The sequence below is a fragment of the Microchirus variegatus genome, assembly GCF_963457635.1.
Source record: "Microchirus variegatus genome assembly, chromosome: 12".
NCBI lineage: Eukaryota > Metazoa > Chordata > Actinopteri > Pleuronectiformes > Soleidae > Microchirus > Microchirus variegatus.
The window spans coordinates 11,214,606-11,286,694 of record NC_139813.1 but is presented as its reverse complement, the minus strand read 5'-3'; the positions used below and the strand labels follow the sequence as shown (position 1 = coordinate 11,286,694).

Sequence of the window (72,089 nt, the reverse complement as noted above, 5' to 3'; positions counted from 1 at the left end):
GGGTCAATGTTGTTGACGTCTGCTTTTGTCTGCTTTCGTCTACAGTCACCTCTTCCCTGAACACCCCCCCTCGTTCTGGTTTGGTGGACTCCCATTACATAAGAAGAACCTACAGTGGTGAGTATATCAGACTCCTTTTGAAATAAATCACAATTTGATGCTGCTTTTCAGTTTCCTATAAACCCCCTCCTTTCAGGATATTTTCCACTGCTTTCAGGATCTCATCTCGGTGCTGTAGGTTGTTGTGGGAGGCGTTTTCCTCCATTGCTCCTTTTTACTCTTTGATGTCAGTGAACTGGGGTAACTTATACCTGTGCCATGTATCCAGTGGGCTTGTCTCCCATATTCACTTTCACGACAGCGTGGTCCTCAATCTCATCAGACGGCGAGTCTCTCCACAAGAATCCATGCATGTAGACTTCTTGTTCTTCCAGCCACACTGAATTGTGCATCTTGGTGATGTCACCCTCCCTGAATCTGAGGAGAACCGCTCTAATGGGGTTGAGGGCATCTGGGTCTTTCTCAGCAGAGGCCACCATCTCGTCAGCGGCCTTCTCAGCATCTGAACCTGGAGGTCTTACGTGTCCCAGGGGATCGTCATCATCCACGTCCAGGGTGGGTTCGGCCGGTTTGGTCCCCATCTCTGGCCCGGAATCCTCATCCACCTCTGGCTTGGCGTCATCTTCAGTCTCTGCCTCAACCTCTAGTTCAGGCTCTGTCTTGACCCCAGGCTCCGGTTCTGGTTCTACCTCGGCCTCTGGTTTTGTGGAGGTTGGTGTGACGGTGTGTCCACTCATCATTCCTACTGCCACCGTTCTTTTGTTCCTGCGAGCGTGTCCACTCATCCATCAGATCCTCCTTATCTTCTCCCAACGACAAAAAGAGTCCATTTCTCTCTTCTGTGCGGTCGATAATTTTGCCAAGTACTCACGGCGTTTCTGAGTTTATCAAGTTTTCTTCTTGCTCCTGCTCCCAGTATTCCCGCGGTATTTTCTCTTTACCGAGTGCCTCAGTCTCGTCAAAGGTTGACTTAAACTCTGTTATGAGGGAGTCTGTCTGGCCCTGCTTGTGTAAACCACAGCGTTTCTACTGTGGTGTGGTACTCTCGTATAGTGGTGTTTTTCTTTGCCAGGGCGTCGCCCTGTCGCCTCTTAAACTCATCCTCATCTAATCTGTTCCAGAACAGAGACCCAACATGGTCGACCTCGAGACGGTGTTTGGTGGACGTTCTGGTCTACCGTCTCCTCTTCCCTGATCTGGTCGGTGACTCCCACTGCACAAGAAGAACCTACAGTGGTGAGTATATCAGATTCCTTTGGACATCAGTGACAGTTTGATGCTGCTTTTCAGTTTTGTTTTTCCTAATCTGTTCCAGAATGGAGACCCAAGGCTTGGTGGACTTCTGACGTCCTGGACAACTTTGAACATCTGAACACCGACTGTCAGAAGAAGATGAGTATTGTTACTTGTTTGCTGCTGCTCTCGTTTCTTTTCATTATTTAGTTTTTCTGTTTTTTTTAAGTGTACAAAAATCACTATAGTCACAAAGCACTGAATACGGTTCAAACACAGGTTGTCTTTTGATAAATAAACAGACTCAGGGTTTACGTTTGTTTCATTTTTGAAATGAAATGTTTTGTGTGGTTTAAAAACAATGAAAGGATTTCAAATGTGTGTGTAGAGGGGCCCCTCAAGTCAAACAGGTTTGGGTCCATTGATTTGTGTTCTTTTGTTTTATTTTTGGTGTTTGTACAAACGAGGTTTACAAAGGTTTTTACTCTGAACTTCTTTCATAAAACATGTGGTATGATGTCCTGTGAGTGTCAAATGTGCGGTGTTGAAAACAAGGTTTTGCCAGAGTTGAAAGGTTTTTTTTAACTGTGGTGTTTGACTTAGCACTGTGCTGTATATAAAGGTTTGTGTCTTTTTGGTTTGGTGTGAGGTTTTTCCTGTTGTGCATCAAAAGGTTCAAACTACAAAGTGGTTTCATCAAATCTAAAAGCTCTCAGGTTTTGGTCTTCAAGACAAAAGGTGTCAATGGTGTGATTTTACTTTCTGGGTTTTTCTCTGGGTAAACCAACTTAAAATGGCTGAAAGCTGAATGAAATGGTTTTGATAACATTCAAACAGGTTTGATATGTGTGGTGTACTTTGGTTATTTTTGGTGTTTGTACAAACCAGGTTTAGAAAAAACAACTTTAAGCCGTTTCGCTCAATGGGATTTATCATCTCGAAGGTATTTTGGTTTAAGGTTGCTTACTTTTGGTGTTTGATTACATGGCGTACTGAGGGGCTTTGGTTTGAGTGTCAAATGTGTGGTATTTAAAGTTTTAAACACAAGAGGGTGCTGGTATGGGACAAAGTGGGGAAAATGCCACTGCGCTGTATAGTGTTTGTATTTTGGTGTGAGGTTTTTCCTGCTGTGCATAAAAAGGTGAACTACTTTGGAATCAAGGACCCAACATGGCTTCAATCTCCAAGTTCCAAAGATGGTGAGTAAACCAGACTCCTCCTCTGATATGAGACACTGATGTTTGCTGCTGCTTTAGTTTTTGTTTTCATATCTGTTCCAGAATCAAGACCCGACATAGACCTTGTGATGGAACAGTCACGTTTGGTGGAAGTCCAGGACAACATTGACCAACTCTGAAAAACCGACTGTCAGAAGAGGATGAGTATTGTTAGTTGTTGGGTTTGCTGCTGCTTTTGTCTCTGTTCATACGTTTTTCCTAATCTGTTCCAGAACGGAGACCCAACATGGTCGACCTCGAGGCGGTGCTTGGTGGACATTCTGGTCTACAGTCGCCTCTTCCCTGATCTGGTCTGTGACTCCCACTGCACAAGAAGAACCTACTGTGGTGAGTATATCAGATTCCTTTGGACATAAATGAAGGTTTGATACTGCTTTTCAGTTTCCCTAATCTGTTCCAGAATGGAGACCCAACGCTTGGTGGACTTCTTACGTTCTGGACAACTTCGACGAACTCTGAACACCGACTGTCGGAAGACGATGAGTATGGTGATATTGCTATTTTTGTTTGTGTCATTGTTGTCGACGTCTACTTTCGTCTACAGTCGCCTCTTCCCTGATCTGGTCGGTGACTCCCACTGCACAAGAAGAACCTACAGTGGTGAGTAAAGGGTCAATGACAAATAAAGCTTCTAAAAAAGTATTTTTTTTAAAGTATTTTCAAAATGGATGTAATGCATATTTTTGAGTCCAGAACAATGTTTGAACATTTCTCATATATTGAATAACTATTCTAACTGTTTTAACTCATTTTTTAACAGTATCTTCACAACTAAAAAATGTCAGGTGGCACAACCAACTATTTATAAAAAAAATATTTGGCAACTATCCCTTAAGGTGTCTACACTAGATAAACGTTATTTGTATTTTTTTATTTATTTTTTTTTAACAATAATTTAAGATTTCTGGTCTCTGAAGGTCGGGTTTTAAGCTTCCTTAAAATCCAATTTTACATTTAAAGACAGGAAAATAATCACACAAATTCATATATTCAGTATAACTACACACATTACATTAATAAACCATTTGGTCACTTTGACGTATCATTTATTGGTTTAAATTGGTTGCACCACTTGACAAATATTAGTTGCACCACCTGACCACATTAGTTATGACATGAAATATGCATTTTCATTTCAAATAGTAACATGTGTTTTAGACAAAAGTTAAACCTAACCCTAACCCATCAAAAACAATTCACATAACATTACATCTTTATCATGAGGATCGAGTACAGTCGCGATGAAGTGCAGGGGATCTGGGTAGATGTTAATAAAACGTGGTGACAGACTCTTAAAGAGCAGAGCTCACTTTTCATTGTTTTCACTCCATGTTCTCAATCTTTGTGTAGAAGACGCTTTAGCGCTGCAATTAAGGGAATAACGGATGCATCAGATGAGCTGATGTCTTTAGTTAACTGCTCAAAGAGAGAGAATGTTCTCTGGTGTGAAGTCAATGTCACAGGGAGTTCATAATCTGCTCCGTATCCAGCCAAGTTTCGCTTTAGACGTTCCAGCGTTTAATAGTTGCTGTTCCACAGTGAACTCGCTGTGTTTCAGCCACCGAATTATCAGTTCATCCCTAAATATAACATCTTTATTGACAAGAACAATGTAACCGTAATAATGACATATTTGATGGTGTGACTTGAGTTTCAATCAGCAAATGGACAAGGGGACGCTCGCCAATTACATGGGGGCGCAGCGGCCTTAATCCCCGGTTTAGAAAAATCTGTGTATAACAAAAATAGATAATATTAAACTAATAAACATTCTAGAAGTGTCATGGATAACCTTAGAGCTTTGAATAGCATTATATAGTCACATTACCTGCAGTTGTTCCTCCTGATTATCGGTTGTGCCACCTGACGATTGCAACTAAACTCAAATGAAACGGCTTCTGTTTGGATTAAGCATTATTTTCTACCTTTGTCATGAAGGTCACACGGAACACTTTTTTAAGAAATAGAGTTTTATGATAAAATATTTTTTTTCTAGTTTTACATTGGTTTACATTAGTTTTCCACCTGACATGGAAAGTGTATTTTTCTCAGTATTTGACAGATCTACAAACATTTGAATTTACTGAAAAATGTATGGAAATGAATAAGTTTTATAGAAGAAAGTGATGTCATGAAAAGGTTACATTTTGTTTTTTTATATAATGGACTTGGACTTTTTCCTAATCTGTTCCAGAATGGAGACCCAACATGGTCGACCTCGAGGCGGTGCTTGGTGGACGTTCTGGACAACTTTGACGAACTCTGAACACCGACTGTCAGAAGACGATAAGTATGGTGATATTTGTTATTGTTGTTTGCGTCATTGTTGTTGACGTCTACTTTCGTCTACAGTCGCCTCTTCCCTGATCTGGTCGGTGACTCCCACTGAACAAGAAGAACCTACAGTGGTGAGTATATCAGATTCCTTTGGACATCAGTGACAGTTTGATGCTGCTTTTCAGTTTTGTTTTTCCTAATCTGTTCCAGAATGGAGACCCAAGGCTTGGTGGACTTCTGACGTTCTGGACGACTTCGAGGAACATTGAACACCGACTGTCAGAAGAGGATGAGTATGGTGCTCGTCGTTGTTTTTGTTTGGGTCAATGTTGTTGACGTCTGCTTTTGTCTGCTTTCGTCTACAGTCACCTCTTCCCTGAACACCCCCCCTCGTTCTGGTTTGGTGGACTCCCATTACATAAGAAGAACCTACAGTGGTGAGTATATCAGACTCCTTTTGAAATAAATCACAATTTGATGCTGCTTTTCAGTTTCCTAAAAACCCCCTCCTTTCAGGATATTTTCCACTGCTTTCAGGATCTCATCTCGGTGCTGTAGGTTGTTGTGGGAGGCGTTTTCCTCCATTGCTCCTTTTTACTCTTTGATGTCAGTGAACTGGGGTAACTTATACCTGTGCCATATATCCAGTGGGCTTGTCTCCCATATTCACTTTCACGACAGCGTGGTCCTCAATCTCATCAGACGGCGAGTCTCTCCACAAGAATCCATGCATGTAGACTTCTTCTCCTTCCAGCCACACTGAATTGTGCATCTTGGTGATGTCACCCTCCCTGAATCTGAGGAGAACCGCTCTAATGGGGTTGAGGGCATCTGGGTCTTTCTCAGCAGAGGCCACCATCTCGTCAGCGGCCTTTTCGGCATCTGAACCTGGAGGTCTTATGTGTCCCAGGGGATCGTCATCATCCACGTCCAGGGTGGGTTCGGCCGGTTTGGTCCCCATCTCTGGCCCGGAATCCTCATCCACCTCTGGCTTGGCGTCATCTTCAGTCTCTGCCTCAACCTCTAGTTCAGGCTCTGTCTTGACCCCAGGCTCCGGTTCTGGTTCTACCTCGGCCTCTGGTTTTGTGGAGGTTGGTGTGACGGTGTGTCCACTCATCATTCCTACTGCCACCGTTCTTTTGTTCCTGCGAGCGTGTCCACTCATCCATCAGATCCTCCTTATCTTCTCCCAACGACAAAAAGAGTCCATTTCTCTCTTCTGTGCGGTCGATAATTTTGCCAAGTACTCACGGCGTTTCTGAGTTTATCAAGTTTTCCACTTGCTTCTGCTCCCAGTATTCCCGCGGTATTTTCTCTTTACCAAGTGCCTCAGTCTCGTCAAAGGTTGACTTAAACTCTGTTATGAGGGAGTCTGTCTGGCCCTGCTTGTGTAAACCACAGCGTTTCTACTGTGGTGTGGTACTCTCGTATAGTGGTGTTTTTCTTTGCCAGGGCGTCGCACTGTCGCCTCTTAAACTCATCCTCATCTAATCTGTTCCAGAACAGAGACCCAACATGGTCGACCTCGAGACGGTGTTTGGTGGACGTTCTGGTCTACCGTCTCCTCTTCCCTGATCTGGTCGGTGACTTCCACTGCACAAGAAGAACCTACAGTGGTGAGTATATCAGATTCCTTTGGACATCAGTGACAGTTTGATGCCGCTTTTCAGTTTTGTTTTTCCTAATCTGTTCCAGAATGGAGACCCAAGGCTTGGTGGACTTCTGACGTCCTGGACAACTTTGAACATCTGAACACCGACTGTCAGAAGAAGATGAGTATTGTTACTTGTTTGCTGCTGCTCTCGTTTCTTTTCATTATTTAGTTTTTCTGTTTTTTTTAAGTGTACAAAAATCACTATAGTCACAAAGCACTGAATACGGTTCAAACACAGGTTGTCTTTTGATATATAAACAGACTCAGGGTTTACGTTTGTTTCATTTTTGATATGAAATGTTTGGTGTGGTTTAAAAACAATGAAAGGATTTCAAATGTGTGTGTAGAGGGGCCCCTCAAGTCAAACAGGTTTGGGTCCATTGATTTGTGTTCTTTTGTTTTATTTTTGGTGTTTGTACAAACGAGGTTTACAAAGGTTTTTACTCTGAACTTCTTTCATAAAACATGTGGTATGGTGTCCTGTGAGTGTCAAATGTGCGGTGTTGAAAACAAGGTTTTGCCAGAGTTGAAAGATTTTTTTTAACTGTGGTGTTTGACTTAGCACTGTGCTGTATATAAAGGTTTGTCTTTTTGGTTTGGTGTGAGGTTTTTCCTGTTGTGCATCAAAAGGTTCCAACTACATACAAAGTGGTTTCATCAAATCTAAAAGCTCTCAGGTTTTGGTCTTCAAGACAAAAGGTGTCAATGGTGTGTTTTTACTTTCTGGGCTTTTCTCTGGGTAAACCAACTTAAAATGGCTGAAAGCTGAATGAAATGGTTTTGATAACATTCAAACAGGTTTGATATGTGTGGTGTACTTTGGTTATTTTTGGTGTTTGTACAAACAAGGTTTAGAAAAAACAACTTTAAGCCGTTTTGCTCAATGGGATTTATCATCTCAAAGGTATTTTGGTTTAAGGTTGCTTACTTTTGGTGTTTGATTACATGGCGTACTGAGGGGCTTTGGTTTGAGTGTCAAATGTGTGGTATTTAAAGTTTTAAACACAAGAGGGCGCTGGTATGGGACAAAGTGGGGAAAAATGCCACTGCGCTGTATAGTGTTTGTATTTTGGTGTGAGGTTTTTCCTGCTGTGCATAAAAAGGTGAACTACTTTGGAATCAAGGACCCAACATGGCTTCAATCTCCAAGTTCCAAAGATGGTGAGTAAACCAGACTCCTCCTCTGATATGAGACACTGATGTTTGCTGCTGCTTTAGTTTTTGTTGTTTTCAAATCTGTTCCAGAATCAAGACCCGACATGGACCTTGTGATGGAACGGTCACGCTTGGTGGACGTCCAGGACAACATTGACCAACTCTCTGAACTCGGAGGTTTGGAGAACTCTGATTGGACGGAACTCTCAAAACGTGACGGCGAAACAAAAATCTGCTCACAAGGACGGCAAACTGGAATCATGGCTTGGAAATGCAAAAGTGAATCTACTCTTGGAAAATGGATGGATCAGCATGATGATCTTTGAGGAAATGCGATCAGTGGATTCAAAACCTGGAGGAACAGAACACAAAAAAAAACTGAAAAAAACCCAACATGAAGTGCACAGAATGGCCTCCTTGTGGTCGTCCAACCAAAACCACTGACTAACAAAAGTTACCTCCTCTTGTCCTTTCTGTCCTCCCATTCCCCCCAACCGGTCGAGGCAGACGGCCGCACACTTTGAGTCTGGTTCTGCCAGAGATTTCTTCCTGTTAAAAGGGAGTTTTATCTCTCCACTGTTGCCACGATTGCTTGCTCATTGTGTGAATTGTTGGGTTTCTCTTCTCTCTGATATTATGAATGATTTAAAAAAAAAAAAAGGAGTGCAAGTCCGACTGTCACCTCCACGTGGTGCACTCTGGGTAACGCTAACGACGGCGGCAAACAATAAGTTTACCCGGACATTTGTGACTTATTTGAAATGTTGATCTTTTTGAGCAAATGTTAATGTGTAGAATGTGTTTGAATGTTTGTCATTGTTGTGACGATAGTCAAGTTCATTTTCACTTCATGTGTTTTCATGTGTCCAGAAACGGCAGCAAAACATGGACTGGATTTCACCGACTGGACTTGATGTGGTTTCTCTGAGTCGACAAACTCATTTATTTCCTTGCTGTCCTTTTATTGCTTTCCTTTTCTCTTTCCTTCCATTCTTTTTCATGTCTTTCAGCCCTTTCTTTTTGCTTTTGCTCCTATATTTTCATTCTTTTTTCTTTCCTCCATCCCTACTTTCATCCCTGTGTTCTCTCCTTCTCTAATGGACTTTATTGCTTCCTTCCTTTTTCTGATTAAATGAGGTTTTAGTCCAACCAGCAGGGGGCGTCACAGCCACTTCAGCCTCAGTGGGTGAAGCTGAGTCTTTTTTCTTTTCCATTTCTAATTCACAGTGTAAGTGTGGTTTAAAGCCAACAGGGTTTATGAAGAATAAGTTCTTGTTTTTATTGTTATTTAAAGCTTACTGTATTTTCTTCTCTGTATTGTTTTATTGCGTGAAGAAAAGAGCCTGTGATTGTTTGACTTTAATTTCTACTTAACCTTTATGTTTCTTTGATGCCGTTTTGTTTCTTTTCTGCTTTGTGTTGATATTTTTTCCATCTTGAATCTTTTGTGTTAAATAAATAAGTCACTTATTTGAAGTCTCTCGCTCTTTCACTCACACTCACTCTGCTGAACTGGCTGAACAAATGTGTGCCACAGTCTGGCCCTCGGTGAAACTCTGTATGGCCTGAACCCTGAATGTTTTCTCAAGTTATTTATGGGCTGGCAGTGACTTAAATTCAGCAGCTTTGAATACATTTTTCATCTACACGTAATGTCACCTTTGTCCACTGGAGGTCAGGTTTTTGCAGTTCTGTTTTATGATGAATTATTTGTGGCCTGGCAGGGTCTTAAACATAAAAAAACTGTTTCCCTCACAAAAGTTACTATTTATTTCACCAGTTTAGCAGCTCTAAATCTCATGTGACCTTACATGTAATGTCAAACGTGTCCACCAGAGGGCAGTTTCAACATGTAAACACATTTCAAGACCTCCTCCATCGCCCCATTCACTCACACCGAACACGCTGCACCGTCAAACATCTGTGTAGCCCCAGTTAAGCCCCTCAAGCATTTTATTTTAGATTTTATAAAATATATAATATAGATATATGTTTTTTTGAAGTTAAACATTTAAAAAGTTCAAGTAGCCATTCTGTTCCAATCCAATTCCTGTGTGTGTGAGTGAGAATGGAATAGGTGAGGGCGGGTCGCTACGGTAACTGTGGAGCTTCGGGCGCTGTCCGTGGTGCTGAAAGGCTGCTTTGTTGGATGAGTGTGTGACTTTTTCTTTTTTTTTCCTCTACATGTAAAGTGACTTTTGTGATAGAGGAGGGAAGTGTGATGGAGCCTTGAGGGATTCTGGACTCATCACCAGGCTCGCTTCTCCTCGGCCTCAAATCTCCACGGACCTGAAACACAAGGAAAAGCAGCTGAAGCCACTTTCACTCATGACAATCCATCATTATTGAGTCACTGTGATGAAAGGAAGAAACTGTAGGGATGTTTTTAAGGTAGAACATTAGCTGAAAGGATGTTGTCGATGAATTCGTTCTTCATTGATGAAGCAGAGCATGAGAGAGAATAGATCAAAGCAGGAGAAACATCTTCTACATACGTAGAGTAAGATTAGAAGTAAGAGGAAGATTCTATTGAATAATATCTCAAATATCCAATGCCTTACCTGAACATTACTGGGCTCAGAGATGGAGAAGCTGGTCTCTTGAAAGTTGCTGCCATCTGCTGGTTTACCAGACAACGCCAGATCGGTCCTGCTGGATCTCAGTGCAGCATTTGATACGATAGATCATGAGATCCTGCTACATAGACTAGAACAAGATGTTGTGATTAGAGGATCTGCACTTGTCTGGTTCAAGTCCTATTTATGGGACAGATTTCAGTTTGTTAGTGTTAACGAGGACTACTCCATATTCACTAAGGTCAACTACGGAGTTCCTCAGGGTTCCGTGCTCGGACCTATTCTTTTTACCCTGTACATGCTGCCATTAGGCAACATTATCAGGAAACACAACATAGATTTCCATTGTTATGCAGACGACACCCAGCTATATGTATCTGTACGACCGGACGACCCAAACCCATCTATTAAACTCCAGGATTGTCTCATAGACATACAGACGTGGATGACTCGGAACTTTCTGATGCTTAACACAGAAGAAACTGAGGTCATGGTCCTCAGGCCAAAAGATATAAGAGCACCACTTTCAAGTGGAGCTCTAAACCGAGGCAGTAACACTTCAGTCCCTTGCACTACAGTAAGGAACCTAGGAGTCCTGTTTGACCAGGATTTATCACTGGATGAACACATTAGGCATATATGTAGAACAGCCTTCTTCCACCTTCGCAACATTAAGACAATTAGAAATATTATATCACGACAAGACTCTGAGAAACTTATCCACGCCTTTATAACCTCTAGCCTGGATTACTGTAACTCCTTACTGTCTGGATGTCCTAGTAAGTCCTTGAGAAGCCTTCAACTTGTCCAGAACGCAGCAGCACGGATACTGACTGGAACCAGACGACGTGATTTTACAACTCCTGTCTTGGCTTCTCTTCACTGGCTCCCAGTGAAAAGTAGAATAGATTTTAAAATACTTCTACTCACATACAAGGCCCTGAATAATCAGGCACCTTCTTATATTTGTGACTTAATCACTTTATATCAACCCAATAGACCCTGAACTCGGGTCTACTGGTTATTCCTAAAATTACTAGAAGTAGAATCGGTGGTAGAACATTTAGCTACCAGGCTCCTCTTCTGTGGAACCAACTTCTGCTTTCAGTCAGACAGTCTGACTCTGTCTCTGCCTTTAAGGTGAGACTGAAAACCTACCTTTTTAACATAGACTATAGTCGAAGCTAGATCAGGTAGTCCTGATTAGAATAGTCTATCTTATGCTGCCATAGGCTTAGACTGCTGGGGAATTTCCCATCATGCACTTAGAATGAGCACACAGACTTTGCACGAGCCGCACTTTCTCTACCCCGTCCTCGATTTCTCAACCCTCACCACTTACCCGATGTCCCCCCGTGACATGTAGACCATAAATCCACATGTAGACCATAAATCCACATGTAGACCATAAATCCACATGTAGCACATAAATCCACATGTAGACCATAAATTCACATGTAGCACATAAATCCACATGTAGACCATAAATTCACATGTAGACCTTCTCTAACTGATGTTTAATCTCTTACAGTTCTGCTGACACCAGTGAACGACATGAGGTCAGGACAGGAAAGAGGACTCTGTCATCTTCAAGTCTCTTCATTTAAAGACTTTTCACTTTTTATTCTTTGTCATTGTGTATTGTATGTTTTTGGTAACATCTACTGCACGTCTGTCCGTCCAGGGAGTGGATCCCTCACCTGTGGTTCTCCCTAAGGTTTCTACCCTTTTCCCTGTTACAAGAGGTTTTTCGCTGGTAGTTTTTCCTTACCCTGGTCGAAGGTCTAAGGACAGAGGATGTTACCAACCCTGTGAAGTCCCTGAGACAAACTATGTTTTGTAAACTGTGGGCTATACAAAAAATGATTGATTGATTGATTGATTTAACAGAAAAAAAACAAAAGTATCTTGGAATGTCTTGAAATTGTACACAGTCATAGTCAACGACACCCTGAACAAGAATCCGTTGAAAATATTTGCATATCTCTTAAGGAATATTTTTAATGAATTTTTTTAAAATGAGGAAAGTCTGTGCACTTAGGCAGTGACTTAACTTTTTATTCAAAAAAGACCCCAAAAGTATCTTGGAATGTCTTGAAATTGTACACAGTCATAGTCAAGCATGCCTTGAACAAGAATCCGTTGAATATATTTGCATATCTCTTGAAGAATATTATTAATGAACTTTTGAAAATCAGGAAAGCGATCCATGCACTTGGACATTCCAAGTATGTTGGAATGTCTTGAAATTGTACTCAGTCATAGTCAACGACGCCCTGAACAAGAATCCCTTGAAAATATTTGCATATCGCTTAAGGAATATTTTTAATGAATTTTTGAAAATCAGGAAAGCGATCCATGCACTTAGGCAGTGACTTAACTTTTTCGTCAAAAAAGACCCCAAAAGTATCTTGGAATGTATTGAAATTGTACTCAGTCATAGTCAACGACGCCCTGAACAAGAATCCATTGAAAATATTTGCATATCTCTTAAGGAATATTTTTAATGAATTTTTGAAAATGAGGAAAGTCTGTGCACTTAGGCAGTGACTTAACTTTTTCGTCAAAAAAGACCCCAAAAGTATCTTGGAATGTCTTGAAATTGTACACAGTCATAGTCAAGCATTCCCTGAAGAAGAATCCGTTGAATATATTTGCATATCTCTTGAAGAATATTTTTAATGAACTTTTGAAAATCAGGAAAGCGATCCATGCACTTGGACATTCCAAGTATGTTGGAATGTCTTGAAATTGTACTCAGTCATAGTCAACGACGCCCTGAACAAGAATCCGTTGAAAATATTTGCATATCGCTTAAGGAATATTTTTAATGAATTTTTGAAAATCAGGAAAGCGATCCATGCACTTAGGCAGTGACTTAACTTTTTCGTCAAAAAAGACCCCAAAAGTATCTTAGAATGTCTTGAAATTGTACACAGTCATAGTCAAGCATGCCCTGAACAAGAATCCCTTGAATATATTTGCATATCTCTTGAAGAATATTTTTAATGAATTTTTGAAAATCCGGAAAGCGATCCATGCACTTGGACATTCCAAGTATGTTGGAATGTCTTGAAATTGGACTCAGTCATAGTCAACGACACCCTGAACAAGAATCCATTGAAAATATTTGCATATCTCTTAAGGAATATTTTTAATGAATTTTTGAAAATGAGGAAAGTCTGTGCACTTAGGCAGTGACTTAACTTTTTATTCAAAAAAGACCCCAAAAGTATCTTGGAATGTCTTGAAATTGTACACAGTCATAGTCAAGCATGCCCTGAAGAAGAATCCGTTGAATATATTTGCATATCTCTTGAAGAATATTTTTAATGAACTTTTGAAAATCAGGAAAGCGATACGTGCACTTGGACATTCCAAGTATGTTGGAATGTCTTGAAATTGTACTCAGTCATAGTCAACGACGCCCTGAACAAGAATCCGTTGAAAATATTTGCATATCGCTTAAGGAATATTTTTAATTAATTTTTGAAAATCAGGAAAGCGATCCATGCACTTAGGCAGTGACTTAACTTTTTCGTCAAAAAAGACCCCAAAAGTATCTTGGAATGTCTTGAAATTGTACACAGTCATAGTCAAGCATGCCCTGAACAAGAATCCATTGAATATATTTGCATATCTCTTGAAGAATATTTTTAATGAACTTTTGAAAATCAGGAAAGCGATCCATGCACTTGGACATTCCAAGTATGTTGGAATGTCTTGAAATTGTACTCAGTCATAGTCAATGACGCCCTGAACAAGAATCTGTTGAATATATTTGCATATCTCTTGAAGAATATTTTTAATGAATTTTTGAAAATCCGGAAAGCGATCCATGCACTTGGACATTCCAAGTATGTTGGAATGTCTTGAAATTGTAATCAGTCATAGTCAACAACGCCCTGAACAAGAATCCATTGAAAACATTGGCATATCTCTTAAGGAATATTTTTAATGAATTTTTGAAAATGAGGAAAGTCTGTGCACTTAGGCAGTGACTTAACTTTTTATTCAAAAAAGACCCCAAAAGTATCTTGGAATGTCTTGAAATTGTACACAGTCATAGTCAAGCATGCCCTGAACAAGAATCCATTGAAGATATTTGCATATCTCTTGAAGAATATTTTTAATGAACTTTTGAAAATCAGGATAGCGATACATGCACTTGGACATTCCAAGTATGTTGGAATGTCTTGAAATTGTACTCAGTCATAGTCAAAGACGCCCTGAACAAGAATCCGTTGAAAATATTTGCATATCGCTTAAGGAATATTTTTAATGAATTTTTGAAAATCAGGAAAGCGATCCATGCACTTAGGCAGTGACTTAACTTTTTCGTCAAAAAAGACCCCAAAAGTATCTTGGAATGTCTTGAAATTGTACACAGTCATAGTCAAGCATGCCCTGAACAAGAATCCATTGAATATATTTGCATATCTCTTGAATAATATTTTTAATGAATTTTTGAAAATCCGGAAAGCGATCCATGCACTTGGACATTCCAAGTATGTTGGAATGTCTTGAAATTGTACTCAGTCATAGTCAACGACGCCCTGAACAAGAATCCATTGAAAATATTTGCATATCTCTTAAGGAATATTTGTAATGAATTTTTGAAAATGAGGAAAGTCTGTGCACTTAGGCAGTGACTTAACTTTTTCGTCAAAAAAGACCCCAAAAGTATCTTGGAATGTCTTGAAATTGTACACAGTCATAGTCAAGCATGCCCTGAAGAAGAATCCGTTGAATATATTTGCATATCTCTTGAAGAATATTTTTAATGAACTTTTGAAAATCCGGAAAGCGATCCATGCACTTGGACATTCCAAGTATGTTGGAATGTCTTGAAATTGTAATCAGTCATAGTCAACAACGCCCTGAACAAGAATCCATTGAAAACATTGGCATATCTCTTAAGGAATATTTTTAATGAATTTTTGAAAATGAGGAAAGTCTGTGCACTTAGGCAGTGACTTAACTTTTTATTCAAAAAAGACCCCAAAAGTATCTTGGAATGTCTTGAAATTGTACACAGTCATAGTCAAGCATGCCCTGAACAAGAATCCATTGAAGATATTTGCATATCTCTTGAAGAATATTTTTAATGAACTTTTGAAAATCAGGATAGCGATACATGCACTTGGACATTCCAAGTATGTTGGAATGTCTTGAAATTGTACTCAGTCATAGTCAAAGACGCCCTGAACAAGAATCCGTTGAAAATATTTGCATATCGCTTAAGGAATATTTTTAATGAATTTTTGAAAATCAGGAAAGCGATCCATGCACTTAGGCAGTGACTTAACTTTTTCGTCAAAAAAGACCCCAAAAGTATCTTGGAATGTCTTGAAATTGTACACAGTCATAGTCAAGCATGCCCTGAACAAGAATCCATTGAATATATTTGCATATCTCTTGAATAATATTTTTAATGAATTTTTGAAAATCCGGAAAGCGATCCATGCACTTGGACATTCCAAGTATGTTGGAATGTCTTGAAATTGTACTCAGTCATAGTCAACGACGCCCTGAACAAGAATCCATTGAAAATATTTGCATATCTCTTAAGGAATATTTGTAATGAATTTTTGAAAATGAGGAAAGTCTGTGCACTTAGGCAGTGACTTAACTTTTTCGTCAAAAAAGACCCCAAAAGTATCTTGGAATGTCTTGAAATTGTACACAGTCATAGTCAAGCATGCCCTGAAGAAGAATCCGTTGAATATATTTGCATATCTCTTGAAGAATATTTTTAATGAACTTTTGAAAATCAGGAAAGCGATCCATGCACTTGGACATTCCAAGTATGTTGGAATGTCTTGAAATTGTAGTCAGTCATAGTCAATGACGCCCTGAACAAGAATCCGTTGAAAGTATTTGCATATCGCTTAAGGAATATTTTTAATGAATTTTTGAAAATCAGGGAATCGAACCATGCACTTAGGCAGTGACTTAACTTTTTCGTCAAAAAAGACCCCAAAAGTATCTTGGAATGTCTTGAAATTGTACACAGTCATAGTCAAGCATGCCCTGAACAAGAATCCGTTGAATATATTTGCATATCTCTTGAAGAATATTTTTAATGAATTTTTGAAAATCCGGAAAGCGATCCATGCACTTGGACATTCCAAGTATGTTGGAATGTCTTGAAATTGTAATCAGTCATAGTCAACGACGCCCTGAACAAGAATCCATTGAAAACATTGGCATATCTCTTAAGGAATATTTTTAATGAATTTTTGAAAATGAGGAAAGTCTGTGCACTTAGGCAGTGACTTAACTTTTTATTCAAAAAAGACCCCAAAAGTATCTTGGAATGTCTTGAAATTGTACACAGTCATAGTCAAGCATGCCCTGAACAAGAATCCATTGAAGATATTTGCATATCTCTTGAAGAATATTTTTAATGAACTTTTGAAAATCAGGATAGCGATACATGCACTTGGACATTCCAAGTATGTTGGAATGTCTTGAAATTGTACTCAGTCATAGTCAAAGACGCCCTGAACAAGAATCCGTTGAAAATATTTGCATATCGCTTAAGGAATATTTTTAATGAATTTTTGAAAATCAGGAAAGCGATCCATGCACTTAGGCAGTGACTTAACTTTTTCGTCAAAAAAGACCCCAAAAGTATCTTGTAATGTCTTGAAATTGTACACAGTCATAGTCAAGCATGCCCTGAACAAGAATCTGTTGAATATATTTGCATATCTCTTGAAGAATATTTTTAATGAATTTTTGAAAATCCGTAAAGCGATCCATGCACTTGGACATTCCAAGTATGTTGGAATGTCTTGAAATTGTACTCAGTCATAGTCAACGACGCCCTGAACAAGAATCCATTGAAAATATTTGCATATCTCTTAAGGAATATTTTTAATGAATTTTTGAAAATGAGAAAAATCTGCGCACTTTGGCAGTGACTTAACTTTTTATTCAAAAAAGACCCCAAAAGTATCTTGGAATGTCTTGAAATTGTACACAGTCATAGTCAAGCATGCCCTGAAGAAGAATCCGTTGAATATATTTGCATATCTCTTGAAGAATATTTTTAATGAACTTTTGAAAATCAGGAAAGCGATCCATGCACTTGGACATTCCAAGTATGTTGGAATGTCTTGAAATTGTACTCAGTCATAGTCAATGACGCCCTGAACAAGAATCCGTTGAAAGTATTTGCATATCGCTTAAGGAATATTTTTAATGAATTTTTGAAAATCAGGGAATCGAACCATGCACTTAGGCAGTGACTTAACTTTTTCGTCAAAAAAGACCCCAAAAGTATCTTGGAATGTCTTGAAATTGTACACAGTCATAGTCAAGCATGCCCTGAAGAAGAATCCGTTGAATATATTTGCATATCTCTTGAAGAATATTTTTAATGAACTTTTGAAAATCAGGAAAGCGATCCATGCACTTGGACATTCCAAGTATGTTGGAATGTCTTGAAATTGTACTCAGTCATAGTCAATGACGCCCTGAACAAGAATCCGTTGAAAGTATTTGCATATCGCTTAAGGAATATTTTTAATGAATTTTTGAAAATCTGGGAATCGAACCATGCACTTAGGCAGTGACTTAACTTTTTCGTCAAAAAAGACCCCAAAAGTATCTTGGAATGTCTTGAAATTGTACACAGTCATAGTCAAGCATGCCCTGAACAAGAATTCGTTGAATATATTTGCATATCTCTTGAAGAATATTTTTAATGAATTTTTGAAAATCCGGAAAGCGATCCATGCACTTGGACATTCCAAGTATGTTGGAATGTCTTGAAATTGTAATCAGTCATAGTCAACGACGCCCTTAACAAGAATCCATTGAAAACATTTGCATATCTCTTAAGGAATATTTTTAATGATTTTTTGAAAATGAGGAAAGTCTGTGCACTTAGGCAGTGACTTAACTTTTTATTCAAAAAAGACCCCAAAAGTATCTTGGAATGTCTTGAAATTGTACACAGTCATAGTCAAGCATGCCCTGAACAAGAATCCATTGAAGATATTTGCATATCTCTTGAAGAATATTTTTAATGAACTTTTGAAAATCAGGATAGCGATACATGCACTTGGACATTCCAAGTATGTTGGAATGTCTTGAAATTGTACTCAGTCATAGTCAACGACGCCCTGAACAAGAATCCGTTGAAAATATTTGCATATCGCTTAAGGAATATTTTTAATGAATTTTTGAAAATGAGGAAAATCTCTGCACTTTGGCAGTGACTTAACTTTTTATTCAAAAAAGACCCCAAAAGTATCTTGGAATGTCTTGAAATTGTACACAGTCATAGTCAAGCATGCCCTGAAGAAGAATCCGTTGAATATATTTGCATATCTCTTGAAGAATATTTTTAATGAACTTTTGAATATCAGGAAAGCGATCCATGCACTTGGACATTCCAAGTATGTTGGAATGTCTTGAAATTGTACTCAGTCATAGTCAATGACGCCCTGAACAAGAATCCGTTGAAAGTATTTGCATATCGCTTAAGGAATATTTTTAATGAATTTTTGAAAATCAGGGAATCGAACCATGCACTTAGGCAGTGACTTAACTTTTTCGTCAAAAAAGACCCCAAAAGTATCTTGGAATGTCTTGAAATTGTACACAGTCATAGTCAAGCATGCCCTGAAGAAGAATCCGTTGAATATATTTGCATATCTCTTGAAGAATATTTTTAATGAACTTTTGAAAATCAGGAAAGCGATCCATGCACTTGGACATTCCAAGTATGTTGGAATGTCTTGAAATTGTACTCAGTCATAGTCAATGACGCCCTGAACAAGAATCCGTTGAAAGTATTTGCATATCGCTTAAGGAATATTTTTAATGAATTTTTGAAAATCAGGGAATCGAACCATGCACTTAGGCAGTGACTTAACTTTTTCGTCAAAAAAGACCCCAAAAGTATCTTGGAATGTCTTGAAATTGTACACAGTCATAGTCAAGCATGCCCTGAACAAGAATTCGTTGAATATATTTGCATATCTCTTGAAGAATATTTTTAATGAATTTTTGAAAATCCGGAAAGCGATCCATGCACTTGGACATTCCAAGTATGTTGGAATGTCTTGAAATTGTAATCAGTCATAGTCAACGACGCCCTGAACAAGAATCCATTGAAAACATTTGCATATCTCTTAAGGAATATTTTTAATGATTTTTTGAAAATGAGGAAAGTCTGTGCACTTAGGCAGTGACTTAACTTTTTATTCAAAAAAGACCCCAAAAGTATCTTGGAATGTCTTGAAATTGTACACAGTCATAGTCAAGCATGCCCTGAAGAAGAATCCATTGAAGATATTTGCATATCTCTTGAAGAATATTTTTAATGAACTTTTGAAAATCAGGATAGCGATACATGCACTTGGACATTCCAAGTATGTTGGAATGTCTTGAAATTGTACTCAGTCATAGTCAACGACGCCCTGAACAAGAATCCGTTGAAAATATTTGCATATCGCTTAAGGAATATTTTTAATGAATTTTTGAAAATCAGGAAAGCGATCCATGCACTTAGGCAGTGACTTAACTTTTTCGTCAAAAAAGACCCCAAAAGTATCTTGGAATGTCTTGAAATTGTACACAGTCATAGTCAAGCATGCCCTGAAGAAGAATCCGTTGAATATATTTGCATATCTCTTGAAGAATATTTTTAATGAACTTTTGAAAATCAGGAAAGCGATCCATGCACTTGGACATTCCAAGTATGTTGGAATGTCTTGAAATTGTACTCAGTCATAGTCAATGACGCCCTGAACAAGAATCCGTTGAAAGTATTTGCATATCGCTTAAGGAATATTTTTAATGAATTTTTGAAAATCAGGGAATCGAACCATGCACTTAGGCAGTGACTTAACTTTTTCGTCAAAAAAGACCCCAAAAGTATCTTGGAATGTCTTGAAATTGTACACAGTCATAGTCAAGCATGCCCTGAACAAGAATTCGTTGAATATATTTGCATATCTCTTGAAGAATATTTTTAATGAATTTTTGAAAATCCGGAAAGCGATCCATGCACTTGGACATTCCAAGTATGTTGGAATGTCTTGAAATTGTAATCAGTCATAGTCAACGACGCCCTGAACAAGAATCCATTGAAAACATTTGCATATCTCTTAAGGAATATTTTTAATGATTTTTTGAAAATGAGGAAAGTCTGTGCACTTAGGCAGTGACTTAACTTTTTATTCAAAAAAGACCCCAAAAGTATCTTGGAATGTCTTGAAATTGTACACAGTCATAGTCAAGCATGCCCTGAAGAAGAATCCATTGAAGATATTTGCATATCTCTTGAAGAATATTTTTAATGAACTTTTGAAAATCAGGATAGCGATACATGCACTTGGACATTCCAAGTATGTTGGAATGTCTTGAAATTGTACTCAGTCATAGTCAACGACGCCCTGAACAAGAATCCGTTGAAAACATTTGCATATCTCTTAAGGAATATTTTTAATGAACTTTTGAAAATCAGGAAAGCGATACGTGCACTTGGACATTCCAAGTATGTTGGAATGTCTTGAAATTGTACTCAGTCATAGTCAACGACGCCCTGAACAAGAATCCGTTGAAAATATTTGCATATCGCTTAAGGAATATTTTTAATGAATTTTTGAAAATCAGGAAAGCGATCCATGCACTTAGGCAGTGACTTAACTTTTTCGTCAAAAAAGACCCCAAAAGTATCTTGGAATGTCTTGAAATTGTACACAGTCATAGTCAAGCATGCCCTGAACAAGAATCTGTTGAATATATTTGCATATCTCTTGAAGAATATTTTTAATTAATTTTTGAAAATCCGGAAAGCGATCCATGCACTTGGACATTCCAAGTATGTTGGAATGTCTTGAAATTGTACTCAGTCATAGTCAACGACGCCCTGAACAAGAATCCATTGAAAATATTTGCATATCTCTTAAGGAATATTTTTAATGAATTTTTTAAAATGAGGAAAATCTGTGCACTTAGGCAGTGACTTAACTTTTTATTCAAAAAAGACCCCAAAAGTATCTTGGAATGTCTTGAAATTGTACACAGTCATAGTCAAGCATGCCCTGAAGAAGAATCCGTTGAATATATTTGCATATCTCTTGAAGAATATTTTTAATGAACTTTTGAAAATCAGGAAAGCGATCCATGCACTTGGACATTCCAAGTATGTTGGAATGTCTTGAAATTGTACTCAGTCATAGTCAATGACGCCCTGAACAAGAATCCGTTGAAAGTATTTGCATATCGCTTAAGGAATATTTTTAATGAATTTTTGAAAATCAGGGAATCGAACCATGCACTTAGGCAGTGACTTAACTTTTTCGTCAAAAAAGACCCCAAAAGTATCTTGGAATGTCTTGAAATTGTACACAGTCATAGTCAAGCATGCCCTGAAGAAGAATCCGTTGAATATATTTGCATATCTCTTGAAGAATATTTTTAATGAACTTTTGAAAATCAGGAAAGCGATACGTGCACTTGGACATTCCAAGTATGTTGGAATGTCTTGAAATTGTACTCAGTCATAGTCAACGACGCCCTGAACAAGAATCCGTTGAAAATATTTGCATATCGCTTAAGGAATATTTTTAATGAATTTTTGAAAATCAGGAAAGCGATCCATGCACTTAGGCAGTGACTTAACTTTTTATTCAAAAAAGACCCCAAAAGTATCTTGGAATGTCTTGAAATTGTACACAGTCATAGTCAAGCATGCCCTGAACAAGAATCTGTTGAATATATTTGCATATCTCTTGAAGAATATTTTTAATGAATTTTTGAAAATCCGGAAAGCGATCCATGCACTTGGACATTCCAAGTATGTTGGAATGTCTTGAAATTGTACTCAGTCATAGTCAACGACGCCCTGAACAAGAATCCATTGAAAATATTTGCATATCTCTTAAGGAATATTTTTAATGAATTTTTTAAAATGAGAAAAATCTGTGCACTTAGGCAGTGACTTAACTTTTTATTCAAAAAAGACCCCAAAAGTATCTTGGAATGTCTTGAAATTGTACACAGTCATAGTCAAGCATGCCCTGAAGAAGAATCCGTTGAATATATTTGCATATCTCTTGAAGAATATTTTTAATGAACTTTTGAAAATCAGGAAAGCGATCCATGCACTTGGACATTCCAAGTATGTTGGAATGTCTTGAAATTGTACTCAGTCATAGTCAATGACGCCCTGAACAAGAATCCGTTGAAAGTATTTGCATATCGCTTAAGGAATATTTTTAATGAATTTTTGAAAATCAGGGAATCGAACCATGCACTTAGGCAGTGACTTAACTTTTTCGTCAAAAAAGACCCCAAAAGTATCTTGGAATGTCTTGAAATTGTACACAGTCATAGTCAAGCATGCCCTGAACAAGAATTCGTTGAATATATTTGCATATCTCTTGAAGAATATTTTTAATGAATTTTTGAAAATCCGGAAAGCGATCCATGCACTTGGACATTCCAAGTATGTTGGAATGTCTTGAAATTGTAATCAGTCATAGTCAACGACGCCCTGAACAAGAATCCATTGAAAACATTTGCATATCTCTTAAGGAATATTTTTAATGATTTTTTGAAAATGAGGAAAGTCTGTGCACTTAGGCAGTGACTTAACTTTTTATTCAAAAAAGACCCCAAAAGTATCTTGGAATGTCTTGAAATTGTACACAGTCATAGTCAAGCATGCCCTGAAGAAGAATCCATTGAAGATATTTGCATATCTCTTGAAGAATATTTTTAATGAACTTTTGAAAATCAGGATAGCGATACATGCACTTGGACATTCCAAGTATGTTGGAATGTCTTGAAATTGTACTCAGTCATAGTCAACGACGCCCTGAACAAGAATCCGTTGAAAACATTTGCATATCTCTTAAGGAATATTTTTAATGAACTTTTGAAAATCAGGAAAGCGATACGTGCACTTGGACATTCCAAGTATGTTGGAATGTCTTGAAATTGTACTCAGTCATAGTCAACGACGCCCTGAACAAGAATCCGTTGAAAATATTTGCATATCGCTTAAGGAATATTTTTAATGAATTTTTGAAAATCAGGAAAGCGATCCATGCACTTAGGCAGTGACTTAACTTTTTCGTCAAAAAAGACCCCAAAAGTATCTTGGAATGTCTTGAAATTGTACACAGTCATAGTCAAGCATGCCCTGAACAAGAATCTGTTGAATATATTTGCATATCTCTTGAAGAATATTTTTAATTAATTTTTGAAAATCCGGAAAGCGATCCATGCACTTGGACATTCCAAGTATGTTGGAATGTCTTGAAATTGTACTCAGTCATAGTCAACGACGCCCTGAACAAGAATCCATTGAAAATATTTGCATATCTCTTAAGGAATATTTTTAATGAATTTTTTAAAATGAGGAAAATCTGTGCACTTAGGCAGTGACTTAACTTTTTATTCAAAAAAGACCCCAAAAGTATCTTGGAATGTCTTGAAATTGTACACAGTCATAGTCAAGCATGCCCTGAAGAAGAATCCGTTGAATATATTTGCATATCTCTTGAAGAATATTTTTAATGAACTTTTGAAAATCAGGAAAGAGATCCATGCACTTGGACATTCCAAGTATGTTGGAATGTCTTGAAATTGTACTCAGTCATAGTCAATGACGCCCTGAACAAGAATCCGTTGAAAGTATTTGCATATCGCTTAAGGAATATTTTTAATGAATTTTTGAAAATCAGGGAATCGAACCATGCACTTAGGCAGTGACTTAACTTTTTTGTCAAAAAAGACCCCAAAAGTATCTTGGAATGTCTTGAAATTGTACACAGTCATAGTCAAGCATGCCCTGAACAAGAATCCCTTGAATATATTTGCATATCTCTTGAAGAATATTTTTAATGAATTTTTGAAAATCCGGAAAGCGATCCATGCACTTGGACATTCCAAGTATGTTGGAATGTCTTGAAATTGTACTCAGTCATAGTCAACGACGCCCTGAACAAGAATCCATTGAAAACATTTGCATATCTCTTAAGGAATATTTTTAATGAATTTTTGAAAATGAGGAAAGTCTGTGCACTTAGGCAGTGACTTAACTTTTTATTCAAAAAAGACCCCAAAAGTATCTTGGAATGTCTTGATATTGTACACAGTCATAGTCAAGCATGCCCTGAAGAAGAATCCGTTGAATATATTTGCATATCTCTTGAAGAATATTTTTAATGAACTTTTGAAAATCAGGATAGCGATACATGCAATTGGACATTCCAAGTATGTTGGAATGTCTTGAAATTGTACTCAGTCATAGTCAACGACGCCCTGAACAAGAATCCGTTGAAAATATTTGCATATCGCTTAAGGAATATTTTTAATGAATTTTTGAAAATCAGAAAAGCGATCCATGCACTTAGGCAGTGACTTAACTTTTTCGTCAAAAAAGACCCCAAAAGTATCTTGGAATGTCGTGAAATTGTACACAGTCATAGTCAAGCATGCCCTGAACAAGAATCCGTTGAATATATTTGCATATCTCTTGAAGAATATTTTTAATGAATTTTTGAAAATCTGGAAAGTGATCCATGCACTTGGACATTCCAAGTATGTTGGAATGTCTTGAAATTGTACTCAGTCATAGTCAACGACGCCCTGAACAAGAATCCGTTGAAAATATTTGCATATCTCTTAAGAAATATTTTTAATGAATTTTTGAAAATGAGGAAAGTCTGTGCACTTAGGCAGTGTAAAAAAAACCCCTATAAAATCACTTGTGTTAACCGGTAAAGGTGATGTGAAATATGTGGAGAAACATCTTTTAGAGTTCTGTGCAATCATCTGCTGCTTTGTGGCTGTGACAATGACAGGATGAAACCATGGCAGCTCAAACATTTACTGACCTACACCTCTATCTGCTGGAGACTCTAGGTACTGCACTTCATTTTAACTGGTACATCTTTGATCTCGTTTTATCTTCACATGATTGTAAGATTAAATCTGGCATGTGAATTAAACTAGTATATTAAAACAGTATTGTGCATTTGAGAGTAATCAAGTGGAAGAATCTGGCCTTAGAGATAAACTGGACTGGATGAATTAAAGTAAATAAAATACTTTTGTTTAATTTAGACCTCAATTTTAAAGCATCATCACAGATCTGTGCTGCAGGTGCACCCATGGTAAACATGTTGTGGGAATTATGTCCAACTCCTTATATGGACATCCTGGGTGTGTGTTTATAGGTCACATGTTGAGGCTTTGTATCAATTTAGAAGTTATATGTATTTGTTTTTGTTCATATATGTCCAAATTCCACAAATTCAACACAATATTAAGCATTTTGAGTACTTTTTGCTCAGGTGTTTTTGTATAGTTTTATATAGTGAGTTTTTAAAAGAAAAATCAGATTGCCTATAGGTTGTGCTTGGAAAAAAGGATATACAGTAAGACACTTTATATTGCACATTCTTATAGCCTCTTTTGTTTAAACACAGTAATGTATAAAAGCAGCTGAAATGCTCTGTGTTCTAAGGGTTAAATGGTCATAGATTCAACATAGGTTGGTATTTTGTTGTTGTCCTTTTTTACATGTCCATCTGTGTGGTCTGCTCTTGTGAAAATGATATCTCAAGTTTCAAGACTTTAGGAGGAGCTAATTCCATTTTTATTAGATCACCTCTCAAACCACTTTCTAAGTAGAATGTCTCGGGAACAGCTCCAGGGAAACTTAAAGTGTATTAGATGCAATGTATCACATCATTCATCACATTATATTACATTATTATATATTGTGTCAGAGAAAAGAAAAACATGTTGATGAGGTATCACAGCCCTGACTGTCATGTGATCACACATGCAGTTAAAAGAAGCCTAATAATATTGAACTAATAACTGTTTCTTTAATGCAGAGACAGGTTTTTATACAACTTTAAGTAGTTGAACTGTTAAAAAAAAAAAAAAACATAAAACAAACATAAAGCTATGATTCTGTATTTGGATTTACACTCCTTCATGTGCAGCTTTATTGATTGTCCACTGTCACAGCTCTCTGTGCAGTGGAATCTGAGACAATAAGAAATAATAAAATAAAGAGTAGTAGTATTATGGAAGGAACTGTAACGACTGCAGCTCAGATTTTCTGCCATCGCTCAGTGAACTGAACTCTGGCTGTGACACAAACCACAAATCAACAGTGCAAAATCTCTCACTTTAATATTCTCATATGCAGTTTTTCATTTTTATGAGCTCAGAGTCAGTTTACACATCACGACTAAACCTCCAGCTCCTTGTTTTGTTTGTCGATAACAATGAACTGTGGTTTAATTCTTTATTACATTTTTTAAAATTTTAACCAGGATTTATGTTCACTATTTATTCATTATTTATTTTATTTAAATGTATTGATCATTCACACACCTACTATACTAAAGGTATTCTACTTATTCTACTCTGTCACGAATAGGCTTGTAAAACGTGAGAACTTTTTGTTTGACACCATATTTGCAAATTTACATAAGATCTTTCAATTAATATCTGGCAAAATCAGCAACTCTCCCTACTGGCGACACAGAGAATCAATACATAAAACCAAATGGTTTATAAATAAAATATTAAGATAGTAAGGTCTGAAAATCTAAAAATGTGCACAATCTTTGTGGGGATTCAAAATACACTCCTGTAATACAAAGATTCGACTTTTATATGTAAAAAAAAAAACTCAGCATTGAATAAAATAAACAAATAAATGTCTAACAAATACTTAAATAATAATGTAAATCAAGAGGTACCCGGAACAAGGAAATAAAAATGGTTTATAAAGTTAAATAATCCCATCTGACAACTATGTAAAAACTGTGAAAAAGCTTTGGTAAAAATGGGGAGAAAAATTCTAAATTAACTACAGCAATCCAAACTTTTTTTTTTGTTAATTGCTCTTGGGGGCCCTCTAGTGGTCACGGGGCCCTAAGCATTAGCTTAGTTCGCTTATGCCTTGGCTCGGCCCGCCTCCATAAAGTCATAGGTTTCAGGAAAGTTATTGAGCTCAAGACCACGAGTCTTTATCGCCCTCCCGTGGTTGGAGTATGAACTGCAGCTACTGGGCTTGCAGGTTTGTTTTCATTAGTGGTATGAAATGCATTTACAGTGTTTAACATGCATACTGTCAAACACACCACACGGGTGTTGTCACATGTTGGTGACATGTGAACAAAGTTTTTCAAAGTTATCACGCTTGTAGACGACACTTCTTCTCCTACGTTCAGTCACTGTGATGTGAGTAAACAATTGTTGACGAGAGTCAGCAGATTAACTCATTCTTACTGTTTTCTGTAAAGAATAATACAGGATTTTGTCTGTGTTTTGTTGCCAATGTCAACAAATCTATTCTGTATGTCTGCAGGTGGAGAACACACTGAACACTTGAGGGTCCTCATGTGAACAGGAAGTGTTTCTGTGACCTCCATAGGTGAGAATGTGAGAGTGGATGGTTGTTTGGGTTGCTGGGATTGGCTCCAGCAACCTCTGACCCTCATGTGGATAAAGTGGTAGATAATGAATTAATGAATGAATGAATGATACTTGTTAACAGCTCTTAGTTAACATGCTCAGCTGAGGTACTTGGTTGCATAGAAACCTAGCAATCTATTTTCAAAGGGTGAAGGTGAAGTGATGTATTTTCAGAAGCATTATTTTAAAAAAAAGGTTGAATGCCACAAAATCACAAAAACATGCACAATACTCATTATTTATTTGCAACACAATAAAAATAATATTTACACTATTTGAGTGTCCCTTGTTGCCCCAGTACAGGACATAAATGAAGTTTAATTCCACTTAATCAGTTACCAGACTTTCACTGTAATACTGCGATGTTAATACTAGTGAGTGAAAGCCTCAGTGTTTATGTAGATGGGATTTTGTGGACTTTAACTCATGACGTAATCTGAACATGTCTAAACCAGAAAAGCTGCTGTTTTCACGCATTTTTTTTTGGCAGGACAGATTAAAATCTTATGATCAGCCTCAGAGTTGTTTGTAACATTAACACTTTTTCAGTAATCGTGTTATTTTGAACAGGTTAGGATATGAATTAAGCAATATGTATTTTTCTCACAGTTATTTTTCCCTGGTTAATTCAACTATTTGTGTTGTTTGATCACGTCATTTATTTGAAAGAAACGGTTGTTTTCTCCTTTTTAAAACATAAAAAATACTTCTGTGTTCACAGGTGAGAAAGAAACCAAACATGACCCTGCGTTATTGGTGTTGGACGTTTGAAGAACATCAAGTGAGTTTTGGTATTTCACTCATCTTTCAATTTGTATACAATTCAGTCTTTATTCTCTTTATTTAACCTTTGACCAGTGTGATCACCCCTTAAAGTACTGTAGGAGAATAGAGGTCATAAAAATAAACCAATAGGAAGATTTTCTGTTTTGTAATTAGGCTTCAAGTAATGACAACACATGTATGATCATTTTCAATATTTTACCACAGATTAGTGTGATAAATAATATGTAAGAAATGATCCCATAGTGTTTTTGTGATGCAATTTAAAGTGTTGTTGTGCCATCTACTGAACATTTCCTGCTGACCTAAATGACCTTTTCTGGTCGTGACATTTAAAAGTAACTCAGGAATTATATTATGTGTGTTGGGACTCATGGTCACTGCTTCTTTGTAGGGCTGCAACTAACCATTATGTTCTCGATTAATCGAGTCATCATTTGGTCCATAAAATGTTGAAATATATTGATCAGCGATTGCCAAACCTGGAAGTGATCATGTTTTAATGATTTCTTAGTTTTATAGAGCAAAGAAACCAGACAATATTCACATTTAAGAAGCCGAAAGAAAATCACAGAAACTGGTTTTAATTCTTTAGAAAACACGATTAATCGATTATCAAACTAGTTAATGATTAATGTAGTAATCGATTCAGCCCTATTTCTTTGTTTGCTGCAGTTCTGTGTTGATAAAGGAACTACAAACTGCCACAAACCTTTGTGACCAGACACAGTGACGTGGTTCAAGAAAAACAAATACATTTATTTCCGATCAGTCCTTTCTTTCACTAGGTCAATACAACATCACAAGCAGCCACACTGAAGCCCTGAAGTGTTTGTCAGAGCAGCATTATACAACAAATTAGTCACAATTTGAAAGGCTTGGGTCATTAATCCAGGAGGTTCGACGAGAGGGCAGTTTGTCCGAGAGAGAGTTGAGTAAAGCTGAGGTGCACACTGCAAATCTGCCCGAGTAAAGCAGAAGAAAATCAAAGTTTGATCTGTCAGGTGAATCAGTCTATTTTTGTCAAGTTCTTCTCATCCAGTTGGCTTTTTTTTTTTTTTAATATACGAAAGGCTTATTTGCAATGAACATTTTTTTTATAGCAGTAACTCATGAGCAGGTCGAGCAGCAGCAGAGATGGAAATTGTTCATAAACTATAATAAGATAGAAAAACTGCTCCTTGTCTCAAAGTTCAGCTGTGAAAGGTTTGGAAAACAAACAAAAAAATTTAAATCAGCCAACTGAGCATTTATCCTGTTTTTAAAAAACAAAAATAAAACCAAACTGAAGACATAATGTATGTATTTACACAGATATTCACACACACAGAGTATACATCCATACATTAACAGCACACATGGATCTGCACATACCCAGACGGTGCTTTTTTTACCCACAAGAAAAAAATAACGGTTTTGGTGGCAAAATCTCACAATCAGTTGTTCTCACTTCACTACAATCTATGGTCATCACAGTCACAGATATGGGGCTTCATTAAAAAGTAATCATCAGACCAAATTTAAAACATTACGATGTGCTTATAACTGCTCTCGGCTGGATGTTACGGCAGTAGAATTGGATCTCTAGTACTGCGGGGGGGGGGGCGCGGCAGGGCTGTGCCTCCATGTTTACTGTTGTACAAAACAGACGAGCGACAGGACACAGAGTCAACACTGAGGCAAAAAACGTTTAAAAAGATCCACATGTGTACCTGATGTTTCCGTTGCATCATGCAGACATTTAGGAAGTGCGGACTGTGGACAGTCGCACTTCCATGTTCAGTCAAATCACTGTGAAGCACGGGAACTCCCAACTCAACATAACATTCACACGGCAAGTAAAATAATCCCCCCCCCCCCCCCCCCCACTGTTATTGTTCTGGTTTATTTTAACTGTATAACGTCATAAACAGAGAAAGTGCAGCACATCTGCTCCTTTTTGTCTGGTGACAGTGAAGCGTGGCATGTAAACCGTAGACGCACCGGCCTCTTCCAGTTTTGGTAGAGAACTCGAGTATGAAAGTTTAAACAAAGACTCCTCTTTAGCTCAGCTCCACGTTGATTTGCGTTTCAATCAGGCCAAAATTTCACGAGACTTTTCCGTTTCTTTCTACATAAATGTCCCTTCAGATGGACATGACTGTTGAGCAGGCAGGATTCTAGAGGGTGAGGTTTACCCAGAAAAATAAATGACTCTTTCACCCTACAGACTGATTGTTACGACATGAAAAACAATGACAGAATGTCTCGTCTCCTTTGGCCTGGAAGTAAAAATAAAATAAAATCAACAGTATGAGAAGCTGACACGACTGAACATCCATCTTCTTCTAAAAACATAGTAAGAATCATACTGAGCATCGGTGGTGAACAGACTGAAAAAAACAAAAAGAAAAACAAAGGCAGCATTACACTTAAGACAGTATAAAGATGTGTGTGAGTGTGTGTGAGTGTGACACCAGGCAGTGTTCTGTGGCGTTTGCGGTGTCCTGTGCAGCAGCTTGTTCCCTCAGAGTGAGTCCGCTCCGTTGCCGGGTTTTGGAGGCACTCTTCATTCAAGCGCTGGGGGAAACTTAACCACACACCAATGCCGTGGCGATGTGACAGACAAATAATATCAAGAAACGTGAACAAAAAGCGTAATAATCATTAAAAAAAAGAGGAAAAACAATGAACGAATCAGCGTGAACCCACGACACCTCAGAGAGAGCGGAGAGCAAAGAGGCCAGTGCTCAAACAGAGGTCAAAGATTAGTAAAACGACGTCAAACGGTCAGAGGTTATCCTGGTCAATATTTGCCCTGGTTGGTTACTTATGACCGCCACCATTGCAGAGTTGAATTAATTAGAGGTAATTTTTTTATACATTATACAGGATCAATCATAATTTTTTAAAGATTTAATTGAAAATAAAATGCCCCAAACCCTTAACGCACACTATATATTTATATAAAGTTATATATATATAGTTATTAACACATAGCACAGAGATTTCCACCTGAAAATCCTCTCAAACAGGTGACTGAACCTTTTTACTGTGGACACGGCTGTGGATGTGTGAGCCACATGAGGTCAGGTTTGAAATAGCACTACTTCCTGTTGATAAAATTAACTGAAATGGTGTTTTCCCAAGGCATATTATACATTCATAATACTATGTGAGCGCAACAGTGTGTATGTGTGTGTATGTATGTGTGTGTGTGCCTGTGGCTTTGTTTGTATTGAAACACCTGCCACAAGCTGTAAAACATCTGCATGAAAGCAGAATGTGTTCATGAGTGTGTGTGTGTGTGTTTGCGTGGCTCGTCTGGGCTCCTGTCCTCATGACCGAAGCACATTTCCGTAGGAAACAATTGTACCTCATTGGCTCAACAAAGTTAGCCAATCACCAGTGACGGAAGCCACAGCCCCTGGACCCGCCCCCATCAGCAACGGCCGCAGTTCTGATTGGTTAGGAATGTGTGTGCGTGTTGTATTTGTAATGGGTTTTTTTGGAGACGGTGGTTAAATTGGGCTATAGTCCAGTCCACTTGCAGCGTCCTCATGGACGGTGGGCAAGGGGATGTGGTTTCCGCGGTGAAGAGAGTGAAGTGTCGCTAGAGTAGAGAAGGGGAGGAGCTTAAACCTCCGCTCCTTTCAAGCCGATTCGTTCCTCCTCCTGTCAGTCACTGTTGGGTTTCTTCAGAGAGAAGGCGAAGATGTTAAAGTGGTTGCTGAGCTGTTGTACCTGCGATGGGGGGGGGGGGGAAAGACAAAATCATTATTATTTTGATTTTGATTTACTTTTACATTTACTCAAGCAAAGAATTGTGGCTTTTATTTCAAGTTTAAACTCATTTGCCACAAGAAAGGGCTTCGTCTATTCAAGCTGACCCTTAGTGAGCTTCATCTATAGATTGTTAAACTTCACCCTGAGCATTAAAAATCCATAAAGCTGTATTCATATGTGTGCTCTTACCACTGATACGCCGTAATGTATGTGTGCTAATATGACAGTGGCTGTCCACACATACAGCAGTAGCGTCTCGTTGGTGACCACCCCTGTGACCGCCAACATCACCACCACCGCCATGGGCAGCAACAGCCAGGTCAGCGCCTGACAACGCGTGTTACTCATCTGACACACGATCAGCTTACACTGCAGGACAAACACAGAGCGTGTGAAGATGGGAACAGGTTTAGTCATCAACAAAACAAAAACAAACAAAAAAAACAAGCGTTTGGTGAAAAATCCACAGGCTCTTACCGTGACATTAGCGAACGCGGTTCCCACCATGAGGTAGAAGATCCTGGGCTGCAGCTCGAGGATGTTGGATGGAGAGAACACCACCCAAATGGTGGACAAGATGAAGAGAAGGACGGGAGACAGGAAGGGAAGGAACGCTTCGTAAAGGCTGCTGTGCTTCAGGCTGTTACTGCGGTAACCCCTGCAACAGCACGTAAGAGACACGTTCAGAGCACTGGGTGAACGAGATATATCAACGTACGAAAAAAACTAATGAAATGTTTGCTTACTTCAGCACATTGTAGAGGCTCATGGGTAAAGTCACAGTGAAGGAACAGGCTGAAAATCAACAAAACATGTATTATTGTAGCTGCTCCAGTAAAATGAAGTAAATAATGTATTCATTCTGACCAATCACAGCTCACCAATGATCATAAAGGAGAAAAGGTCTCGATAGAGAAAGTGCAGCAGGATCGGCTGGTACCAAGTTTCCACGCCGACCACAGCAGTGACCAGGTAAACAAGGGAGATGGTCTGGAAGGAGATGATGCGTCATACATGGAGTCTTCAAGAGTCTGGTATGTTTGTGTGAATGAATGTGAGTGCTGGTGTGAGTGCGTCGTCTTTACCACTTGGCTGATGTCGTATCCCCAGGGCAGAAACAAGATGCCTGTGTTATATTTCTCCCAGTGAGACAGGATGAAGGAGAACAGCACCACCCACAGGATGTAATACAGCGTGAGCACGCCCACGCCGCTCTCACCGCGCCCAAATATGGAGTACACGGTGGCCACGAAGAAGATGCAGGCCCAGCTGTCCAGGCCGTGATCAAAAAGCTCCCCTAGTGGTGTGGAGGAGCTGGTGCGACGCGCCTGTTTACCATCGACGCCATCTGTACACAACAAAGAGGTACACGTCATTAAATAGACTGCATCATTTTTTTTTATTTGAGCATTCGTAAAGGAGCACTGCAACAGAGATTTTCTTTTTTTTCTCCCCAGTGTCTCACAAAAGCTGACACACACACACACACACACACACACACACACACACACACACACACACACACACACACACACACACACACACACACACACACACACACACACACACACACACACACACACACACACACACACACACACACACACACACACACACACACACACACACACACACACACACACACACACACACACACACACACACACACACACACACACACACACACACACACACACACACACACACACACACACACACACAGAGTGAAAACAGCCACATTCCTGCTTCCCACTGTCACAACCTCTGCACTCATTTCATCTACACATGGAAGTATTCTGCACCAACATACTCATGAGGAACGCCATGTTTGGATCACAAAGGGGTCAGCAAAACTTTAAACTGACTTCGGCTCAGTTCACAGTGTACATGTGGCAGGGGAGGACAGTGAACTGTATATCAAACATAATAGATCAGCCGCAACATAAAAACTATTTTTTAGTTGTAATGATAATGAGTGTAAAGAAAGTGTAAATTGTGGCACAGTCACGTCAGTATCTTGCAAATGACGTGCAAAGCGTGTACAATCATCACTTTGTGGTGTTGTCAGTCAACTGAATGTGTTTCACTGTGCCATTCTGGTGATACTGTATGATTTTAGCAGGTGTAATAATGACATGACTAACCACATTTTAACAGCTAAAGCCTACTTGCGTACAAAGTCTAACCCTTACTACCGCTTATATTTGCCATCAGTTAGCGCTTTAGAGGCGCTGCACTACAAGCATTCCCCTGACTCTCCAACTACATTAGAGGGAGAGAAATACACAAAGAGAGAGCTGCAATAAATTGTGGGTGACGGGGGTTTGAACTCACCAAGTGTATATGCCAAGAAGTTGAAGATCCCTGCAGCAACCCAGACCAAACTAGGCACATGTTCATGTCCTGCAGCTAAGACACAAACCATAAAAACACATCACACCACACAGAAACGCAGTTAAGAAAAACTGTGAGATGTACATTCTTTACAACATAGTTATTTAAATGTGATAACTCAAATGAAACAGACCCATATTTAAAACAATTATTTTTGATATATAACTTTTGATACTCTGCTTTCAGCTATGAGTATTTTGTCAAATTCAGGGGACATGCAAGTCATAATTTACATGTTTTATCCTCATGTCTTACTTTAGGGTTTATATCAGGGGTCATTAACATGCAGCGTCTATAAGGCTGAAAAACGTGGAACAAGCCAGAGTTGTTTTTAAACCATGGTGCTTCTGTTTGAAACCGAGGAAAGGAACACAATCAAGTAGGCTAAAATGTAAACTAAGAAAAATAGACAGATGACCATGACATTTCCCTCACAGCAGTTCTGTTGCGCAACGCTGTTGTGGGGAAAAAAACAGAAAACAACTTGCCATATCTGGGTGCAACCTATCCTTCATCAACTGTGCTGGCTGCATTCAAAGAAGTTGAGTTTTTAACATCTTAGTATATCACAACAAATATGGGTCACTCTTGTTTGCCAATTAACTTATTGGGATGCGTGGGTTCATGTCACAGTTAAGAGCCTGCTTATAGTGGGGCAACTTTTCATGGATAATAGTTGCTACAAACATATTTACAACATTTACTATTCTTTTAAGAGTTGATTTCTGACAACTAATAGTATTGAAAGGTCATTGTAGCCAGTGTTTCTATGTCCTGGGAATGTTGTTGTACATAATTAGTATGACAGGTTATTGTGCATGCCTTTGTAAGTTGTCATGGGTTTGTGATCACCCTATCGTTACGTCACCATTCATATTTCATCCAGTGATGGACTTTGCCTCCCATAAACAAACACATCTGGTGCTTTTACCACACCTCTTATTGTGAAAAGATTCAACCGGAGTATGTTTTGACAACAACTTATCGCAAGAGTGAGACAGTAGAAAGAAAGACAGTGAGAGAGTAGTGGAGGTGACTTACTGGAAGCACTGAAGTCAAAATCGTAGAAGGCCAACATTAGGAAGTTCAACACCAGGAACATAAAGCCTGTGAATGTAATGAGGTTTGGAGCCAGCCATGTTGGTAGAAACTGTTGAGAGTTGGGTGTAGAAAACAAACAAACAAACAAAAAGTTAATAAACATGTTCTTTTCCTGTCTCTACATTCTGGACAGTGACTGATTATTTCAGGGAAAGAAACACACACTTCTTGTAAATAATGTACAGTTCCAGTCAAACAGATATCAATTTATATAAAGGCTTGATACATATTAGTTGATTACCGTGTCAGTGCTCAACCAGGCTCTTTACAAGAGAGCTCATTATTTAAAACAGCACATGCATGTTTCATGTACAGTACCTAATACACTATCTTCTAATTTCAGAACTGATAGGACGACTGGCACAGAAACAAAGAAGAGGTTGTGTTGTTAATGTATTACAGGCTCATTAAAGATGCAGCTCGTCCTCGCACAGATCAAGTTGAACTGGTCTTTCTCACCTTTACCACAAAGTTCCAGAACGGGTGCATGACGTAGACAGACAGGGGATTCGAGTCCACTGCGCTGTACTGGAAAGACACACATAGACATCATCAGGGTGTATTAATCATGCACACAGCGTTAATCCACTTTAATCTATTTGATCGTTATAATTGCAAATCAACCAGCCCTTAGGCCATGTGGCCTTGGGTGCATGTTTAACTTCATGACTGGGTAATTTGCAACAGTATATCATAATGTGGATCAAAACAAAACCTGATTCCAGTCTTAGTAACTTTATCCAGGCATGAATAAGTGTAAGCGCTACAGCGTGAACTACAGTCACTGAAGTTCATACAATTTCAGAGGTGTCTACGGCTGCTTTTTGTATCTTCTGGAGATGTGAGTGAATGCTTCTTCTCTGAAGTCAATGCTATTGGAGACCTATTTTCTATGTCTGTTTTTATGAAATTTGGACTGGAGTTTGAAAGTTAGACAAATTTATAGAATTAATAAATGACCCTTCAATTGCTCTCTTTCCACATGAGCACTAAACTCTTAAGCATTCAAAATAAATATGTTTCCTATGATCTAAGTATTGCAGACAGTTTATACTAAAAATAGACACACATTAACACAGCACTGTTTATTACAGGCACACATAACTGTAATGGGCCTGGAGCAAAATTATCTAATTTAATTTTCACAACTTACTATCACATATTACTGGAAAATGTCAGCAAAGATTCTCCATCATCAGGTTTTGATGGTTTTAAAGACGCTTATTAAATGTTTCTTGGACTTCAATTTAAAAGTCTACAGTTTATACAATTCATTCGTCATGTACTGTAAAAAAGTAGCCAATGCGATTAACCACAAAAACTTAGTGTAGCCCTAATTCCTTGTCTTGCACAAACATGGCTCCAAAGAAGTAAAGCTTGGACACAAGATACCCTTTGCGAGGGAGGTGGCACTGTAGCCTGTGCCGAGTGTGACAAAGGCTGTGAGAAGCAGAAAATGGGTGGTAGCATGCAAACAGAGCGAGACAATCAGTCAGACAATCCTACATCGTGTGCTTTCCACTCGTATGTGCTTGTATTCAGCTACATTTGTTCCATCTTTTTGGGAAAACAAGTGCTGCATTATTAAGAGCCACAGTCCTTTAATTCGCTAATTTGTCATCCTCCTATCTCTTCCAGCGATTAACGCTTTGGGCATAAGGATTAATGACAAAAAAGGCCTCACATGATGGAAACCTCAAGGGAGACTTGTCCCACAGTAATCAGATGAGGAGGCACTGCAGAGAGCCTCAGTGACAATTTATTTTGGTGAACAAAGCATATAATGAGCAGCGAAATAAATAAGATTAAGCAGCTACATTTATTAGCACCCCTTATTGTGACATCCTTGAAATACTTGCCACTCCTTTTTAAAGTAATTTCAGTCCATAACAATCATAAAAACAACAACAATGTGGCAATGTTTATGGCTATTAATTGAGCAGTGAAAGATCTGTGTGAAGCACAGACCAAAGTGGCACTATTCTAAACTGAAATACTTTGGTCACTGAAGACCATTGAAACGTCAGTATCTTCCAAGTATCAGTTTATTGGTTCAAGCTGCTTTTCTTTCACCACTATGGACTCTATTATATATCAAGTATTTTACACATAAAGAAAAGAGTGGGTGGAGCTATTAAATGTGTGAAAACAGATGGTGCAAAGCAGCCATTAAGAAGGAAAAGAAATGGAAAGAAACGTTAGCTATTAGCACATCTGCGCCAATGTCAAGCACGACATGGTAAACAAAAAAACTTCCGGTCGTCACTTTCACAATAAAACGTAATCAGGGACATTTTGTGGCTCAAACTTCTCAGATGCACACTATATGGATTAATTTCAAGAAACGAAGTGTTGGACCACCACATGTGAAATTCTGTACATGTTGCTTGTGTTGATGTATCTCATTGTCAAACTGACCCTTCGAATAGGCATTCCTGAACAAGACACTGGATAAACATTTAAACAACTCTGTGGATACTTTTTTATCGCCTGACCACACATTTGTACACATTTCAATCAATGGTTTCCTGCAAATGACAGAGCATGTGGCATTACGATGGACATTAGAAAGAACATATGTAGTTATATCTAACCCACCAACACGAGAACAAGCTACAGGGAACTGCATCTACACCTTTACTTTTTAAAAATGTTTCTTAACCAGCATCCGGTTTAATTTTATCCAGCAATGTCTACCCTCACATACACTTCTTTTCCTGCAGACCGTGACAGCTAGCTGTGAAACACACACAGGCAGCTTTAATGCTAGCTGCTAACATCCCTTAATCATACCTTATATTTGTCGAAGCCCGCAAGCTGCTCCTGGGTGACATATTCATAAAGAGCCATGGTGGTGTAATATGGCCCTATGACGAGATAAATGAATATCAAATCCCGAACGTTAACTGCCGAGTCCAAGAACCATGTAGCTTAGCTGCTTTCGTTCACGCCGGCCGGGTGCGGTGAGGTCGAAACACTGGGGCCACTCCTACGGTGTGTAAACACGGCAGTAATTGTAGCTCACTACCGCCACCTCTGGTTGGGAGGACTAGTAAGCTTACATGAGTTATACACATACGTCCATGGTACATCCACCAGTATGATGTGTCACTTTAGAAAGAGTTGTACGGATAACGACAATATGTGCACATTTCCTGAATGTGCAGTTAATAATACTGAATCTGTTTCACTGTATTGTTGTTTTGTCACTAACGATATTGCATTTGATATGTTCTGATTTGTTAACAGTGCATTTACTGTGGGACAAAAACTACAGGAAAAGATAAATATTGCAAACATTATATTCAGCAGACAAATAATTAAATACATAAAACCATGTTAACGATTATGTCCTGAGCAAACCAAACGTTTTGGTGTATGCTTTTTAAATCGTCGAAAAAAACGACTTCATAAAAAAAATAAAATAATCTAATATATGTAATTTACTCAGAGGGAAGATCGAAGACTACGATTTTCTCCCCAAATGCACATATTGTGGTTTATCAATGAGAGGGAAACCTATTTCTACGGCGCTCTGAAACGTGACGTGTCTTTCCAACTCAACCGGAAACTAGATTTTTCTTCTTTCCTGTTGCTGATCGACTGAGGATTCAGTGCAGCCCAGAGTCAATCTCAATAAAAGAATAACGTAAGTTATAACATCAATGAAACTGCGCTGCAGTGTGTTACTCTGTTATTGTTTTTAAGGCTACTCGTCTACTATTTGTCGCATGGCATTTGCTCGTTTAATCTGTGTCAGTTCTGTTAGTCGGCTAGCTAGCTTGCTAGCTTAACCTGACACAAACGATTGTTCTTTCCCCAAATTGACCCTTTAATTTGCTAATAAGAAAAACATTTATGTCCATATTAATAATAAAAAAATCAAATAATCATCTACTTGTGTGTCGACGTGTTTGGGAATGTAAATAGTCAATATTCAATCCTGAGTTTGTGATCGACTGTAACGTTGATTCGAGCATATCAGCTATCTACTGATTTTATTTGACCTTTTCTTTTTATCATTTAAAATGAATAGGTTTGCCCGAAGTATTTTATGACCTACTATTTTGCATTCACTTAGAGAAAAGTCACAATAACGACTTATTATTGTATGTATCCTTACTGTACAATAACGTATGTAGCCATGTGTACATTTGTTGTTTTCTTCCCATTTATTCTTCTGTGCATTTTATCTACTTATCTATTTCTCAGTTGTGATACATTATCTACTGATCTGTTTGCCACCACCACTTTGTCCAAAATAAGAGGGTGATAAGGTCAATCATATCCTGTAATTCTGACAAATGTCATTAAATAGACATAGAAACCTGTCACTGCATTATACAAAATGTCTATTTTATATAATGCTTTAGCAACTGGATGAAATGTCCTTCACCCAGTTGCTAAAGATTCTTAAAAACAAATGACAAATGTCTTGCACTTGCTACACTGAGTTTCTTTATCCTTGGCAGAATGGTGACAGACGTGCAGCTGGCCATATTTGCCAACATGCTTGGCGTGTCGTTGTTCCTGCTGGTTGTGTTATATCACTACGTTGCTGTCAATAACCCCAAAAAGCAGGATTAGAGTCCGCCAATATGACCGGAGAGGTGAGTGCAATCTTTGTTTGCTGAAGATGGTTCACCATGTCACCATGTGTTTTGTCATTACATCACTGTTGGTACTATTCCATTTGTTGTCCATTGTCCAGAATTGAACGGTCAGTAATAATGTGGTTAGACAATTGGGCACATTTTGAATGTCTTTTTCTTCCCACAGATGAGATGGGAATCAAAGCCACCACCTTGGAAACATTCCCTACCTTCCATCCCTCTTTCCAAGAGTGAAGTGAATTTCTATGTTGCTATGGTTGCACAGTGGTGTATGTTCTTTTTGTAATAAAAACACATTAAGTCCATTTGTATACAGACCCTTTTTACGTTTCAGCCTTTTGCCCGACAATCTACGCTGGGTTTCATAAAGCCAATGTGAAAATAAATTAAAAAACACATTTGCAAATGTATTACAAGGTAAAACTGAAATAATAGGTGTGTGTCTGGTGATCTGTCCAGGGTGTATCCGCCAATCGGCCTATGTCAGCTGAGATTGGCACAGCACCCCCCGGATAAAATGGTAGAAGATGGATGGATGGATGTACGCAAAAGTAAATGCACACTTGGTGTTTTCAAATATCATTTATTTACACATCTCATTTCTTTTTAAGTTCCAACATAGTATAATCTCAGTCAGATTGTCTCATGTGAACAAAACATACACAATACTGGTGTAATACAAATATGTGCGAAATATTGTAAAATTCAAAATTTTACTATGTTAATTCTAAGTAACACAATTGTTGATCCTCTTTCAAATCACTGTTCTAAGAGGGAATGTGAACAACTATAGCTATATATTTGTTTGTTGTACATCCACATCAACCTGGGAATTTTGAAAAGTAAAGGTTTATAGCTCTTCTGTAGATGACACATGGTTTTCCTTTGGAATTTCTTTGTGTTTAGCTGCCTTTCTTTAACCCTCCAGCTCCACATGGCCTCCCTGACCTGCTCTCGAGAGGGTTCTTTTACATAACACAAAAGGGGTTCATGATGGGTTTGTTTTTGATGGCCTCTTTCATGAGAGCCATGTGCACATCAACACTGAGGGTGGTCCCATGTAAGATGTACAGCTGTCCCAAATATCATACTGTCTACTCTGAATTTTTGGTACTTGTGTCATTGGTGTCAAAATTAACGACAGAGTTGCTCACTGACTGTTTTGCGTTATGGATAATTGTGATTCCACAATTACACATTCCTGTTTCTATTCTGTTGATCAGTACGGTAAAATGAACGGTGACTGCCGTTTTATAAGTAAGATATAAAGCACAGAGGACTTTTGAAATCAATACACACGTTACTCTCACATTTGTTTTAAAATACAAAAAGGACAAAGGAAGCTGTGAAAGGTGCCATTGTGCTCTTAAGTGAGACTGAAAGTCAACCTCTAATGTAACAGTATGAGTGGCTGACTGTGACATGCAGTATATTCATCAGTGTAGATATGAATTTGTCACACTCTGTTTGAGGGAGAGAGCTGCAGAAGGAAAATACTAAAATGACAAAAAAAACACAAATATGAGGTGCACTGAGAGTAATTGAAATGTTAAGAGATATTTCACATGTGTGTTTCACTGTTGTGGTGTCAGCAAGGCACTTCACCCCCTGTGACTCCAGGGAAGGTGCTTGAATGTACTGAGCAGTTTGTAGGTACTGGCTGTATTGAGCACGGAATTATTTGATTTAACTGTGTACTGGAACTACAACAATATTCAGGAAACTGAATATATAAAATAATAATAATAACATATTGCACCGTTTAATCAGTCTGTGATATAATGCCTGTTTAAAAAGTGTTGAATGGTTATGAAAATTGGTGCCGTACACCAGTGCTTCTTGCTCCTCTGCAGTTCCTAGGCTTCTCCACAGAGGGTCACTGTGTCACCCACACTGACAGGCTCCGGCAGTGGACTCACTGGGGTTTCATCAACCTTCAAAGACAACATGGCACAGCCTGGTAAAGTCATTACTTTACTGTCTTACTTTAATTACGCTGACCAAGTATGTGATGTTTTTGACTGTATTTGTCTGTTTATCTGTGAGCAGCTTATCTCAAAAAGATGAATTTGGATGCCATTTGCCTTAATTTCTCCCCCCAAGTTTGACAAAGGTCACATATTTGACACAAAGTGTGCATATTGTTTTTCACCTGTTGCAGTGTCTCATCTGTCTCTGGTGCAGCCGTTATGATAGCACTGTCCTTGTAGTGTAGATTCCCGTCTGTTATTGAGAAGTGCTTTCGAGGCCAGCTCTATGGCACCTTCTTTCCCTGATAAACCTGAACAGAGAAACCATGAACTATTATCTTATTTGTTTATATGTATCGTGCAGTTTACACCCAACATGCGTATGAAAATGGGGATCAGCAGTTTAGAGATTCCAAGTTAAGAGGCATAAAGCCAAAATAATGACCTGAAAGACAGTAAAACACCACAGGACTGAGGGCAGACCGACATGAGGCAAAATTAAACAACAACTTGGTAGATGGGTGAGATATGGACCAAGGAGTAACCCTTTAACTTTTAGAGCAGGTATGATTAAATGGGTGGATACTTTCTAGTAATGCAGCTGAGGTCAAGTTGAATCTATCCTTTCGAAGTGCAAAACATCTAATCATGAGCCATTTGACAAATAGAGTGGAAACCATGTCATGTATATATAGGTACCTGACAGTGACAGGTGTCGTTGGAGACCTGGTCGAAGCAGCTTCCAGACCTTGATGGCGGCCGACTCTTCTTTTCCCCCAGGTGAGGATCGAGTATTGCCGACAGGTTTTGTTTTACTGCCACGTGTGGGTGGGCTGTCCATTGAGACCACCTTCCGGACGGTGATGCAGCTCACGTGCGGTTGCAGGTCACACCTGAGCAGGTAGTGAAGAGGTTAATATTTTCACCACTAATGGAAAAGTCATCATAGCATATATTAAAGAGGGTAATGTAATATACAACATGTGTGTTTTCTTGAACTCACTTGGTAAGTTTGATGGAGGAAAGGATGTGTTCAGGCCCTGAGTCTTTAGCAGCCTGTGGAAACCAAAACATGTATTATACATACTTCACACAAATGAGGTAAAAATAAGAGAATTTACATTGTATGTGTGAGCCACAAATCTGCTAAACTCTATACAGGCTCCTGTGGAGTGATGACCTACCGTTAGACCCCGGCACCCTTTCGCCACACGCCCAGGACGCATGGGGAATGGTATTTTGGATGAATGCTCTGAACTGGTTCCACCTGGCTGAAAGTCTGGAAAGCTGATGCCTGTTAAGCAGATGATGGGGAATGAAAATGAAGACAAGAAAACCAGGGAAGGAGAAACGGTGGGTGGCATCTGAGCATCGCAACATTGGGAAATGAACATTATTTTAGAACAATAACAAGTAACAAGAAAATGTTAACGCATGCCGACACATCAGTGATCAATTTCCGAGCTCTGACTTTCAAGCACCTTTGACCTGTGCTCTACATGCAACACTCAGAACACTCACACAGAAAAGTTGCTTCACAAAAGGATAAATATATATATATATATATATACATATATCATTTTTTTTATTCCAGAGGTTAAACAGAGAGGCAGCAAAAGGACAGCAGCACATTCAAGAAGGTGACATTCTTCAAGATGTTACACAGACAAACACTTAACCCAAGTCTGGTAAAGAAGGTTAGCACCACAGTGAAGGAAAGGACATTACATAAGGAGTAAAGCAGGGAAACCTAATGAGAATGTGACGATGCACACATTTTTTTTTTGTTATTCAGGATGAGGACATTTAAGTTTGAAACAGTGAGGAAACAGCAGGACAAAGTTCACAGGTAGGAAGCAGAATACTACAGTGCATTTCTCCAAAACTGAAACGTCCATATCCATTGTCTCCACTATGCAGGATGAAAACCACTAAAGCGATATATATGAAAAGAGTATAAAAACAACATTGTCTCCAAAATCCCATTTTCTCTGGGTTGTTGCACTCCTCGTACATTAGGAAAGTGTTCTCAAACAGCTTAGATGTCAGGGCTCTAGTTTGGAAAAACTATCAAACATCACTGTATGAGAGGATAGTGCTGCAAGAGAATCATCAGGTTTCATTTGATCTCTGCTCAAATTAGCTGCCTTCTCTAAGTCCTAAATATGCCCTTTAACTTATTGTTGTTATTTTTGGCCAGAAAACTCAAAATCATCAAAAATATAGAGAACATTCTTCCATTTTTTAAAATGTATTACATCTTTCAGGGGTTTCTCCAGATTGCAGATGTGTAGTCAAAATAAAACCTATCACGCCACAATATAACAATATAATCTGGGTTTTCTGGTGGAAAAAAAAAGGAATGAGTGCAGCCTTTTTCGACCTACTGTTTACAATAGAGGAAGGCACACCATAACTACAATGACGCACAGCACTGGGACAGACAATAGCTACGGCAAGGCAAGGCCAGATGTTCTGAAAGCTATTTTGATCCAATCAATCATGTCAGATCACAAATGTTCCACCTCGGCAACTTCAGTGTGTCTAAAATGACTGGTCTTACAACACACGAAAATGAATTACAGACAAATAACTATAATTCCACAAATTATCCTCAAGGCTTACACAAAACACCAAGGACAACAAGAGAATATCTCATCTCGTCTAACCACAAAATATATCAACTTTTTTAACCATCGACAGCCTAGCACACGCCTGTCACATTCAATGTATACAACAAAAACACACACATATATATGTGTTTGAATAAATAATGGTCAATGTTTTCTTCACCTGCTTGATGAAACATGTATTAAAATTTAAAAACTATACACTTTATTTACACCAAAACCAAGACTGGATTTGTTATTAGAAAAATTATTGACACTTGCCTGCTGGACTTTACAACACTCTTAGGACAAACAAATAGTATTAAATGATATTGCTTGTAGGCAAACAGCTCCATGACACAACCCTTATTTTGACAATTCTGTGGTTCTACCATCCATCAGGATTTAAAACCAGCAATGGTCCACATGAGGTTTCTGGCAGTAGGCTACTCTGTGAATATCTTAACGTCAGGACCAAGACTGGACTGACACTGGAATGGTAGAGGTTGAAATAATCATCACAGAAAGGAGTAACTGTATACTTATATACAGTATATATATAAAAATGAAACAGGCCTTTTTAAATATCACAAGAAATTCAATGCAGATTACAGGAGCCACGACCGACTCAGAGCACAGAAGTAATTATAAAGGGACGGTGAGTTCGGCTTGTGACCTGTTTTACACACAGTACACACGTTATAGAGTTATAGAGTCAAATACAAAGACACAATACATCAGAGAACAGAAGCCACCACTAATTTTGCAAAACCTGTTGCTTTTTTTTTTTTTTTCCCAAATAAATAAAACCAATAAATAAGTGCAACAACGTAAAATAATTCAAAGTACAGCTACTTGTAAGAGTGACAGTGATTTTAAGATAAAATTTAAAAATCGATAGCCCTGGCCCAAATATCAGCACAGTAATGTGGTAATTCCTCTTAGCTTATTAGTTGTATATACACTTAAAAAGAGACTTACTCATTGGAATATACTCCATTAGTATAATATTTCAAATATCAATGCATACTAATAATATTTACATACTGCAAGTACTAGGGCACAATGGAAAATATGTAGCCAAGCGATTGTGTCTCTTTGTTCTATATTCTCACTCTGATATCACTGACCCACTGTCCACATTGTCACAGGGTTGTGTGTGTGTGTGTCACACAAGTTTGATTTATTTATGTTGAAACTTTTCGTTCAACGTGACGATACCAGAGGAGCACTTGCGCTCTCAAGTGTATTATTTATTCTAAGGTGCTAATACTGCAGACACATGTAATTTACGCAGATATGTGCAGAATATTTGAGGAAAGATGTTACAAGAGCTAGCACCAATAATGTTTCAGTCAGTCACACACGCATGTGATAGTGATCTGCTCTTAACCTACAAAGCCCCATTCAGACCTGGTATTGATGTCCTCAGTAATCCAATTACATCAAGACAGCCCTATGTACGACTGTTCACTTTGGCGTTTAAGTACTGGATGTGTCTTCTGTGACCACATGTGATTGGATCTGGTGTTCCCACCCCTTTATTCAAATTTACATTGATATCGTGTCTGTTTGAACATAATGTCCTTAACAGACAGACAACCACCCGAAGCCATAGCTGCCCTAAATTAACCGCATTGGCAATTATCAAAATAATTTTTAAGGTTTCTGTAATGGTCAATACACAAATTAATTATATTTTTAATGCTAATTTTTTTAAATCAAATTTAGTAAACCACACCACATATTTGGGTATAAATAGGGGAATTCAGTAGTGTAACAAGAAATAAGTTTTCTCTAATACGGGCTGAGGATGGATTCATGCATGCTCACGTCTGAATGTGTTTCTTGTGTTTTGATTTGAGAATGCATTCAGAACGGATTGGTAGTGTTCAGACCTGTATATAGCGGTAGCACGATCTGTCTGCGTTCGGATCACTCAGGACAAATGTTAATACCAGGTCTAAACAGGGGATTACACTCACTCGGCCCACTCCCATTCTCCTCCAACACACACAGAGGCCAAAACGGTAAAAGGTTTAGGATTGCTCAGTCCTGGGTGGGCCCAGTTGGAGTGTTACTGGCTGGTGGTAGGCTCTGAAGGAGCAGGGGGCTCAGTTTGGAGAGAAGCCCGGGTCGGGGCAGAGCCTGCAGGGAGGGGAGCAAAGTGGAGAGGCTGGGGGGCTGGAGTGTGTACAGACCTGTCATACTGACGGAGGCCGGGAGGGGACAGGAGCCCGCAGCACACACTGAGGAAGACGAGGAAGAGGAGGAGGAAGGGGGTGAGAGTGGGGGGCGTGAGGGAGTGTGGCTGTTGCTGGGAGACTGTAGGGTGGAGCGGTGGTGGGGGGGGCGTCTCTTCTCTTGAGGCTTAGGGTCTACAGAGAGGAAGACACACGCACACGAGCTTAGCGACGTGCAACGATTGTGTGCAATATGAATATTTACAAGAGCCATGGGCTGAGGCACAACAGATGTTGGAAACTAACGGGATACAGAGAGAATATTGTAAGGAATAAACCTTTTGTTTTGAGTGCCTTGAGATAACGTATGTTGTGATTTGGTATTATATAAACAGAATCAAATTGAACTGAATAAACTTGAGAGGTAGGATCATATGCTATATATCGTCTGAGCTGAAAAACAAGTAGGGCTGGGTATTGCTGCTGATTCCCTGAACCAATCTGACTCCAGTTCAGAATGTCCTGTTTTTGTTCAATTTTCAAAATTCAATTAAATTTTGATTAAACTTTGATTTATTTAGAGATATTCCAGTTTCCAACTGCATAAACAATTTAGTGTTGGTACTTAAGAACAAGGCTCATGAAAACAAAAAAAAATTTAGTTTCATCCTCACTCTGGGCAAAACTAATGTCAGCGAGGCCACAAAATGCATGCACAAGCGGTGGGGGGGGGGGGGGTCATGCTCGGGTCATGCAGATACTATAGGGCAGACGCATCCAGGATGGGCATCCATTTGTTCAATTCTCAAAAATCAAGTCTCCCAAGCTCCAATCATCTACAATGGCATAACAAAGGAAATAGAGGACAGCAGAAAACAACACACCAGATGAATGAATATGTGATGTTGAGAGTCAAAGAGAAGAGTGGACTGACACCGTCAGAGGTGATACAAAATGCTTACCACCAAGACATGCAGATTGTTGAGAGATCAGCTTACCCCTGACTGGTACGAGTGTCTTGTTGCCACCACGTCCTCTTGTGTGTGTGCTATTGTGCTGTGAGTGAGTTCGAGGTGGAGGGCAGCCAAAAGTAAAGCTTGGAGAGCTGTGCATCTTGGGAGAGGGTGTTTGGCTGCTGCTACTGTGGCTGTTGCATCGAACGCGGTTGAGGGCGTTCTCAGAGGTGGAGCCAGACAGAAAGCTACCAGAAAAATCACATTTTAAAGAAACAACAACATCTTTTACATAAATAAGAATGCACTTCAGTGTACATTGTGTCTGGTGTCTTCGTCAGAACTCACTTGTTGAAACCTTTTGGCGGTGAAGCCTTACTGCCATTGTGGTGTGGTCTTGCTGGAGGGTGGGCATGCATGTTTGTATTCAGGCCTTTGGTGTTGCGGACGTGCTTGAGGATCCAGGCTCGAAGATTTGTTAGGCAGCTGTGCTCCGACAGAACCAGCCGTGACCAGGGGTTACACTCCAGCATATCCAGAGCTGAGATGGCTACAGCACGCCCCACCTAATGTACATTAGATTATTTACAAATATCGTAAACCTTAAAAGCACACTGTAGTAAAACTTCTGATGCAATTTGTTAAAACGTTATTTATACTGTACATATACCTCAGACAAACTACAACCTAGCCTAGCAAAAACCAAATTCCTAACCAAAAAATTGCATGTCCTACCTGTTCAAATATCTCTGGAGTGTATTTTGGAGGGAACGATGAATGTGGAGGTGGGGTCGCCCGTCCGTTGTCATGACAGGCAGGTGGGATGGTGTTCATGGTTTTACCTGTGTTGTAGTTGCACTCCAAAGTGTAGCTGTTAGGAAACCAATAGGAAACAGATATGTGACTAGAGCCCTGTTCAGTGTGGTACGGTACACAATAATGTGCGTTTCCATTGTCAAACGTAAACTAGCACGAGTATGTGATATGGCTATTTGTTTACTGTAGTGCCCTCTTCTTCTTCAAGGGATTAGTTGGCGAGCTACACTGTGTCGTGCTGGTATGGCATTACACTATGGACGCATTATGTAAATAGCTACATAATTTACAGATCTGGCTCACACATCCAGCAGTGGAAACTCAAGACAGAGCAGGGTGTACTGTTCTGTACTGAACCTCTTGAAGGAAACAAGGCTTAGTTGTTGCTATAGCTGTTTTCTGCAATAATATACTTAGCCCATAAATAGATGTTATCAAATTAAAACATATGAACTAACAATGGGATAATTACCCAGCAATTAATTTTTGATTTCCCCTTTTTAACTTGTCAAAACCACAATGAGTGTTGGGTTGGGTGAGGATTTAATTGTTGATTTGTGCTATTTAAACAGTGTGTATTTATTCAATTCTCACCTGTGCAGCAGCCCTATGGCCTTGTGCATTGCCACCCGCCCACTGCCTTCCTTCGACTGCCCATCTCTCTTGTCCCGTGCATACATGTTTTTCTCAGAAAAGTTGCAGGCAGGGAAATCAAAGTGGGCAGAGTTCACAGCGATAAGCCTTGGGTAAAGCATGTTCTCTACCTGCAGACAGAGAAAAAAGAATGCAATGAAGCTAAGGTGTCACAGTTTGACAGTAATCTGAGAATGGCTGCTATGAATAAATATGTTTTAACCTGCTGGCTCTCATCAGAAAGGTTATTTCCATACATGAAACAACCACGTTTGGAGGCATGGCCATGTAAGTCCACATAATAAGCCACCCCCCCCTCCTGAGGTGGAATTGATTCCAGTTCTTCCACCAGTGGGACGTCTACAGTAACTGAGGCTACAGTCTCTGAGGAGCTAGAGGAGCTGTCTTCTTTCCCCATCTCTGTAATAACCCAGACATTTTCCTCCATCGCCATGGGAATTTCAGTTTGTGTGGGATTTTCATCTTTCTCTGCAATTCGTTGATTCAAGCCGACTCCACGGGGAGGAGCTTGGTGCTGACTGGTGGGTTTGATGTTGATGGGGGAAGGAGTCTGTGTGTTTGTAGTGTTGTTTAAGTGTGTGCTGGACTGTTTTCTGTGCAAGCGATTGTGTGTGTGGTGGTAGAGCAACAGTGTTTTGGCTGCATAGATGGATGGGTGCAGCTCAGGGCTGGGGTTCAGGTATTGTCTGTTCAAGTTCACTCCTCTGGAGTCAGTCCTGTAGAAGAATCACAGATCACTCATCATTTACAATAGGATTTTAACAAAAATGGTAGAACACAGCAGAAGTCACACAACACACTTTTCCTCATGTAATAGTGCCTGATAATCAGTGACTAATTGTAATGCAGTTTCTATAACAAAGGCTTTTCTAAGATACTTGTTACATAATGTTTATTCAAAGAGCAGATGGTACACATACTGTGCAAGATTCACATTGTTCCAGACTTTGATGATGACACAAAAAGTGGCAGTATATATTGACACATAATACCTAATAACGTCTATATCTGCTAAGTCAACATGGGGCTTTTATAATATAACAGCAAATAATGCAAGTCTGTCTATTAATAATCACATATCTGCTGAACAGTTTATTCAGGCTTCAACCTCAACAGAAGACATGCTCATGGCACCAGTGTGTGCAGTGCCGACTTTGACATTGTTTGTATAAGAAATGCAAGATAATGTTGCGTAGATAGCAACTACAAAAAACAACAACACAGCTACCGCTACCCTGTTACATGACACAAAGGAAACAAAACAAAAAGTGGTTCATGAGCATGTTATTACTAGGGATGGGAATTTCACAACATTTTGAGAGTTGATTGTCGAGGTCCATGTGTTGATTTTTTGTTGTGCACAGTTTTTTTGGACATGCACAGCCACTGTCACCATGTAGGCTTACCTTACAGGTGATCGGCCACACACTCGTCCTACAAACCAGCCTTTGAGCACCACGGACAGCGGCCGAAGCTCCACAGTTACCTTATCGACCCACCCTCACCTATTCCATTCACAAAAACGGGCCGGTGACTCGTCCTCCTCAATGCACGCACCATCATCTGAGAGCGCAGGGAGCCTAGACAGCAGGCTCACCCTTTCGTGCACAGCTTGTTTAACATTGTTGTTCGTGAACTTAACATGTTTGTGACACTTAGACTTTTTTTTAATTTAATTTTCTTTGTCGAGGTGCGCTCGTGTCGATTGTCAATCGTTTTGTCGACAAAAAAGTCCCATCCATAGTTTTTACGCGCTAAAAGTAATATCTAGTCTAGATAGTTTTGTTGTGAGGGTGTATTTGTGTATGACATTCTTACCTGTAGTGTCCACGGACAACCCCGTCTGGGTTGAGCATTGGAATGAGTTTGAACACAAACATGTTTCGAAGGGTGTGAGCTCGAGGGTCGTCTCTCCTTAAGATAAAATTCAGGAAACCATTAAACACAAAGGATGAGGGAGTTTCCCCTGGGTGCACCCGACTGCTAAGGAAAAACACCTGCAACACACACAAACGTCAATGGTTAGTGTAATAACCACTTTGACAATTTTAGGTGATTTCACATCATATGCAGGCTTTAGACTAAGTCATTATGTGTCATCTAAGGTGTCAGATTACAGCCAAGAAATCATTGACTTTATGTGCAGCTGAGTTATACCCTTTTGTTGCAGAAGCGATGTGGTCTTGGAGTGTTTGTGTCTGGAAATAGCTTAGGCAGACGGGGCTCTCTCTGCTCCTGCATCCCGTTGCAGTTGGTCACAGTGAGCAGGTCCACTCTGTTGCCATCTAGAGAGTGGCAAAGCAACTCCCTGTGATAATACACACTTTCTGGAGCACTGGATGGGACAGAGATTACAAGGAGTAAAAAGTTGGTAGAAAATAGAGTGAGACAGACATGATGCACAGCCAAATTCTTAGGTAATTTTACTTAATAACTAGTGTCAAATGTCAGGTGTTTATGTGAGCTGTATGTGTTTTACCTGCTTGGACTGAGGTGAGCACCACTGGGGTAACTATCATCCAACTGCTGCAGCATCTCCTGGCTCTCACTATAAGAGAATGGATAGCAGAAGGAGAAGTAGGTGGTTGCCCCTCGCACCTCTGACAGCCGGTGAGTGAATGAGAGAATGAACTGGCTATCTTTAATCTGGGAAGTGACAGAAGAACGGAGGATGAGAGATATTATTAGAAAGATTATTATAGCCGTCAGGAACCAGACTGATGGCACAATGCCTCACTGCCTCCTGTTGCCCACATGCTCTTCCTAATAGGCCCAAGGGTGTATGAGTGTGTACCTCAGTTGTGGGTCTGTCTCTAATCCTTTCCCACCGGTTCTTGCCAGGTAAAGTGCGAACAAGAGGAGTCATGCCCTGGCTGAAGAGCTTCCTCTGGTTATTCATGTTCATCACATTGATCTTCAGTATCTTCCCTGGTGCTACACCCCGTACACTGAAGTAAAACCATGACCTGAAACACACAAAAATTACAATTAATGTAACGCAGCACAGTGGCTGTGTACAAATATGTGCAACAAAAGCTGAGGATTTGTAACCTGTTTCCATTCTCATGTTCTGTGCCAGCACAGTCCGGCTGTGTCCACACATTGAACTCATATTCAGGGGATAGGGTTGATCCTGAAGGAGCACTCCCACTGGAAGCTGTGTCGGAGGAAGGGCTCGAGCTAGCCTTCTCCACCTTCTCCACCTTCTCCACACGAGCCAGGTTCCCTGAGTCAAACTTGGAGCCGAACACAATATTACCAAAATAAGCCTCCATGGTCCAGGAGTTAAACCCCTCTTTCACCTCTCTCCCCCTGGGTTCTTTGTGGAGTCTTGGTCACCGATGGCACATTGGCAGCCTGTTATGAACAAACACAGAGTAAATATGAAGAAAAAGTGTAGATATGTTTGTGCTGTCGTGTAATTAATGAATATTTATGTTCAAAGCAAGAGTGACAAGATCAGACATAAAGAACTACTTAGTCTTATCTTAATGAAACATTTTATAACAAGTAAACAGTAGCGTAGCTATACAAATCTGGGCAACATAAAACAATATTTCACAGGTCAAGGCTTGTGTCCTGGAGTTGTAACTCACACTGATTTAAGAAAGCTGGTGTTCTGGTAAACAGACAATTACCACCAGCCAATCTCATCCATGATAAAAGTATTTAGTTACTCTTAAAAGCAAGTGACCTGATCTCCAACTAACAACTACATTGTTATCTGATCATGGTGCAAAATGTAAAGCCCAATGAAGACAGGTTATACCTGAAGCACTTGTAGCACTGACAAGCCAAAACACCTGTTCTACATTTTCGTTGTTGTAAAAAAAATTTCTTTGTTTTTATTTATCTTAGACACAATGATGGTGTTTCTTAATATGTGTGGGGGACATAAGAGATTGTTATTACTAGTACAGCAACAGATATAATATTTCGACTTGCTTAGTTACAAGTCAACACTCAACAGCGACACCCCGAGGCCGTTACAACTGCACGCAAAATTAAATTAGAAGCAATATTATACACACTTGCACACCAATTCTGTCTGCTAGCGCCCTGTTTTCACTGTACCACATAGCAGATGAGCTGATGCATAGCTGCTCATCATCATCGTGTATGAGAATACGTTTGCGCCTCTGTCTTGTGCGATGAAGTAGTAAATGGCTGCTGTCTGGTTTTCAGTAACAGAGCAACAACAACAACAGCTGACCGAGAAATCGAGGAAGGGGAGTGACGGCTGCAAACGCTACACTCGGTTTATACCAATTATAACAAAATGCTAGTTATTATTTAGCGCTATGTCAGTAATGGTGCCTACGTATCCCATCCTTCGTGTTACACACAGCTTGTAACGCTAGCGTACGTGCCTAATATGCTACTCAGGCTAACTTAGCAACCGAACCAGCAGCCCTTGCACGAAATGTCACTCCATCCTCGAATACGCGCCTTTACCCTCGTACCACGGTCAGTGCTATTTACATTTCACGAACGCTTCTATACAATTAATTACCAGTATCGGTTATATTCGGCAGATGTCCATCTTTGTTTTCACCGTCCTCCTCAACCTCTCAGTGCTTTGCTCCGAGTGCTGCGTTCAAGTTTCTCTGGAAAACTGAACACTGTCTTCCCCTAGTTAGTTGGCTACTAAGTTAGTTAGGACTCGTACTACACAGGACTTGACAACAGACTTCCAGGAGTGAGGGGGCAACTTTACTCATTATTAAATACAGGTAATCGTTTTAACTACAGAATAGCTGCAGAAATGCTAAATAACGTCAGTACTTCTCTACAGTACTCTACAGTACAACAACGTTAATTACACATTCGTTTGAGTTATCTATAAAACTGTTGTTTTGTATTAAATTTATGAATGATTTTCAGTCAAAACCAGCTGGAGGTGGCACATACGGTAGAAACAGCTGTTTGAGACGTCCATTAACACACCATTCTGTTTTCTGTACACCAGTACAGTCTAATAGTCACATGCATGTCTTCCATTCATTTTGTCTCAATTGTTTGTATTCATGAATTAAAGCTTAAAAAGATGGCCTAGTAAGTCTGGCCTACCTTTACCTTACCTCCTTCTACATCTTTCTTTTCTGCTTTGGTGTTTTCCATCTAAGCACATCATACAGCTTTTTTTTTTTTTTTTTTTTTTAAATTTGCTCAGTTTTAGAATTATTCTGCTTTGTCTGGCATTTGCCTCAATGAAAATGAATGTAAAGGGACGGTGCCCCCATTTGCCTTCACATGGCACCTGTGGTTCATCTGCCTTTGATCACATACGCATCAGAGGCAACGGTGGAAGTGCATTCACACAGCATTCACACAGCATTCACACAGCATTCACACAGCATTCACACAGCATTCACACAGCATTCACACAGCATTCACACAGCATTCACACAGCATTCACACAGCATTCACACAGCATTCACACAGCATTCACACAGCATTCACACAGCATTCACACAGCATTTTCTACTCACATTGCATTTGGTGTTATCACAAGATGTGCATGTTATATTAACAGTCACAGACAACAGGAAGTATTTTCATTGTAAACACAATTTTACACCAGTGGGAACGACGTCATTCTTATGACGCTGTTTTGTCAATAAAGAAGTGCAGAAATCAAACATGAATGTGAAATAAATTAATTATAAAACTACTAAATAATACTCACCAATTACACAAAATCATGACCATCTTGTATAAGACTTTTAAAGAGTGTGCTAAGCCAATAAATAACTGCTGATGATTAACTATAGTGTTTTAACGTTGAATACACAAACACAAAACTGAAAAACATTTTTTTTGTGATGTTCAGAGTTCATAATGGATATGATACGGACAAGTATCCATCTTTGTATTGTGATGTTACTACACTATGCTATATCACTATAGTGTTATTCATCCTCTATTCTGTTTGTATATTTTTTGCCAAAACCAATAGTAAAAATTAGTAGTCATATTTAGTGACACAAAATCGGTTGACATTTATTTGCCTTTTCTCTTGTGTTTTTCAGGCCTCACATTCTCCTGCAACCATCGTCTGCAGAGAGGCAGCATCCTGAGTGGTGAGTATCCAGAACAGAGTCAGAAGTTTTAAGTAAACATAGAGAGAAAATAGGCATTTTCTTTGGCATAATTATTCTGTATATGGATAAAATGCTTCTTCTTTTTCTTTGAGCGAAAAGAAAAGTGTTTTTTTTACATTTTATTTTCGATGTAAGACTTTTTCATTTAACTGTGATTAGAATTGAAATAGTGTATGCTTCTCTCCTCTGTCTGAACATGTCTTGTTCCCCCTAATCAGTGTCAGCCTGGTGGAGTTTAAAATCAGACACCTATTGGGAAGTCTGGAGTGAAATAGTCAGACATCTGTGGCTCGTTTTATAGACAATCTTCACCTGAATCCAGGAAGGTAAATACCAAGTAAGAATATGATTTAATGGCTACGTTTGAAATCACTAAAACATTTGTGTTGTTATTATAGCTTCTTTCCTGAGAGAAACATCAAAGTCTGCTTTTAGATGGAGATTAATTATTGACCTGTATTTCTGTGTTTCAGCGCCAACGTGGCAAGTTGAAATTGTCTGAAATTCAAAATCTGTCCTGGCATGCTGCTTAATCCTCAAAGGTCTCATATTAACATACACTATTTAAATTCTAATCACAGTGAGATGAAACTTTTCAGCTAGAGACTAATAAAGGTATATGCATATGTTATGACTTACCACACAATTTCTTCTTCCTCAGAGCCATCCCACTGTTGAGCTCTCTGACCTACCGACCAGTCACTCCACGCTTGTGACCGCTGTAAAACATCCTATCAAGCTTCATCGGATCAGGTACGTGAAGGAAGCCTCTCCCGCTCCTCTCTCGTATCTTGCCGTGTCTTGTACATGACAACACTGGGAACGTACAACATGTTTAGGTTTATAGAAAGGCCTGTTGCAGTGTTGACTGATACTCTTGCACGGATGTCATATCTTTTCAACACAAGAGGGCAGTGAAGCCTTTCTACTGGCCTTTTCCTGCAGACACAGCACAGACGTGAGTGCATTCACACACTGTTCACACACCAGTCAGTCGGTGACAACCTCCTGCTGCAGATTACAGTTATCTCTTTACCTTCAGTGATCGCTACAAATGTCTCGGTCTTCAAGGGAAATAAAATGAGGATTTTGAACGGCTGCATTTGTCACCACTGATTTGGAGGCCAGATAATAGCAGTGAGGTCCTGAGAGATAATTTTTATGATTTATTTGTGAGGATGTAATTTCATCATGATCTCTGTACTTCTGTATTGTTGTTGTTGATAATTTTCCGCATAGCACTTTTCTCAAAACATACACCCCTGATACCTCTTAACAGGGTGATGTCATCTGCTGTCTTTTATTAACTGAAAATCATGACTCTCCGCATAATTAAAATTACATTTTTTTGGCCTTGTTTGATGAGGGTAACATAACATAACACAGGGAAGCATATCATAGGTAATCCCATGATACAGTTGATTACACTGCATAGACATAAAGCTCCTGAGCCATCACAATTTTCTCGACAACTGATACTGTGAAATGGTTTCCGAGCGCTGAAGGGAGAAGAAGAATTTGACAGCAGGTTTGACCAGTTTATGACCTTTAAAGCAAGACTGTCCTCTTTGCAGCAACTTGTCCCCACATATATATTTATGGAGCCTATAAGGTAATTGTTTGTGGCAAAATGATTTTTGGTATTAATGCTGATGATGTTTGGACGGCATGAAATCACACATGTTAGATTTTGAAAGGAACTAAAATGGGCTGACATTTGGGTTAGCCGCATACTGAAACTTGCATTCTCTTCATGGGGTTTGCTGGTATGCAGTATGTATCATTATTTGTAGGTGGGATTTGTTCCAGACAAGACACACCGATATCAGCCATAGGGAGGCTCACAACATGGCTTAGTTAAAGGTCTCTATTGTGTTCACCCCAGTCTGGACAACATTTCCTTAGATTTACCTCGTAAGATCATGTATGTTGTTGCTAAGAAACGGTTTTCCTGTGCCCCCAGTTGGTGGTCTCTTTATGAATATCATTACATATCAGAGATTGCAATACATTTTTACCTCTTGCAGACCAAATTTATCAGTATTTTCACTCCTTAACTTGGGAATGATGCTTCTTTTTGTGGATGTAGACATGTATATACTGTATACAAGAGGTGAATTGCTGGTACACAACTGAGGCTATGTAGAGGAGAAAATCTGCAGATATAAACTTTTAAATATTTATCTAATTAGTTAAATGTCCAAATCAAAAGCAAGCTCATCTTCTTACACAGCAGTAGTGGGGTACTTACATTTATTTCTAATTAATCATGGAGAATATTAGGACTTCATCCAGAGGTTTATCCACAGGAGGTCCAGTCTAGGGTATGAGGCTCCCGTATAGTTGTGGCCCCTTTTACTCCTGCCGTGTGCACTATGTGTGGGCCACAGACTCAGGGCATGGCCCCCTGTTGTCCTGCTGAGTCTCCATCTGCTGTTGAGGTGGTTAGGTCCCCAGATTGATGGCAAGACAATGAGTTTATGACATGTGTCGCCATGAGTGACAGAGGGTCTTGTCCCAACTGGGCCTCCTGACGGCCAATGATCTTACATTTGTAGTCGGCACTATGCCAAGGCTAATGGGAGGAGTGATTCTCCCGCTGTGGAGTGGGACTTGTAGTTTACAGCTGGTTGGTAATTCAGGACCAGGAGCAAATCTCTCTGGTTTTTGGGTAAATAGTCTTTGGTGAAGTGGTGGCACTAGTGCATGTTAGCAAGCCTAAATGTATTTGTCATTAATCCGACAGAGTAATAATCTACAGTTAAAGCATGTGCAGGAATCCAGAATAAGCCGTCACTGCTAACTTCTGATATGTAGGAAATTATTGTTGCTTTGCTGCCAGTGAACTCATTGCAGCTTCTCTTCGGAGAGACTTCATGAAGCCTTCGAAAGTGGTCTCTGATGTTCCCCCAGTTGCCCCAGCAGTGCTCCTTTCACACACCTGTCAACACACTGTTTCTGTTCACTTTGGTGGGTCCAAGTTAAAAAGAAATAGCTTCCTTCATCTCCCACTCTTCTCCTCCTTGCCCAAAACAGGATGATAAAAGCTAGAGTTTCACATCTGAGCAACTGCAACAATACAACTGTACCTTCAAAGGGGAAGATGCCACATTGTGAGATGACAGGGTATTGATGTGAAAGTGTTGTCTCCTTCCTGGGTGAGATCAGAGGAGACCTATAGATGTGTACTGTTATATTTTGTTCATTGGTCTGACCACTGTGGTGGAGGAAAAGTGTTATGGTGGACAGACTGTGTGTGTGGCTTGAGGATTTTTGTTTGTACTCGAATTCTTCATATTGGTCCATTTGCGTATATAAATAACACAAAATGCAACAAGTATTTGTGTGTTGATCCATTTATTTTAACATGACTACAACATGTGGTACCAGTCCTCCCTCTGCATACTGTTGTAAGGGAGTGGTGTAATATGCCTTTTGATGGAATTCATCATAAAAACACATCACAAAAACAATTAACAGAAACAACAAAGCATTATAAAACACAAAAAGACAAAGGTGATGAGGAGCAAGGGCTGATTGTAGTTTGTCCTAAACCTGCTTCTCCATCATGTGATCCAGGTGTTTTATTTTTTTCTCCGTGCTAATCTTTTATGCAAACATGACAAGTACGTCACCTGCAGTACAGGTTGTAATAATGGCCTCTGCCTTGTAAATAATAAGCTATTACATTGTGTGAAAGTGTGTAAAGTAAACTTGTAAAGTATTAAAAAGAAAGAAACATAGATCTGGAAACCAATGGTAAAGGAAAATAAACTTATTTTTAAGTGAATGAACATAAAAGTAAAATATTCGTTGGTGATTATGAGCTACAGATTGTAGCCTGATTGCTGCTGTCATGAAAATACTTAACTATGACTTACAAAGCAAATTTTCATCTTACCTTTTAAATTATCAGTCAAATCAAGAATGACAGTAATATCCTATAAATTAGGTGCCATACATTAACAGAAATGTTTTTTGTATCAATGCTATTGTCAGTATGGTAGTCACACACACACACACACACACACACACACACACACACACACACACACACACACACACACACACACACACACACACACACACACACTAGCACACACACACACACACACTAGCACACACACACATTGTATATGCTATGCACACATATATATATATATATTATTATAATATATATCATATACTTAAAACGTAAAATATAAAGAGTTTGTAATTTCCTTTGCATATTTCCCCCTCAACTGTAACAGTTCTTTTACATTATTTCACATGTAAATATGCTTTTGGAATGACTGGTGTCCCTGCCATAATTTATCATTTTATTTCCTGGTGAGATGATTCCACATAAAACATACAGTAGGTAGTTACGTCCAGCAATGTGAGGAAAATCCTGACACAAGGCCTGTAATAACCTACATAAAATTTAGTGCTATGCCTTTTTTTTTTCTCCCACCACAAATCATTTTGCCAACATGAAGTGAGGCTGTCACTGGTTCAGATGGATGTTTTCAATAACAGAGAAATCAAAATAAATGTACCTTTTCAAAGCAATACAAACAAAATCCAAAAAAGTACTGTAGCTCAAGTTGAAAAGTCAAAATGTGACATGTCAGTGGTAGCAGTCTAAATACTGCATGGGCTGTTTCTTTCCCCACTACTGTTGTTGCAACCAACTAACATTGCTACCACATTAACGCAGCAATTGATTATTTATCGCCGTTGAACCTTTGCACTCAAATATGTAATCGGAAAAAGTTTTGCTTGGAGAGAAAGCACTGAACCCGCTGAAACACTTCCAACTTAAGAGCAACCTAAAGGATGTAATTGAGGCCTACAGACACCATAAGCACAACATGGAAGAGCACCTGTTCCTGGATGGCACCCTGCCACTGCTCTCTGTCTGCCTGCTGTGGAGGCTAGCTACCCACTGATGAGGAATTAGAAAGTCATTAAGGAACACAAATAGTGGGATGGCACAGTCACAACCAACCCCAGACTTAATTTACGTCTTCATTTATAGACTCATGGGGAAAAAAAAAACCTAAACTTTTATGAGAAAAAGGTCATTATTGATTATATTTACATTTCTACAGTAAATTTGTCTTGTCGAGGTAATATTTCCCTTCATTAAAACTCACCTTTGAGTTCATTCTCATCAATGCAAATAATCATATGAAAAGTTGAAATCAAATTTCTTAGTTTAGTGCTTAGTGTTTCATTAATTATTCAGTTAGATTACACATTCCAAGACAAAGTTTATAGGACAGGAGTGGATAGACTTTCTAGTCCCAGTGAAAAAAGTTTCATCCGCAGATGGTGTGCACTCTACGAGCAGCTACAGAGGTGCTTATGGTCATCAATATACCCCCTAACCTTTAGGTGGAATACAAGTAAAGTGTTGGGATGAACAACAGTGCACTATTTTACATATTTTAGTTTTTTTTGTTGCACAGCAGTGTGCTGAGCTATAAGAGCAAATAACGATGCTAAAATGCACAACACACACAGGTTAAACACAGTTATATTGGCCTCCATCATAATGCATTTCGGTATGAGGCCTTTGTACTGACAGGTTCACGCTCACCTTGGTTCAGTCTCCCCTTAAAATACAGGTCATAATGCTAGGCTAACCTTAGTTAGCACTTTTTTTAACAAATTACACACTGAGGCCACTGTGACACATCTCTCGAGTCAACAGACTGATATCATATTTCTGACATTTTCGTCTATCTGTTTGAGGATGTATTGCTTTAGCTCTCAAAAGTCGGTTTATTTTGCCACTTTAAGTACCTTAATTGCCTCGGTGAGCTGTGTGTCACACACTGCTGCTGCTGCAAAATCAGCAGACTTCCCACTGTTTTCAGAACAGCAGCATGCAGGCGTCTATCTCTTTCATCTCAGTGAGGATCCTTGCTTCATGTCCCTACCTCCTTGTCCTGTCTCCAGCTCTGCAGTGCTCCTCGTGACTTAAAAACTTTGCTGTGCACTAATGGATGTCCACCTTGACATAGCCTAAAAGTTAATGTGTTCATGTCTTTAATATAAATAGACATTGCTGTGACTTGCCATTGTTAGGTCATGTTGAAAATGCATTCTGTGTCCCTGGTGCCATCCGTCTAGTGCTCAATGAGGACTTTCTGTAAGTTTTGCAGCACTGACTCCAGAGGTTGAACTGGGTGAATAACAAAGCTTGTGCTTTACAGTGATACTTTTGGAAATGCCTCTAAAAGTTCTGCCTGAAGATGAAATGGTCAACCAATGGCATGATGGGCAGGACAAATAGTTGTAGCTTGTTGAAGATAAAAAGGTAGAAAAACCAGTGAAAATCTGAATATCAAGACAAATGATACGCATCTGGCTAGAGGTTGATCCATTGGCAATACTGGATTTTTATTTGACTGTAGGCCTTAAATCCATGAATCAAATAATGTCTACCCATCCCAGTGAAGTCGCAGAGAGCTGTCACATTGGCCTTGCACTTGTTCAATTATTCACCGTCTATGGAACAGCTCCAGAATTGGCTTTAGTGTGACATCATCACTCAAGCCTGCACTCTCTGCTGTTCAGCAGTGTTTATATTTACAAATTAAACCTGAGCTGTCCTCGATAATTGAAGTAGAGCATGTAATTTATATAAAGTCTCTTAGAGTGAAGAGTTCAGGGGAGAACATTTGCATCGACTCAGTTTAAAGCTGAACTAATCAAAATTATGTGAACAATGGATCAAATTTGATATGTGAAAGAGGTCACATGTATAAATTCCTGGATAATTACACCCAGCACTGCAGTCCTCCTCAGCACTATGAAGTAATTTTGTCTTCCAGCCTAATATTTGTGTTTTGGGTCAGTAAGCCAGTAGATAATGACTACAGGAGTCCACCCAGAGAGTGACTTGTAGCCTTTTTTTTGGTTGCTCCAGTATTGTTGTTCCATGTAAATGAGCAGGTAACACATTAGCCATATCAACATATACTGTGATGTTTATTTTTTGTATTTACAGCTTCTCTCTCTCTCTGCCTCCAAGTGACTACAAAATGCAGATCTGCTTTTTTGTTGTTGATATTATCTGCCCCTCTTTTGTCCACTCGAACAGAAACAGTGTAACATTTGTATGCTCCATCCTTCATCTAAAATGAGCTCTGTCAAGCAATACTATCAGGCCTGACTGACAGAGTGTTTGTTTGTATACAGCAGCAGTACAGTGGCAGGTGAGGGCAAAAAGCATTTAGCCATCAAACTGGGGTATTTGAGCAGTAGTCACTTCTGAAACTTTTCATGGTCACATATCTTTGTTTTAAGTCATACCTGTTTGCAGCCATGTAGCTGTTACCTCTGTCTGTTTTGGCATAAAGCAAATCACTTCCTGTGTGCAATGCAGGAATGTCGGTGAGCAAAAGGAGATCAAAACGCTGCTATAATGACAAACGGAGAGAGTCGTGTGGAGCTGATACTGCATTGTGTGAAGTCATTTGATAATGGTTTGAATGTGACATTTGTTAAAATGGAACAGTTTTGAATGAACAGTTTTGAATTGTTTAGTGTGTTCAGACTAAATAATAGTTTGAAAGCCACCTTCATTTACAATGTCGATTGAACTAGATTTCACAGGTCAGTTATCGTAGACCTGTGACTAACCACCTTTTCTTGTGCAGGACGTTAGACCTCACAGTTTGGACAAGTCACTATAGGTATGATGTGTGATTCACATGGACCATGTGTCCACTCACTTCAGCAGACTGTATCTGATCACTATGTGATGCATGTCTGTTTCACTGAGGCCCTCAATGCGTCAAGTGTATTAAAGCCCAATTCTGGCTGCATTGCTTGAGAGGTCAAGGCGTAAGGGAATCTGACAGATATCATGAACACGGCTATAACTCCTATCTTTTACACTTCAATTCTGCAGCCATAATGCATTGTACTTTGAGAGTTACCCCAAGGCTCACTAGCCGCGTGAGTCATTGGCACACCAGTGAGTCCGACTGCACAGTCAATTACCCATCTACCTTTCATGGGCCAGGAGTAGTAGACAGGGAATGAGTTCATCCATGCATTCAACCTACGACAACCATGCTTCCACCAGAGGTGAAACCCATATGCAGACGGGAGAGAAAAGAGGATATTGGGTTATTTTTTTCGATGTGGAGAATAAAGGTTAATAACAGTCCTTTCCCGTGTCATATTTGACATGACCAGTCATCGCAGTAATTACAATCATTACACTCCAAAGGATGTCTAGTTATCCCTCTTAAACACAGGCCGCACAAAGGAAATCAATTATTCAATCAGAGCTCTCCCATTCATCCCTGCCTGAGTTCACTTAATTTTGGGCCTGGGTGAATATGCTGCAAATAAACCCCACGACCGGAGAAGAAAAGATGAACAGGCCCCTAATTTGTACCCTTTCAGGCGGTCAATCACTTTTCAAAGGAATGCAAGCTTATTCTGACAATCAGGCTGACGTGAATGGGAATGGGTTTCATCTGCTACTTTACATAAGTTATCTGGTGATAAAGAGGGCAGAAGAAGAGCGTGGGGTGGGGTGTGGGGGGTGTTTTCCCGTCGACAAGTGCAGCCTGTGGCCCCCTCCACACTTTCTTTCGGCCCCCTCTCCTCTCTCTCATCCTGCTTTCACCTCATCTCTCACCCATCCTCCTCTCCTCATCTTGCCTGTGCCCACTAGGATTGGCAGCATGTAATTTAAGAGCATGGGCACAAAGACCAAATGCCAAGCCCATAATGGAAGCTGGATGCGTTCTGATTTAAATGGGCTTCTCTGCTCAAGGCCCAGGGCCTGTAATTAAGATCACTGGGACAAAGGAGAGAAGACAGTCTCACAAAGCAGTCAGGACCTGGTTGAAGAAGAGGGAGCAAAAATATCAGCTCATTGTACCCAAAAATTGAATTTTTTTTTAATGGACACTTGAGTAGTGAGAAGAGAAGAAAGTTAAAATGAGGAACACATGGCTACAAATAACTTCTATTCATTGTTACTTCCCTGTGAAGATCTGAAGAATTTACTTGTACGGCTAATGTCCATTCATTAAAATGACAACTTGGAGGCATAGTTGAAATTAGTCTCTGCTAACTCTCAAGGATCCACCACAGTGCATACATCTCTTTGATTGCTTATGGTGTAGGACACATTGCAAAGAGCAGCTTAACTTCAGAGAGAATTACTATTACCAAGCACTGACTCCATCAGCATTTCTGTAGGGGTATTTGATCAATCTGAATGATGAAAAGACTATGAGAGGCCTTCATATCCGGATAGAGGACTGGAAGTCTCGTCCTCCATATCCATGCACCCTCCATCACTCTCTCCTGAGCGTTTTTTGTTCCCGAGGACACACTCTAGCTCCTAGTGCTCTGGGTGGTTGTGTGTTCAGACCTTTTTCCGTTTAATTAGATTTGTTAAAACAATTTTTGGAGTGCTTTATTCGGTAAAAGCTCTCAGGGGTTAATATCCGCAGAACACTTCTGTTCAGCTTCTTTTCACCAATGGAGCATAAATTATTTAAATTATTCAGAATTGTGCGACCTTTTATCTCACCCCCTTTGAAGGCAGCAAATTAAAAATGCAAATGGGCTAACTAATTAATATGCAAATGCATTCATTCCCAGTTAACAATTAGCAATTAAACCTGCAGTGTCTAGAAAGAGCACTGACAAAATTAGCAACTTCTTTTTTCATTTGAAAAATAGTCAGTCCGAAAAAAATTGATTGACAAAATGACTTTTACTGACAACCACCTGCCTTGATATAAACAGAATTAATAGGATGTCATGTAGGAGACAGAAACATTTGAGTAGTGTCACAAACAACAAAAATGTATGTCATTTTTTTCATGGTTTGGTTCCAAGACTTGTTTATTTCAAACCTCGATTGAGACATAAAAATCTGAAGGGTGTGTGTATGTGTGTGTGTGTACTTGTTACCTCTTCTTTTTGGCATACATACTGTTCTTGACAGGACCAGTATTCCTCATGGGGACCAAAACCTGGTCCTAATGAGGCACAACCTTATTTCTAAAGAAACTGGTTATATTTAGGGTTACCTATTAACTGGTTATGTGTCAAGAATAGCGTGTGATTGTGTGTGTGAGAGAGATTTATTTAAGAGCAGAGAAGGCAAAATACACAGGCAGACAGAATGTGAGGCAGATCTACAGAGGAGGGCTGACTTAACACTCTGCATAACACAAATTAATAGCAGATCTTTGTTTTTACAGCTATGGTCAGATACCCAGAGCAGAAAAGGACCAGCAGGAAACCATAAAGTACCAAGAGCTGTCAAACAGCTTCCTATTTCTCTCAACGTGCTCAAATGCAATCTTACACTTCACGCTATCTCCTATATTACACCTTATGATACCTAATGTTACAAACTCGACATCAGTCATGCATGCCAAGCCCAGACTGTCTCCCCAGCCTGAATTTAACCACATCCAGATCCTTTGATGCGATAGCGGGAAGGTGCGGGGGCCGGGAGGCGGGAACTACACCTCCTTATAAAGGTTATCTGTGATACACAGACCCGGGGGCACCTGCCTCATGCAGAGTTCACGCACGTTGCCGCTGCTCAGCCGGGGAACGTACAGAGTGATGTATGTGTGGATATCAGTGTCAGCTGTGGAGCTATGACAATAGAGGTCAGTCAGTCAGTCAATCAGGAAGAGATGAAGCAACGGGAAAAGGGAACAAGAAGGATTTGACTTTTTTTTTTTTATTATTAACATCCCCATCTTACAGTATGTGCTAATAATCACTGTCAGAGAGCAACCTGATCTCTTGTCAGCCTGCAACTTCTGCCAGAGGGCTGAGCAACAAGATCATCACCTTTCGACAAATGCTCAGTGATTGCCATGCCTTTAAACATGATTCTTGTGTTTCATTAACTTGCATTAAGTGCCCACGTCCCTTGACGCTTGAATGCTATATTACCAAAGAAGGTTCATATTTTATTTATCACAGTTTAATATTGTTTTTGAATATTTGCGCTGCCTTTAGGCCTGGCTCCCAGTCACGTTGTGCTCTTTAATTTCTCTTCGGAATTGATTCTCTCTTGCTGGGAGTGACATTTGATTAAAAACATTTTCTTGCATAAAAATGCAAACGAAAATGAAGTTATTTGACATATTGCAGCTGTTTGCTACAATATCTTTACATTACGGCAATATTTTTTTTTATTTAACGCACTCCTAATTTTAAATTAAATTGTTGTTTGTTTATATTGCAGTCTGAGCGAGATTGCTCATGCCATTTAAGAATATTTCACCTGACTGACCACTTATGCCGATAACACCCCGCAGCTCTAATTCGTTTGCTGGATTTCATATACATTCTTGTAATATACTAGCAACTGCGTAATTACTGCACTCTACATAGGACACTCCACATGCATCTCTTTATCTGCTCACTCATGGAATAAATAGAACTAAAACACAAGAAATGTAGCAAGGAGCCTCTTTCAAGCAAATAGGCTGGGGGTGGGGTAGATAATTAATTCTGAGATTAATGTACTGTAGCAGTGGTGTGTTATTAAAACGCTATTTTTAAATTACAGCTCAGAAAGCACCCCCTTGGGATTAAGAATGTTAGCCACTGATCTCTACTTAAGTTATGGATGGAAAGCGAGGAGGGGGGGGGGGCTGTGTTACATTCCCAGGTCCCATCTTATGGCTCATGCTGTGGGCTGACATGGAGAATCTTTTTGGTGTTTGGTCGCCTGAGTGACTCACTGAAGAAAACCTTTACTTCCTTAATCAATGGAGTTAGAACGTATGTTTTCCAATAGGCATTTAGAGTGTTTGATAAGTGAGGGCCACGAGTGGGAATTGATTAAAGGATCTCGCTGTGTATTTTGTAAAACACTTGTTTGCTGAGTGGAGGAATGTTGGGTGGTTGTTGTTGCGATGGGTTTATCACAACTTCGTCTTTGTAGTTTTGGACATACTATCTATTGGTTATGATCACACCGGACATGCACAAGTACTGTAATTGCTGATAATCCAACATGGCAACAAGCATGCACAAAACACAAGGGGATGAGTGTAAAGCCATTTAAGATGGATTATCTCAACCCGTTTGATCTGTGGTTAAACTGAAAGTAGGTCGACATTTAATGTCATTACATAGGAGACTATACCTTTGTGCTATTTCAGCACTTACAGGTCAAAAATAAATAGACTGTGTGGGTGATACTGTATGGAGTTTTGACCAGCTTTGTTACTTGGAGACCAACACTAATGCTATTACACAATTACTGACAGTAGCTTATGAATGTGGGAACATTCCAGTTTACTTTAAAGTGTCATGCATTTCAGCTTTGCTGTTTCAATCTTCACAAAACTCCTTGCTACTGGGGTGTCCATACAACCTCAACATAAGAAATAAAACTTGTACTTGTGACATCATTAACACATTACATCATTTCATCCATTGATGATATGATAACCCCTGATCTTGTGTTATTTGCTCTCAAATCTTGGCATATCACTCACAACACACACAAAACAATTGAGATGGTGGTAGGAAAAACATGTTGATAAACTGTAGCACTCAAATAACAATTTGTACTGAAAAATGTAACAAAGTACAGGTGAACGCACCATCCAAACCTGCACATCATGTCTCATATTTCCCCATTTCATGATAGGGGGCTAACAGCACTTTAATTTCTGAGAAAAATGTCAGAAAAGGCTGTGTTGGGGCCATCTGCATGAGATGACCACAACATGGCAGAGAGAGTAATGATGTCTGCATGTGTTTGCCAGGCCCCATGTTTGTGTGTCGGTGTGTACACGGATGTGTTATGTTCTGTTTTTAACATTGGCATTGAGTGGTTTGCACCTGTGGCTGCTGGCAGACCATCCCGTGTGTTGCAGCTCCAGAGGGACCTTGAAGCTCGTCGCAGTGGGAGAGAGGAGTCTGTCCTGCTAACCGTAATTAGCGCAGGCCTGTTGATTCACTAATAATGAGAGGGAGTTCATTAGCGCCACACTAATTGCTACCTACTTCACCACCACCGCCACCACCACAGCCATGCCACCCCCTCAAAATCCCCTGCACTCCAAAAAAAAGTTTTCCCGTCTGTCACTTTCGAGATGAAAATAAACATAAAGATTAGTAACTTTTTAAGAGACCAATGATGGAAGCAGATGGAGGACTGTGTGGTGGGACAAAACTGGTTTCGTTGGGGAAATTAACTATCTGGGCCGTCTGCGGAGGTAGGACAGTCGTATTCGAGGACATGTTCAAGGTTCAAAACCTGTCATGCAGGTGCAGGTCTGCATCGCCTGCATTGGCACTATGAACCTGACTAAGGGTCACCTGCTCCTGTTATTATTGGACTAGTAAGTTTAAATTGTTTGCTTGTCATCTGTATCTGAGTGTGCGAGCTTGCTGTGTGTCAGGCCGTGTTAGTGAAGTGAATCAAGTAATGTGAGCTTACAACAGGTTGTACTGGGTTTTCTCCAGGTACTCTGGTTTCCTCACACGTGTCCAAAAACATGCAGAGGTTAATTGAACACTCTAAATCACCCTGTGTGAGTGAGTGATTGTTTGACACTATATGTTGGCCCTGCAATGGTCCTGTCCAGGATGTACCCCTGCTTTTCTGGGCACGTGCATACTCACGACCCTAATGTGGAGGATAAAGTGGTAGACAATGAATGAATGAATGAATGAATGAATGGATGAAGAAGTCCTGCTACAGAGTTCACCGGTATCATTGGCTTGTCAACGAGTGCATGTGTTACCGCGACATATATACTTTAAAACAGCTGTGACAAACAATACTGTTTATCAACTGTAGGAGGACCCCGAGGGCAAATTCTACATTATGTTTCTTTACATTGTGTCATTGGGTTCAGTTTTGTCATAAGTGTTTCACTCTACATGCAGTAAAAAAAAAATAATGGGTGTTCATTCATCAATACATCTCATATAGCGTTTTGTGGCTGATGCTGTAACCTAAATTTTTGCATAAATTATTCAGCATATTTAGCATAACGTATGGTTAAATAATGAGAATTCAAATTTCAAATGGTTAAATCAAAGAGGAACTTATGTTTATATGCTGAACGGCCTTATTTAAAACATACAAATGAAAAATCAACTAAATAAATACTCGGCACTTGCCACCTTGACTGTTGCTCTGAAAAATGGTGTTTGGCCACATTAATGTCAAAAACAGATAATTCTGTCTGTATTGTGTTTGTCTATGTAGTAAGTTCTCTAAATATACCTGTTGAAATCCTTTTTTATTTGAATGTGATATTACCAGGAGCATTATATGTGCTTCCCCAGCTGAGCTGGAAAACATCTGTTTTGTGCCATAAACCAATCTCCTTTTCAGTGTTTAAGTAATAAAACAGATTTACCGCAAAAGCTGTCAGCTCACACTGTAAAACCTCAAGCCAATTAAAACCGATCAATTATGCCTGTCTTCTCGCTTGTAGTTTGTTTAAAGGTGCTTTAACTTTTGTATTATTTTAGCTATGAAAAGATATCACTGTGTGCAATTTAACACATTGATGAACCCACAGAGAGTCATTGTCACATTCCCCTCTTTAAGGAAACAAATTAGCATCTTTTAGCTCAATCTTTTGTTGTCACAGCCCAAAATGTTACTGTTATGATACAAATTCACTCTTCATGTCAATCCTGTTTTTGCAGCTATCACAAAATGTCATTTTTGTGCTGGACTGATCGTGTCTAAGGACACGATCAGTCCAGCACAAAAATGACAATTCCTGATGAGTTGTTGAAGCTAGTGGAACAGACCAATATTTCCCCTTGGGCTTGGAGGAAACCAAAAAGAGATAAAAAAAAAAAAAAAGATAAAAATAGAGAACATGGATATATTATTTGACTCCTTTTAATCCATATTAATGCCATAAGGGAATAAAATGTTATGCAAATGTTGTGTTTACTGATGTTGTGGCGCTCCCAGATGGCTTAATGATCATTAAAATGTATGTTAAGGTTAGGGGTTGTAAGTTTACATCCTTGAACATGAATGTTGGAAGTATACTATAAATACAACAGTTTAGCATGGGGTGACAGGTTGTTACTAATATTAGGTCAATGCTCCATGTCTATGTTTTGAACATGTCTATATCTTTGGCATCTTTGGTATTTTAAAGCGGACCTAGACTGGAAGTTCCAATTAACGCTGTTTTTTAGTGTATATCTGCGTCCTTACCTTGTTTATGAAGCCCTGAAGGTTCTAAACAAACATTTCAGCCACTGCTGAGAACGCTGTGTTTTATTGTAATCTCGGGCTCAGCGAGATCCCTGAAAAAACCCTGTCCGGTTACGTAAACAGCGGTTCTCCTGAACAGCAGATCGTCCTGCTCCGGGCACTAGTCCGGGCACATCCGGTTGCGTACATTGAACCGCAGAAGAAGAATAACGTCCGTTGTGGAGGTGTTTCACGAGCGACAGTGTCTTCTGACTCTGGGTCTGACTCTGGGTCAAAGTCCTAAAAGGGACTGCGGCTGGGAGTCGTGAAGAAGCTATCTTTAAACATTGTTAAAACAATGTTTTGATAATGAGTAGCAGTGCATCCACCGTTCCAGAGGGGGGAGCTGCGCTTCTGAGAGCGGGTGTGCTGAATATACTGGCCAATCACAAGACTCTGTCTTCTGGGTGAGAGAGTTGAGTCTCAAATCTCACGGCTGGGAAACACCGTCAGAAAAGAGGATTTCTATCGGCTCGTTGACATCAACTAGGAGGTTTTTGACCATAAAAACAAGTTAATGTATGTAAGTAGACCTCCATAACTAACATATATGTGCAACAGGACCACTCTATGTGAGCTTTAACAACATCACATGGATAGTTTTTAAAGAAAAGATGAATCCATTTCTCTGGAAACTTTCCTCCTAATTGTTGTGAAGCTTTAATCACTGATGCAGTCTGCAGTTAATGTTCCCCAGAGAGCACTTCACTTTCAACCTGAGGAAATGGTGGAATGGTTGGATGGAGGATGGAGGGATGACTAACCGGTCCGAAAGTGCCATGGCAATATCCGTCAGTATTGTGTATTTCTACATAACAAGTGTCCGTCCACGAGGCAATCTCACCTCAAGAGAGTGATCTGTCTCTCCTTTCCCCTCGCTAAGAGGCTGAGGCTTTATCAGCTAGGCCATGATGAATTCTCAGCAGACACCCACTCCGTATGGGCCCTGAGTGAGCATGCATTTAAATGAACCCTCTCTTCCTCTGCCTCGTACTACACAAGGATTTCTAAACTCTCTCTCTTGTCAAGCACTACATCAAACACAATAACAACAGCCATCCTAGCCTGCCTTCATCCCCTCCCCTCCCTTTTTTCTACCTCCTTCTTTAAGTCATTTCCTTCTCCGACATTTTTCTTTCCTGGTCCACATCACCAAAGACTCCTTTCATCTGCTTTTCATGATGGACTCATCTACATTTTTTAAAGCACTTTACGTCATAGACAAGTTT

General features: G+C 39.4%; 3 protein-coding genes across 3 annotated transcripts; 1 reads left to right on the top strand and 2 right to left on the bottom strand.

Moving 5' to 3' along the window:
• Positions 1-32,045: 32,045 nt before the first annotated feature.
• selenoi (selenoprotein I) lies at positions 32,046-38,624 on the bottom strand. The gene is made up of 10 exons (XM_083898763.1): positions 38,505-38,624; positions 36,171-36,239; positions 35,652-35,760; positions 34,551-34,625; positions 33,302-33,564; positions 33,098-33,206; positions 32,963-33,011; positions 32,694-32,874; positions 32,406-32,585; positions 32,046-32,174 (listed from the first exon to the last, which is right to left on the bottom strand). Exons 1-10 carry the CDS (start codon positions 38,559-38,561, stop codon positions 32,067-32,069), a joined length of 1,200 nt encoding a protein of 399 aa, XP_083754889.1. The 5' UTR covers positions 38,562-38,624; the 3' UTR covers positions 32,046-32,066.
• A 732-nt stretch (positions 38,625-39,356) lies between these two features.
• Positions 39,357-40,629, top strand: ost4 (oligosaccharyltransferase complex subunit 4 (non-catalytic)). The gene is made up of 3 exons (XM_083898772.1): positions 39,357-39,360; positions 40,184-40,321; positions 40,491-40,629. The coding sequence occupies exon 2, from the start codon at positions 40,185-40,187 to the stop codon at positions 40,296-40,298; it is 114 nt and encodes a 37-aa protein (XP_083754898.1). The 5' UTR covers positions 39,357-39,360; position 40,184; the 3' UTR covers positions 40,299-40,321; positions 40,491-40,629.
• Positions 40,630-42,145: 1,516 nt separating this feature from the next.
• agbl5 (AGBL carboxypeptidase 5) lies at positions 42,146-54,089 on the bottom strand. The gene is made up of 17 exons (XM_083898761.1): positions 54,023-54,089; positions 52,561-52,866; positions 52,304-52,475; positions 51,989-52,155; positions 51,667-51,844; positions 51,328-51,506; positions 49,712-50,225; positions 49,450-49,619; positions 48,775-48,910; positions 48,388-48,605; positions 48,085-48,287; positions 47,105-47,281; positions 43,479-43,588; positions 43,298-43,350; positions 42,994-43,187; positions 42,477-42,605; positions 42,146-42,258 (listed from the first exon to the last, which is right to left on the bottom strand). The coding sequence occupies exons 2-16, from the start codon at positions 52,782-52,784 to the stop codon at positions 42,490-42,492; spliced, it is 2,811 nt and encodes a 936-aa protein (XP_083754887.1). The 5' UTR covers positions 52,785-52,866; positions 54,023-54,089; the 3' UTR covers positions 42,146-42,258; positions 42,477-42,489.
• Between the last annotated feature and the right edge of the window lie 18,000 nt (positions 54,090-72,089).

Coding starts and splice junctions, on each gene's coding strand:
- ost4 (XM_083898772.1), top strand. CDS start 40,185: ATGGTGACAGACGTGCAGCTGGCCATATTTGCCAACATGCTTGGCGTG.
- agbl5 (XM_083898761.1), bottom strand. CDS start 52,784: ATGGAGGCTTATTTTGGTAATATTGTGTTCGGCTCCAAGTTTGACTCA. Junction 52,476..52,560: donor GAACATGAGAATGGAAACAG/GTTACAAATCCT, acceptor TGTGTGTTTCAG/GTCATGGTTTTACTTCAGTG. Junction 50,226..51,327: donor GTTGTCCGTGGACACTACAG/GTAAGAATGTCA, acceptor ATTCTTCTACAG/GACTGACTCCAGAGGAGTGA.